We start from the raw sequence: 72,089 nt of genomic DNA, 5'->3' as shown, positions 1-72,089 counted from the left end.
CCAAAGGGTTGCCAAGAACTAAGAGGTCTCAACTGTTAGGTCTCAGTTCCCATGGACAAGAAAGAAAGGCAGTGCCACTCTGTCATTATCCAAAATGACAGTCTGGGCTCAGCTCAGGCAAGACCTATAGAAAGATTGCAGGCCAATGAGCTCACAAGCAGCATTCCTCAGAAACCTGTAAAACAGGTTTCAGTCTACAGAGCCACCTCCCGTGTCTCTTCCTACTTCAGGCAAATTATATCAAAGCCCCACACTAACCTTCTGTCTCCTTCTGTTCCCATTACCTTGTACCTGTGATGCATACCAATACTGCCAGGCTCTTCCAGCCCTAACCTTCCATGCTGCTCCAACTTATAGCTCTCCCTACCCCACTACACTATTGCTATGTGCTACTTTAAAAATCCACAATCCCCGCTCTTCCCCCACCCCACTTCCTTTTCTCTTTAATCCTGAGAGGAAGCCCTAGCAGTTGCAAGTCTGCCCTTCTCTGTGAGAGACAGCCATGGCAGCTTTGGACTCCTTCAGATGCTTCTAGCTATTCTCTGTCCACTGAAGGGATAGCTACATTACAGTTTCATATTTACAACTAACTTGGTCAGTGCTTTCAATATGCCCTAGCTTACCTAGATACCAGAAGCTTGAGCGCCTGCGCGTGCGCACGCACACACACACACAGACACACACAGACACACACACACACACACACACACACACACATACACACACACACACCACAGAAGAGACTAGTCTCAGAGAGTAGAAGGTTCCAGACAGTGATTAAAGGCAGATATTTCAAGAAGCTAACACCAGAGCATGACATGGTGGAAATGCTGAGAAAACAGAAGATGAAAGGCTGATGAGAGACGAAGATGGGAGCCCTTTCTATGAGGACAGCAAGACATGATGGTTTCAGTATAGCTGCCAAAGGTTAAAATGCAGAGGCTCTCAATATCGAAAACAGGAGAACTAAAACACTAGCTGATGGATATTCGTACTCAAAGCTTAGAGCAGTGTGCCCCTCTCTTGAGCACCTAAAACAACAAGCCTTCATCCTTGGAACCATAAGCTTCTAGTTCTCAAAGCTTACAGCTATACACATTTATGTTTGGCATAGCTAGCCCTTTCCCTAACTATATTTTCTATATCGAGATAGATCAAAAGAACCTCTAAGGCATCTATGTTTGACAGAGCCAGGGAGCTTTCTGCATGTGAACTTTGTGTGTACCTTAATTCTCAAAGAGAGTAATAGGACCAGAGCTTTGTGATCTTATGTAGATTGTTCCAGACTTCTTGAAGTGAATGCTTGGCTAAACATGCTATCTCACCTTTGCTGCTTTGAAGGCAAATATTTCAGAGTTTAAGAAAAATAGGCATGTACACACACACACACACACACACACACACACACACACACACACCTGGCAAACACCCTCTGTGCACTGCCAGAAGGGTCTTGGAGAACGGGAACCAGGTTAGGATGGTTCTTTGTTAGTGGCTGATGCATCTCTGAAGCAGGAGTGAGTGAAAAGTGAGCTCTTTCTTCACAGGGCAGCGGGGGAGGGGCATCGACAGAAGACATTTTAAAACTGGAATGCGGGGATGGTTGTGCAGCTCTGTAAATATGCTCAAATTCATAGAATTTCTCACTTAAAACACGAATTTTATGCCGTGTAAATTATATCTCAATCAAGCTATTTATTAAAAACGCAGCCATTTATTCCTGAGGAAGGCTAAGCAATCAGCAAAACTAGGACCCAGAGACCTGTGGCTTCTGCAAAGAGCCATCTGTGGTTTTGCTGTGCAGTGCACTGAGACTTGCTATCGGAGAAATTCAGAATACTTGTTAATATGCTGTTAGTACAACTGGCATGCCACATAGGTCACAGTTATGCCAGGACACTGCTGATCCTTACAGCTCTCAGGGCAGCTGCCTGGGGCCTGGCGTGCAGAAAATTCTCTCAATTGCTTCTGGATAAGAGCCTCTTCCATTTTCTTCAGTGTGTCAAACAAACAAATATTATAAATTTACTTTGGGTCTCATGACGTGCAAATGGCTAGAAAACACTACTCCAAGAGAAGCACCCCATCTGTTGAGCTTCTCTGTGCAGGCATTTTGTTCTTCTTCTCTTTCTTTTTCTTTTTTATTGGATATTTTACGGATTTACATTTCAAATGTTATCCCACTTCCTCCTCTCTCATACGCCTCCCCCTGCTTCTATGGAGTTGCTTCCACACCCACCCACCCACTCCCACCTCACCGCCCTGGCATTCACCTACACTGGGTTAAAAAGCCTTCTCAGGACCAAAGGCTTCTCCTCCTATTGATGCAGACAGGGCCATCCTCTGCTACATATGCATCTGGAGCTATGGGTCCCCCTATGCATAGTTCCTGGGAGCTCTAGGGGGTCAGGTTGGTTGGTACTGTTGTTCTCCTTATGGAGGTTCAAACCCCTTCAGCTCCTTCAGTCCTTTCTCTAACTCCTCCACTGGGGTCCCCGTGCTCAGTCCCATGGTTAGCTGCAGGCATCCCCATCTGTATCGCAGGCATTTTCTTAATGAAATCCTAGGTCTTCTGCTGATGAGGAAGGAACAAGGAGTGTTGAGATTGGCTGATTGGGTGTTTTATTAAACATAAGAAAGCAGGGCTCCGTAGCTAGGAGAGGGCACCCTAGGTAAATGTGTGGGCAGCCAGAACCAACCACAGAAATTAAACTGGATGCTCCCTCCCCCACCTGCTCCATGACCCTCCCCACACGCCCCCGCCGACCAAGAGGATGCTATCTGTTCACCTGGAAGGCCAAAACTGTTGCTAACTGGAGCGGAAAAGTAATTTCCATGTGGATGTGACTAAAGAAGATGAGAACATGAAGAAGAGGAACCCCCATATAAACAGGACAGGGTCACCTTTCCCTCTAATCTCAAAGACAGAGACTGCAGCCTGGAAATAATTTTAAGGGTTCTGGAAAGTACTGTAGATGCTATGGAAATTCAGAATATTTTACATTTTCAGTCAGATTTTAGAAATCCCTTACTAGGCTCATCTGGACTTAACTATCTACTACGACTTACCTATTTGGGGAGCAGGTTAGAAAAACGTCTTCTTTCCAAATTTGCGTTTCTCAGGATATACTATAATGTGATACTAGGAATCCTTTCTAGTCTCTTAATGTGGGTTCTCTAGAAATTAACTTTGCATTGAGGATAACTAGTTTAGTTGGTTGGTAGAAGGAACCCGGGAAGGCTTATGAAGAGATGGTGACAGAAGTGGGAGGAAGGGAGGCAGAAAAGAAAAGGATAGAATAGAAAAGACAAAGGAGTGAATTCTCAAGCAGACCAGCACAACAGCTATCACTAGGTAATTTCATTGGGCATGTGTGGAAGCAGCCTAGAATTTACATCTTAGAAGTATGCATCCTGAAAGACAAGAATCCGTGCCCCCTTTCCTGTCAACTTTCACTCCCCCCACATTCTGGGCTTTTGTATACATTGCATGCCGTAGACAAAGTAGAAGAGCAGAGAAGGTACTTAGGGGATGCGGGTCTGGTCATTGCAAGCAAGGTTTTAGCACAGTGAGGCAGTAAATGAGGCGACATGGTAGGGTACTGACAGCCCTGTCACACAAGGCTGAGGTCTTTTTGCATTGAAGCACTAGCTGTCTCTTTCTTAAGAAGTCACAGCACTATATGTTCACCAAATCCCTTCTCTCAGGGCAGGGGATCAGGCAGCACTGATTTTAGGCCCAGTAGAGTATGGAAGTTACATACAGCATTGGTTCACGGGAATGTTGTTGGCTGTTCTGAGAACATCTTTTGTGGTTTACTCAGAAAGGCACTGGGCAGTTGTGTAACGAGTCCTACATAGCAATGGACCACAGCTACCTGTGCTTCTGAAAACAGAAGCCTGAGCCTCCAGCCACAGCCATTAAGTCCAAGGGTTTCCTAAATGGAGACTCAGTAGCGCAAGAAAATGGGTCAATCTATGCACTTGGCGGATAGTTCTTAATTGTCAAGGAATCCTTGGTTGCTGGCAAGACTTGTCCCTCTCTGATACCAGTGGCAGACGTTCACTTTAAAAAGAGTATAGAAATGAATAGAAGAGAAAGTGGAAAAGAGCCTCAAACACATAGGCACAGGGGAAAATTTCCAGAACAGAACACCAATGGCTTATGTTCTAAGATCAAGAATAGACAAATGGGATCTTATAAAATTGCAAAGCTTCAGCAAGGCAAAGGACACTGTCGACAGGACAAAACGGAAACCAACAGATTGGGAAAAGATCTTTACCTATCCCACACCCAATAGAGGGCTAATATCTAATATATACAAAGAACTCAAGAGGTTAGACTCTAGAGAACCAAATAATCCTATTAAAAATGGGGTACAGAGCTAAACAAAGAATTCTCAACTGAGGAATACAGAATAGCTGAGAAGCACCTAAAGAGATGTTCAACATCCTTAGTCATCAGGGAAATGCAAATCAAAATAACCCCGAGATACCACCTCACACCAGTCAGAATGGCTAAGATCAAAAACTCAGGTGGCAGCAGACGCTGGCGAGGATGTGGAGAAAGAGGAACACTCCTCCATTGTTGGTGGGATTGCAATCTGGTACAACCACTCTGGAAATCAGAGGTTCCTCAGAAAATTGGACATATTACTACCCCAGGGCCCAGCTATACCTCTCCCGGGCATATACCCAAAAGATGCTCCAACATATAACAAAGACACATGCTCCACTATGTTTGTAGCAGCCTTGTAGCCAGAAGCTGGAAAGAACCCAGATGTCCTTCAACAAAGGAATGGGTACAGAAAATGTGGTAAATTTACACAATGGAGTACTGCTCAGCTATCAAAAACAATGACTTCATGAAATTCTTAGGCAAATGGATGGAACTAGAAATATCATCCTGAGTGAGGTAATCCAATCACAGAAAAGCACACATGGTATGCACTCACTGATAAGTGTATATTAGCCCAAAAGATTGGAATACTCAAGGTTCAATTCATAGACCATAAGTAGCTCAAGAAGAAGGAAGACCAAAATGTGGATGCACCAGTCCTTAGAAGGGGAAACAAAATACTCATGGGAAGAAATACAGGGACAATGAGTGGAGCAGAGACTGAAGGAAAGGCCACCCAGAGATTGCCCCACATGGGGATCCATCCCATATGCAACCATCAAACCCAGTCACTATTGCTGATGCCAAGAAGTGCTTGTTGACAGGAACCTGATATGGACATCTACTGAGAGGCTCTGCAAGAGCCCTACTGATACACATTAATATGTTTGCAGCTAATCATCAGACTGAGCACCGGGGCCCCTGTGAAGGGGTTAGAGAAAGGACTGAAGGAGCTGAAGGGGTTTGCAACCTCATAGGAAGAAAAACAATATTAACCAACCAGACTACACCAGAGCTCCACTGGACTAAACCACCATCCAAAGAGTACACATGGGAGGACCCATGGCTCCAGCTGCAGATGTAGCAGAGGATGGCATTATCTGATATCAATAGGAGAAGCCCTTGGTCCTGTGAAGGCCCTTTTCCCCACTACAGGGGAATGCCATGGTGTTGTTGAGTTGGGAGTGGGTGTGTGGGAGGGTGGGAAGGGGAGAATCCTCCTAGAAGCAGGGGGAGGGAGGAACCAGGAAAGGGGATAACATTTGAAATGTAAATACGTAAACTATCCAATAAAAGGGGAGTATAGTAGAATGAATGGGAATGTGCAGGCACACTCTTAAACTGACGGATTCAAATGCTGGATCTGCTGCTTTTTCAAGTCACTTAAACTCTTTGAGCCTTGATTTCCCTTTCATAACACCTTCTCTGAGGACTAATGTGAGAATGGCGTTGCAGAAAAGATCTAAAGCAGTCTAAGAGCACTGAGCAGAGAACTGTCATCAGCAAGATATAAAACTATATTTGCGGGGCTGAAGAGATGGCTCCATAGGCACGAATCCTTCCTATTCTTCCCAAGGGCACATGTTTAGTTCCCAGCTCTCAAGCTGTGTAGCTCATAACCATGTGTATCTCTAGCTCAAGGAAATTCAGTATCCTTGTAATCTCCACAGATAACTGCATGTATGTCTGCATGCCCACACACGTGCGCGCCCACACACACACACGCACGCACACACACACACACAGTTATAAAATGAATAAAGATAAACTTTACATTTTCTTTTTGTGATGAAATTAAAATAGTAGAAGTGCAGAGATGTGCTTGTGGCCACTGTCATAGTCTATTTATACTGCTACAACAAACTTCCCAAGACTGGAGAGTTTATAAAGAATAGAGGATTATTTGGTCTCCAGTTTCAGAGGCTTGTAAGTCCAGGACTCGTTTTTCTGAAGGAGTCTACTCAATAACATTGTGGAGGGTTTCTAGGGAGAAAACCAAAGAAACTTTGTATATGATAATTAATGCCAGCATAAAGACCCCACTCTTCCATCTCGTCTAATCCTCCCTACCTCCCAAACACCATCAACACATGAACTTGAGGATTAAAGTTTCCAATGCATGGTGCTGTTCCCCAGAGCTCCATTGTCAGATTACCTCACAGCCCATCTTCATCAGCCTTGCAGCATCAGGAACATACAAACTGAAACCTAGCATAACTGTCTCCTGAGAGGCTTCAGCCAGCAGCAGTTGGAATCAGACACAGACACAAAGCCAAACATCAGGTGGATCTCAGGGAGTCTGATGGAGATAGAAGTGAGGGAGCTGGAGAGGTCAATGTAACCCCAAGCAGACCTACAGAATCAGCAAACCTGGAACCATAGGTGCTCACAAAGACTGAACCACCAAAGAGCATGCAGGGGATTGACCTTTGCCCCCACACATTTGCAACAGGTACGCAGCTTGGTCTTCATGTTCCTTTAACAGTTGGAACAGAGACTGTCTCTAACCATGTTTCCTGCCCCTTCCCCTAGCTGGACTGCCTGGTTATTCCTCAGTGGGAGAGAATGTGCTTAGTCCTGCTGGGACTAGACATCCTAGGATAGGGTAGTACACAAGCAGGAAAAGGGGAAGGGTGATGGGGGAAGGGTTTATAAGGACTGGACTGGGAGGAGGGTGGGTGCTGTGATCTAGATATGAAGTGAACAAAAAATAAAATTATTGAAGGAAAACAGTTTCCAACACACTATATTTAGACGACACAGGCAAATTAGAGTTATAGCAAGAAAGTATTGTGGCTGGGAGGTCCTGCTAACCTCTAGCCCTCACATCTTCTCATTCACATATGTGGAGAAGAATCATCTCCTAAGTCATATGGATCCCAATCCTTCCACCACCTCCACTTATGGAATCTTGAATTTCAGTGCTGACCTCCTTGCAGTTAAGATTCCAACCACACCTTGAGTTGAAACACCAGGTCTAACAATCCCAGCCGACCCAATCCCCATGCTTCAGGTTCTCTTTCTATCCCCTCCTCTTTCCCCTGAGCTCAGAAGGAAGCCTGACTCTAAGTACTGCCTGTATCAGGTGTCGGGGAGTTGGATTATGTAGTCTGTTTAATAAGTATGAGGGTCAATTTTTCCTCTACAAACCAAATGCCTGCTAGTAGTCAGGTGGATGCTCTCCACTGTTGGACCTCAGACACTATATCCTGTTTCCTTGGGTGTCTGCCTGTGCAAAACTGTACCGTGGATTCTTGTGCCTGCCTCATGCTCAGTCTTAGTTCCCTTGACCTAATCATTAAATATTTGCCAGAGCAGAGGGGGAAAAATCTATAATCTCTGATAGACCCAGATTCTAGAATCTATAACACCTACAGTGGAACAGATGAGTAAGAAAACAGACATTATATGAGATTATAAATACTAAAATAAAATATTAAAATGCTATCTGAATGCCAATAACTGAAGAGTTAATCCTATGGGGAGAGGGCAAGGAAGCTTAGAACTAGATATGAGGGCCGAACTAAGTTTAAAAGGTGAATAGGAGCATTAGCAGATAGAAAAGGGGAGAGACATTGCATTTTGATTTTTCTTTCTTTTTAAACCTGAGGCTAGTGGAACTTTGCAAGCCATTACTTCTTAGTTTGCAAACACTGTCTTTAACAATCTATCAGAATTTCCCCCTTTTGCCTTCCTTCATTTTCCCCTTAAGTTTTCAATTCTTCAGGATCCCCTGACAGTGGTGTCACTGAATACATCTGTTGATGTCCTTAGGGAAGTGGTTGCAGGACACTCTAGGTTATGGAAATCTATGGACGATCAATTCTTGGTATAAAATGATATATTTTTTTCATGTAACTTGTACTCATTCATACTCATTGTCCCATGTAATTTATTTTCTTTATATATGCTTGTAATTAAAGTAGAATTATGTCACTCTTTCCTCCTTTCTTTCCTCCCTTCAGCATCTCCTAAGAAGTAATCTTACTCCAACTGTTCCTGAGTCTTCCCAACTTTCAAGCTGATGGCCTTTTTTTTTAAGTTAAAATTATAACATTTACCCAGTATACAAATTATTATTTACACAACAAGGCTTAATAAAAGCCTGACAGCATTACCTACCACCAGGGAGCCCTCCCCTACTGCATAGGCCCTCGTGTCTATGCCTGAGTTTCCCCAGCTCTACTTCACTTATACAAGTTTTCAGCTTTGCTTGCTGATGGCCTTTTTTTATCATTACATATGTAGAGTATATATTCTGTATATATAATATATATATGTACACATGGAGACATATACATGTAGATATATACATACCACACACATGTACATATGCATATATATACCACACATGCATACATAAATATGTCACACATGTATCTATCTCTATCTCTATCATCTATCATCTATCATCTATCTATATCTATATCTTCTATATCTATATCTATATCTATATCTATATCTATATCTATATAAAATCTACCGAGTCTAATTTTGTTGTTTGTGTGCTTACAGTTTCAAGACTGATCACTCTTCATTGGACAACCAATAAGCAGAATCATCCTGGGAAAGAATGTTTCTTTTTCCCAGCAGCCATTAATTGCCTATAGTTCTTTGTCTAAGGGTGGGACCTTGTGAATTTTCTCCCTTCCGTGTAAATATGTCTATCAATATTGCCATTGTTCCCACTCTTGTTTCCGTAGCCATTTATAAGAGAGATTGTTTCCTAGCAGACTTCTTGGTACTGTGATTCTTACGATCTTTTTGCCCCTTCTTCCACAGTGTTCTCTGAGAGACGCAGGAAGAGATGGATAGGAGTACCCACTGGAGATGTGTCCCCGTGGGCTGTTGAGCTGTGTGTGTTGTGGTGTTCTGTGATGGTCTCTAGTAGTCTCTATTTGTGGCAAAGATATATTACATAATTTTTAAAAGATTTATTAATTTTTATTTTATGTGCATTGGTGTTTTGCCTCTGTGTGTATGTTTGTGTGGTGTGTGTGTGTGTGTGTGTGTGTGTGTGTGTGTGTGTGTGTGTGTGTCAGATTCTTGAAACGGCAGTTACAGACAGTTGAGAACTTCATGTGGTTGCTGGACATTGAACCTGGGTCCTCTGGAAGAGTGGTCAGTACTCTTAACCACTGAACCATCTCTTTAGCTCCCATGATAGTCACATAATCTAAACCATCTCCAGATTATTTGGAATATTAAAGGCAAATGTTAGGTAAAAAATTGCTATTCTACATTTGGAGGAAATAACCAAAATCTGGGTATCTTATACGAATGCCTTTTTTCCAAATATTTTCATTTCAAAATTTGTCGCATCCATGAGGATGAAATCTACAAGTACTGTGGGCCAACTGTATACTTTGTATAACACACAGCACTCTCTAATGTATATGTGGTTTTTACATATTACATATTACATATTACAGAAAATGTATTAAACTATAAATACCATCCCCTTTCCTGCAGTGTTCACTCAAGACTGTTTAAAGGTCTGAGTGTTGTTGTTCTATCTTCTACACAGTGCAATGCTCTATGGTCCTCACAAAAGCCTGATCTTTCTTACCATATCCTTTAATAAATACCTAGGTTGCTTCTAAGTTGCTCCCCTCTCTCCTATAGAACATCTTCATATCTGTCCCCTTACAGATCTATGTATGATTGGCTCTCAGTCATAATCCGGGGATTGAGATTGCTTGGACATGGGACATCTGCATACTTAATTCTGAGACATTGGCAAAATACTTTCAAAGCACATGCCTTCAGAAGAGATGAATTTGAAAAGCAACCACCATTCCAGATACTTTCTGAGCATGGGAGATTTAACAGTGAAGAAAGTCTCTTTCTCGATGAATTTATAGTTGAGTATAAGAAAGTGCATTGACTTATAAATGCATAATGAAATATCAAGAGAAAATTGCCATGGAAAAAAATAAAGTGGGGCTGGGGTCAAAGAGTGTCAAAAAGAGCTATTGTAGCAAAAAGTCTTTAGAGACAAGCTCTCAGAGGGGCAATATTTAATGAGAAGCCTGAGTGAAATAAGAGAGCACCTTATATTGGATGGGGTTGGGGGAGATCACTGAATTCAGGCAGCAGAACCAAGCTTGGGGGTGGGAGCAGGGTGAATGTGTGTGCATGGGTGTGTGCGTGTGTATTATCAGAAAGAGAAAAACGTCTTAGAATTTTAGTCAGTAGATTTCTATCAGACAATGGTGTTAGCAAAATGCTTATAGCACCACACACATGCTCACTTCTGACCAACTGTTACCATGAAAGGAGCTCAGGTGGACAGGTATGGAATGACTCTTCTTTCAGGAGAATGAAGGACAGTGGGGTGAATGGAGACCAATGAGAAGGGCTGCAGCCTGTGTCAGGGTAATATGTTTCGACTCTACTGTCCTTTAGTAGCTGTGGAAAAGCATTTTGTTCGCTTGTTCATTTTCGGAGCAGCCCATGGCACCTGGCTTTGTAGTCAGCTCTTGTGCTACCTGATAGTTCTCATCCACCTTGAACACCAGCACAGAGGCACCTAGAATATGATGCTCATGGCAGAAGAGTTATTTTAAGAAGCAAGGAGTTATTCGGAAGATATGCTGACCCTACACACATCCCTTACTCATTGGGAGTTTAGCGCAGACAGCACCTCAGCAGGCTATCCCAGGCGAGTGCCCGGATAGTCTGCTAATTACTTGGGTTTGCATACAGCTGACCAAATCCACCTTCCCAAGTCACTGCCAGAGAGAGGTTCGAAGAGCTTCATTCTGGCTACATTTCCACATGACACACCAAGGCTCAGACTGCTGTACCAGGAGGTATATTTTTCACTTTTCTCCTTCTTCCTAATCCTGAAGCATAATCAGTTTTCTTGCCTACAGATTTATTTGATGGGATTCCTAGAAAATATGAGGAGATATTAGGCTCAACTCGAAATTGCTGTGATGAAATTATAAACAGGCATCAGAGATTATTTTTCATCCCCTGGGTTGGCAATCATCAAAGGGGCTGACAACAGCCATTGTTGGGGAAAGTGGAAGGGAAACAGCCACATTGTACACCTTGGTGGGAGTTTTAATTGGGAAGGACATTTTAGAGAGCAATTTGGCATCTTCTAGAAACATTCAAAATGGCCAGTGTTTGGCCCAGCAAATCCTCTTTCAATCCAGTCTCTTATTCTATGTAATAAATACATTTGTATGTGTGTCCCCAAAGATAAGTGATATATGAGTAGATAGATTTATAAAGATAGACATAGGTATATATAGTAAAAAAAATGCAATTGATCTAAATGCTTATCCATAGGGAAATGGTTAATAAATTGTGGCATATCTGTACAATGAAGACCTTGTTAGGCACCAACAAGGAAAGACACCATAATATGCACATAATAATTGAATACTATTTAGGAAGGCATCATTACACATATGCATGCATGTATGTTTATTTGCAAAGGAACTATACATATATGCAACCAAACATTTATTTAGGTATTTTTCAAGAAGTAAACTTCAACTATTAACTTTATCACCTCCCCGGGGAGGAGATTTAAACAGGGTTAGTAAGTGTAGCTTAAAAATTTTTTCTGTGTCTTCTTCTAATTTAGCACCCATGGGTTACTTGAGTCTTTAAAGGCAATTTTATATGGCAAACAGAAACTAAAGGACTGTATGCCATTGTCCTTAATATACTTTGTCTTCCTTCTCACCAACACCATTATCACCCTGATCACCCATTCAAACCCTTGAGGCCTTTTTTTCTTTCTTGGTCCAGGACAAAGCTTGAATCCTAAACATTCTTACTGTGGCTGACGGCAGCTCTGCCAGCTGTTAATTATTCATGCTAATGGAAGGGGCTGGAGGCACCGATAATACAAAATCAAGAGAAGTAAATCTTTCTGAGTCTCATCTATTCCCCTCCTGGATCCCTTGGGAGCCAATCGCTTACAGTAGATACTTCCTCAACAATGAGCACCCATTGATAGAGATTGATACTTGTCTCTGCAATTCATGTCCCCCATATCCTCAAACCTGCACACTCACATTCCTGCTCAGTGACTTCCTAAGAGCTCTTCCTGCTACTGAGGTCTGACCTCTTTGGGGGTATCTCATGAATGTTTGCAAGCCCCAGTCATTACCTACCAATGGGCTAGTCTTTTCAAGAATAAAAATAGATGATAGCTGTCCTTTCTCTCTCTCTCTCTCTCTCTCTCTCTCTCTCTCTCTCTCTCTCTCTCTCTCTCTCTCTCTACCAAACCGGCGAATTTTTAGATTTTTGGATCAGAATGCACAAACAAATCCGAACAAGAATGAAATGACTAGAGTTTTTTAAATGACAACTGTTATTACAAAGATATAGAATAATCAGAACCCATACTTTGCTAATTGGAGTATAAAATGGTAGACATTCTTTGGGAATCTGGAAATGTCTAATAACCATACGCCTGGACCTATTCCCCAGCAATTACATGCCCAAATAGCCCATTTACCCAAGTGAAACAAGAACCAACCAAATGTCCACTAATAGAGGAGCAAACTGGGCTACAGCTCTACAGTGGACTGCATCCACTGCTAAAGAGGAGTCAACAGATAATTCTTACAGGAATGTGGGGATCCCAAAGATACTTAGTCAAAGGTGTATCAAGCTGGACATGTGCTCACAAACTATGTGCCCTACCACAAAGACTCTGTACATTCACATTCATTGTTGTTCTAGTCACAATAGCAAGGAGCTGCAACTGGCCAAAGACACACACACACACACACACACACACACACACACGCAGAGAGAGAGAGAGAGAGAGAGATTTTATTTCACTGTAAAAAATGAAAAATTCAAGAAAATGTATTAATCAGAAGTGTACGATATTAAGCAAGGTGATCCAAACTCAGAAAAACAATAATAAGCAAACAACTAACACAATCACGTTTTGTCTAATATGCGAATCTTAGCCTGTAATGCATGGGTAATTAGTGTAGATAGGAGGAAAGCCTAAAAGACAGGAGAGAAGATCAAGAGATGGTGACAGGGGAGCCTAAAAGTGGGGGAAGGGTTAGAGGACATGTGTTGCATAAAAATGGATAGGAGACACAGGAGGTGGTTTCAAGGTGAGTGAAAGGTGAAAAGAAGAGTGAGGGAGATAAAAGAGGAGACTGCGAAGACACTCCCCAAAGCCATCATGGTACATGCTATCTAATACTTTTTATAGTAAATACACACACACACACACACACACACACACACACACACACACACACATATATATATATATATATATATATATATATATATATATATGGTTGATAAGAAAGAGTCAGATCAAAAATTACTATGCGATCTAATTTTTATGAGCATTTAGAACCCAAAACTAGTCGCGGTACTGGTAGACATCAGAAAGAAGTTGCTTATGAAGTGGGCAACATATGACCGACTTCTGTCTCCTCGACTGACTAGCCATTCTAAATCTTCATCTCTTTCTATAAGGACATTCTCAATTTTGATGGCAATTTAGCCAATCATAATAACTGTATTCCTTTATGCATAAATTATTTCTCAATGGAAAAGGGAGTTGAGAAGCTAAGTCTCCTCTATTCTTAGATGCACCCAGGATCTTAGTATGTGGAACAGCTGTATGCCACCCAAAGTCAAAGACAGAGTGAGAAAATAGGGATGCCATGACAGCTGGCATATGTTGGCCAGAACCCTGTCCATAGATCAATAGATTAAATCTTTATAATAATCTTGTAAGGCATGTATATCTCCATTTTTCATATGGAGACACTATATCAAAGAGAGGGGGAGAGACAGACAGACAGACAGATGGGAGAGAGAGAGAGAGAGAGAGAGAGAGAGAGAGAGAGAGAGAGAGAGAGAAGGGGGGAATCATTTACTTCGAGTTGTATAGCTGTAAAGTGGCCAAGACATGATTTAAATCCTAGTAGACTGCTACTAAAATCTGGATGGCCATAATTCAACTCTGCTTCACTCCCTAGAGATCACTGTTAACTGGATGGGTGCTGGCTGGAGAGGATGGCTATGCCCAGATATGATGGGACACTCCGAAATGAGAACAGAATTACTAGACAGAGACTAAAGGAGACGTTAGGTGGTCATTGCATGGTGCTGGACATGGAGCAGGCTTTTAGTACATTTATTTCTTATTTGTGAGATAGTCTTACTATATAGCCCAGGCTGGCTTCAAGTTCATTATGTAGTCCAGGCTGACATAGAACTATGATCTTGTTGCTAGCAGTGCAAGCATGCAGCAGTACACCGAGCTTGGGTTTACGCTTTAATTTATTTGATATATTTATCTGCCCATTGCATTGCAATGAATCTGTCCCACCCTGACACAGAAGGTCCTAAACACATATGTGCTCACTTCCCATGACAGTGTAATATACACAAAGAAAACTTTCTCAGTGACCTTTGTAGACAGCACTCCTCTTACCAAAGCTATGTCTGTGCTTTAACTAGCATGATTTGCTTTTTCCTGCATATTAGTTTCCAAGAGCAACCGAAACTAAGTAGGTGGCTGTTTGAAGCCATTAAAAACTGGACAGCTTAAAGTAATAGTTTATTGTCTTCTGGCTCTAACATTCAAAACCAAGTATGAGCGTGGCCATGATTCCTCTGACCTGTGAGGATGAATCCTTTGTTATCTCAGCCTAGCGTCTGGTGTTTAGCCAGCAATTCTTGGATTCCTTGGCTTCATGGCTGCAACTCTCTTCAGTCTGTGTCTTTACCTTCATGTGACATTCTCCTGTATTTCTGCACTTCCAGGACTCTTCCCTTCGAAATAGACCTTCAGTCAGACTGGATTAAGGGTCTTCTCTATCCCAGCTTGACTTCATCTGCAACCACTGTTTCCACTTATGTTCACGTTCTCGGGTAACAAGGGTACACATTCAATATTTGTAAGGGCATATTATTCAGCCCACAATACCATCCAAAAGGAAGAAAGTGGAAGCCTTACTATAGGCAGCTTATTTCACACCATGCAATGACTATGAATCCTCCATGATGTAGCATGTAACTATAGGTGTAAGGTTCAATCTTGCAGATGCATTTGCTTTGTGGAAATATTATGATTTACTTGCCCACCCTACCTAAATTTCCTAATTTTCTAATGCTGGCACAAATAGAGCTGCTGTGAATATTTAAGTATACACAGTTTGGTGAATCTATGTGTGTTTTTGTTGGTATCTGTGTCGGAGAAGAATTGCTGGGCAACAAGATAAGCCTGGGGTCAGCTTGAAATTTTCTAGTAATATCATTCCGACGTGATTTTCCCCAAATTATCCTTCCCCCAGCAGTATGGGACAGGTCTGGCTGCTTTCCTTCCCATTCCTTCTATTGCCTTTTTCATTTTCGCTACTCTGGTGGGTGGGTGTTGATATCACATTGTGCTGTGTCTTGAATGTGCTTCTTTTTACTTTTCATATTAGCTTCCCATGTCTTTGTTGATCTTATATACTGCCTTGTCTCTCCATCCCTCAATTACCACAAATTAGCATTTGCAAACCTCTTACAGCCAGATGCCTTCATTGGGATACAAAGCAGTGCCTTTCTGCATTTCCCAATTTCTTTTAGAGTTTACTTGCAGCAACCCTGAACTGCCTATGAACTCAGTCCTATCATGGATGAAGCCATGCTTTTTCATTGGCGAGTTTGTTTTTCATGCCTTAACATGCTTGGCATAACAAGCCTATAGGGTCTGTAGTGCATGCAAATCCACTTGTAACTATGCCTCCCACCATGCCACTTTGCTTGATGGGTGTTCTTACTGTGCGGTTGTTATACGCATTTCACATGTGCAGGGTAGTTATGTTAGAAAGCAGGCTATAGATAGAAACAAAGCCATTCGGGAACGAGGTGGGGACGAGTGAGAAGGTAGCCATTCCTTTTACAAATCACCATCAACAGCAGCATTCTCCCCTAGGGAGAGGATAAGTCGCTCAGGCTAGAAACTAGACCTGCCCCCCCTTCCTCTCCCTGGCGTTTTTTGTCTAGGAGGTAGCAAATTCGAGGCTATCCTTTGAGGAAATCCTTAAAAAGATATAAGCTTGCAAGAGTAGGAATCAATCATCTCATCTCAACCTCTGTCTTGCTACTCACTGACCCTAGAGACTCAGTCCCCTTTTGTCCCTTCAAGTACTTTCTATAGTCCAGTTGGAAGAGCCAGTCTGAACAGGGCACCATCTGACTGCGTTAGATACTTGAAGTGGAGTCACTCTTCTGCAGCCATTAGAATACTACATACTCAATGAACACAGTTCTCTCAGCTTGGATTTTCTTCTTGTCTTCAAATCAAAAGTTCTACTCTCTGAGTTGCCTACTAGCCTTTCTTTCCAATCAACTGGTTTCAAAACTGATCTCAAATGAATCAGAATTCTCATATTTGTATTGAGGAACCAGGATAGTGGTATGACATGGATTATATATGTATGTCGTAACTGTCAGGTGGCCAACATGTGAAGACCCTATAAGAAATGCTTATTGACCAAGCAGTGGTAGCTCTCACTTTTAATCCCAGCACTTGGAAGGCAAAGGCAGGCAGATCTCTGAGTTTAAGGCTAGCCTGGTCTACTATACAGTGAGTTCCAGGATAGTTAGGGTTGAACAGAGAAAACCTGTTTTGAAAAATAAAAGTGAAAAAAAAAGACATTTATTGAAAATGTTCCAAGGATCTCACTGCTGAAAAGGGGAGCATCTCCAGTCATCATCATTGCGAACCTGGTGAGTGAGGACCGCCAGGCTCTAGCTAGGTGGAATAAAGACTTTTCTTCAATAGGCCTAAGTATCGTGTTTTCTATCTATTGTACAAAAGAGAATAATTGCAACCTGCTGAGAAGGTTTCATAGAAAGCAGTGTGGCAGTGGTGCTTTCAAAGAGAAGAGCATTGGAACACCTCATAGGCTTTGTCTGATGTGTAAGGCCAAGGAGGGTTGTGGAAGAGAAGAGGAACTGCTAGGTAAAGCCCACAAAGCATCAGAGAAACACACACCACACACACACACACACACACACACACACACACACACACCACACACACACACACCACACACACACACACACACACACACACACACACACATTTATATGTATGTATGCTATATATGTGTATGCCAAGTGTGCCTGCAGAGGCCATAAGAGGATGTTAGATTTCTTCTAGCTAGAGTTACCATGTCTGCTGGGGTCTGAAGTCCAGTCCTATGCAAAAGCAGCTAGGACTCTTAACTGCTAAGCCAACTCTCCAACCTCTCTTTTTGTTTTGATCAATATGTTTTTGCCATATAACTTTGTAGCCCCTTTCTCTGCACTAATTTGAATTTGGCCATGTGAGCTGCTAGGCGAACAGGTTATTGACAGATGTGAGGCAAGCAAGGGCTTGAAATAGACATGCTATTGACTCTGCCCTCTCCCTCTTGTTCCATTGCAGAAGGAAAAGCTTCCCCCACCATATGCTCATAGCTGCTGCCTAGTAAACCTGACTCCAAGATGAAAATGCATGGATCGTACCTGATTAATGCCTTGTACCCTGAAGCAGCTAGACCTATGGCGCGAAGCTGAGCTGCCCGAGAGAGCTAAGTGTGAGTCAGCTGCTACCATTATGCAATATAATGGTTCTTTACTTTGTTAGATTTGTAGCAACAGCTCACTATTTCAGACCCCTCATGAAATGGTTTTCATTCTACTCAAAAATGCTGCACAGGGGTAATCATATGAATTCTACTTTTTAAAAAAGACTTGAAAACTGATCTACAAAATCTTTTAAAAGGATCTTAAGTGGTCCAAGAACTCTCAATCCTATTATTTCAGGATGCTGACTGCTGGAATTACAAGTGCATTCACTTGCCCCATCTCTGTATTTCTTTCTATATCTCTGTCCGTCCGTCTGTCTGTCTGTCTGTCTGCCTCAATATTAATGGTTCTCTACAAGGCCAAGGTCTATTTCTATATATAACCACACTAACAATTAGAGATTTCACACGTAAGGTTGAAACAGTACACAGTACAATACATGGCAGTACTTCCTCGATACATTCCGGAAGGCTTAAGAACAGAATATTCAAGACAATCTTAAATTGGGCCTATTTATATCTCTTTCTGTCTGTCTGTCTGTCTGTCTGACTGACTTTTCATACCATTTTCACATTGAAAACAATAGATAAAGGTGACAACACTTGGCAAATTTCCCACTCCTTGAGCCTGACAATATTTTCCCTTCAAAAATACTATACATCAATATTTTTCTATAAAATCCTGGCACTCTCTTGGTGGATGTACATAGATTTTTTTTTACCTGCTCACCAAACTTATTCTCTTCTCCACCTAAAAAGACCTCTCTTGGAAAAGCCAAAACTGTGTGATTTGGACAAAACTACCCTTCTCTATGCGCACAAGCTACATCAGCCAGTCAAAAACCAACATTGCCTCAAACACCAATTACACTCTCTTCCTGAAAATTTGAACCTTGGGCTTAAACACCCGTGAAAAGAAGTACAGCTTAATATTCACACAGCCAGTGCTAGTAAATATGCTTTATGTATTATATTTATTCCTGGAGCTGTCATGATTCCAAATGGGCCCAATTTAAGATTGTCTTGAATATTCTGTTCTTAAGCCGTCCGGAATGTATCAAGTACGTACTGCCATGGGTTGTACTGTGTACTGTTGCAACCTTGCATGTGAAATCTCTAATTGTTAGTGTGGTTATATCTAGAAATAGGTCTTGTAGAGAAGCATTAATATTAAGTAGTTCACAAGAATGACAGTCCAATCTGATAAAACTACTGGCTTCATAAGAAGGGGGAAAGAGAGTTCATATGCCTAAACCAAGGAATGTTAGGCAAGGAAACAAGGAAGAAAACATTTAAAACCAAGGAAGAGACATGTCACCAGAACCTGACTTACAACATCTTGATCTCAAATCTGACCCGTTGAAGACATCCAGCCTACAGTATTTTGTTATGACCTCCCAGGCAAGCTAAGAACAGCATTCCTTTTCCTCTTAAGCTAAGCACTCATTTCCAGGTAGTCATGCCTCCATTAGATTGTCACCACTTGCCCCTTCAGAATATACAGGCAATCTGCATGGGTATCTAAGAGGGAAGAATGGGGATGCTGGCCTGTGGGATCTGTGTGCAGTTCTCACACCCCTGCAAAGCAAGTTCACTTCATCTGAAAACAAAATAGTAGTATTCATTTACCTTTGCTGAGACAGACTCTTTCTAAAGTGTTCGGCATTTTCCAATGCCTGAGAAAACCCTGGCTGAAGTAAGAACCCCCCAAAGCAAAAACAGAAGAACATGGGGACCAAAATTACCCACAAAACATCTATGGAAAGTCAGAAAATGTTGGCTCTTCCAAAGATCTCTAGGTTAGTTAGTACTCTTTGTCCAGCAAAGGTAACACTTGTCTTTATTGGAACAAGTCATTCACTCAACATTGAATAGGAGCTTTGAACCAGGAAGCAGCACAATTAGCCTGAAGATTTTTACTGCTTTAAAGCAAATGACAAAACGGAAGTTGCTAGACTAAGAATGAAGGGTTACCTTACATACAGTGAGCCAGATTGTGAGAAATCCCTGACTTCTCAAGGCTGGAGTCCAGATTTAAGCACTATAACTCAATAAGGACCTGAAGTTTTGATTAGCATCACCTCCACGTTGTGTGGGAACCCCGTGCAAGTACTTCTGGAGGAGCCAGCTATATAAGCAACTTAAGTTGCTACAAAATTCATGGGTTTCTATGAGCTAGAGTGATTTATTGACAAAGAATTCAGAATGATGAGCCTTGAGGAGAAATTTGCATATTTATTTACTATCCAATCAATACTTGTGAAGATTCTTCATAGTATCCTGGCACCCGTTCTTCCTGTTCAGGTCCAAGAACCATCTCTTTGTGTTCTTTATTGCCAAAAGCATCATTCCCAGAGAATTTCTTATCCCTCATTGCAAGAAAAAGGTAGCATGCAGTGCTGCTGCTGCTCACAATGTTGTGGCCATTTAGAATCTATTTTTGTAACTTTATAGATCTCCTTGCCTCCTCAGGACCCTCATCCCACTTACTGAATTTATTAGAACTCATTAATTTGCCCATGATGCTATCTCATCCAGATTGCCACCCATGAGCACTGACCTTCAATGTCTGTTTCAAAGACTATTAATAAGCTTCACTGATGGTCACAAAGTAAAGTCTTACTAAGTTTGTGAGAAAAAGCAAAGTGTGATTCATTGTGCGATCGTGTCACATGTAACAATTCAGAATGTCATAGCTGAAACATAAAACCACACACATCTTCCAATCATCTTTCCCCTCGATCTCTGTAGACTCCCATCCCTGAATTTCTACACTACGATTTCTTTGTATGTTGATCTCTGCCTTGGAATCTATCTTCCGGGCATTACATGGTCTTTGATCTTTTGAACTCCTGGCATGTGTAATTACTCCCCCAGCACTAGTACAGATGTGGACCTGTTAACAACGTCATGAAGAGAGGGTAGGTTTTGACTTTCTTCAGTGGTGTAGCCATTTTAATTGTCCATGCTTCCGTACACAACCCCTCACCCATACTTCTACAGGCAATTTTAATTAAGTTTATTGGTCAATCAAGTTGGACTTGGGTAGAATTATTTCTTCGGTCTATTAGTGTCCTATCTGGTGTGATTAGACATTTATTGTTCTATCCAGGCAAAGCTTGATGGAACTAGGTGGCTGGTTCTGACAAAATCAAACTATGGGACAGGACTCATGTGGGAAGTTTTTTAAAAAGAGAAAGGCAAGGGTGATGCAGAGGCTGCCTCGGGGGTGGGGGTGGGGGTGGAAGAAGAAGAGGTGGGGGAAGGGAAACAGCTTTTTATAGGGACCTAGGCACATGCCCGGGGAACTTACGGCAGAGTAGACAGTGGGAATGTGTGGCCTCTGTACAGCTAATGATGATGTGTAGTTGGGTTGTCCAATGGTGCTATTGTCACTAGTTGGGGTTGGCTGCAGAGAGGATGCATGATTGCCAACAAAGCTCACACAAATTCACGTCTGTTTTTCACACTTCACCTACCAGTGTGAAGACAGGAGAGGAACCCACAGGCAGTTAATGAAGAGTTGTGTAATACTTCTCTCTTTTCCGGCATGGACTGAGACCAATCCAGGAGAGCATGGTATGATGCTAGTTGGACGGGAGTGATGACATTGATCCAGAAAAGAAAAGAATCCGTTGCAGAACAATCAAGGGAAGTCCTTGGAGGTTGTGGGAATGCCGATCCATGAGGGATAAGTGATTCAGAGCCCAAGGAGGAATGAGAAATATCAGACATTTCAGCATGTCATAAGTGGCAGAAACAGAGTACAAAAGCAGCACAGCAGTCAAAGTAAGGTTAGGTGACAGCTTGTCATTCTCCCCCACTGAAACAAAACCTGGGGCAGCCCTATAGGTCAAAGCCCCAGAGTTCTCTAGAAGATCTGACCACCTCTTTCTTTAGGGATTAGGCCACGTTGAAGATGACTGAAAGTGAAGGGAGAGTCATGGAGCAAGTCCTAGACAAGGCTTTACCCAAAACATAGGGTGGAGGCATAGAAAATACTGAGGAAGATTTCAGTGGTCAGAGCCCCTATGTAACCAGGCTGTAAGGAGGTGAGGCCATGCCCAGACAGAACTGTAGGCCAATTCAGGCATCAAAGGGATATTGAAAGCTTCTAGAAAGAAATTCTAAAGCACAAGAACCCCTGGCACAAGACCAAACTAAGAGTGCCATTTCATGAGTCCAAGGTCCACACCAGCCCTCTTGTTGCAAATTCCAATGGCAGCCACTTAAGTGAGATTTCTAATGGTACAGCCTTGCTACACACCTCAAATTTTGGAAAACAGAGAGTTGTGTGGATTGTTCTGTTCCTAGACAAGCAATAAGTACCAGTACCTGTTTTGGCAAGCCTTGGGGGTGCTAAATACATGTATCCTTTGAAGAGATTTATTTCTTGTATCTGCCTTGGAGAAGTCTAGACAAAACTGCACTCAGAAGAATTTCTTCCAAAGTAGTCAACTCAGGGGATCCATATTCTCACTATATCGACATGCAGTCTTGGGTAGAGAATACCTGCCATATTCCAATATGTCTTGGACATTGTTTCCACCCTCCCCACTTCTGTGAAGGAGGGACGTCCTATTGCAGGCTTGTTTTCCTTTATTACTCCATATGAGTGATTAAATTCACCAATTAGATTCGAGATCATCTTCAGGTTCACTAATACTAAGTTCACATTTAGCATTACATTACCTACACATCGCATTGTAGGGTCAACGCTGCTGAGGTTTTAGGAATGCTAGTCCCCAGTGAATCACAGATAGTTTTCATTCTAGGAAATTGATGTTTTGTTAAATATATTTCAAGAGCATTTTATTTTCTTTGTTCAAAAACATAACTCTGAGCAGGAATCCATAGTCAGCACTAGAAAGCCAAAGTGTCTTTACTACGTAAAAGTAAAGCAACCTTGATGTAGATGGAGACTGGACTATAATGGACACATCAGCCTGACTCAGACAACAGAAAGCCAGACTGGAGTCAGATTTAGTATCTGGGAAATACTAATTTCTTTTGTCCACCCCCCTTCTCCCCTCCCTTTCCTTCCTTCCTTTTTTTTTCTTCCTTTCTTCCTTCCTCCCTCTCAGGCTATGTAGTTATCTGTTTTTATTATGTTTTATCAGCTCTGTTTGTCATTGGAGTGCCATTTCTGCTAGCTCAATCCACCGAGTTACTGAAACACTGCATGTCTCTCCCATTGCACCCATCCACCCCCACGCTTGTAGATTCACGTGGATTGCCTTGATTCTGACTCAAAGGAAACCTGAATTGTGAGGGTTAGAGTCTCGATATAGCAAGATTGAATTGAGAGAAGGAGGATTTTGTGCTCTGGAATAGATTCTGCTCACGTGATGGTTAGTCTGGTCCTGCCCTTATCCTGAGAGACACTGCCCCTATCAGCTAAATCCTTTCTGTTCTGAGAAGCCCTAATTAATGCACATGCTGATTTGTCCTTCCCTGCTGAGGACTTCAGATTAATGATGACTAGGTTCCATGTACTTTAATAAAAATAACAATGTTTACAATTTACTGCACCCTTACCGAGCTGGGAGCCCTCCGGTAACTCTTGAGTATTATTTGTCTCACTATATAGAGGAAGGAATGGAGGCGCAAAGAATTTCAGTGAGTTTCTCAAGGTCACACTGTTAGGAAGCGGTAAAGCAGGCTTCACACCAAGGCCTGTTGGATTTCCTAACACTTAACCACTTGTCATAGTGCTGTTATGTTTTAATGGCAAGGGGAAGTGAGCGATTTCATAAAAGGACTTGAGCACCATGGTAATAAAAAGGAGGGAGCGCTGTTGCATCACTATTACAACTACCCTGCTTTCAAGCTCCTAGCTTTACACTCTTGAAGTGCTCAGCATACTGATAGGGACGGGTGAGAAAGGGGGATATGGCTGAGAAGGCAGGAGCCTGGCTTTAAGATTTGCCAGCCAAGTAGGGGGTTCCATTCTTGCTTGAACATACAGCCATCACTTAGAAGACAGTTCTAACCTGTGGTGTGGGGACTAGAGAGAAAAGAGATGAAACCCCAGTTTGTCTAAAATGTTAGGCACTGACATCCCCATGGTTTGTGGATATTCACCCTGTTGTGTATCTTTCTGTTTTGGTTCATAGAGATGTTGGGCAGATCTAGGAGTCCACAATCTTTAAGGGAGAAAAGAGAAAATGTTGTCCAAAGAGACTCATTCTTGCCAAAATTTTGATCCTGCCCTTCTTCCTTCTACTTCTTATTAATCCTGATTTCTCTAGCTTGTGGCTGGTCTCCCCTCACGTTTTATGATACAACAACCTTGTGTCACCATATAATTCTTCTCCATTGTTAGCTATCCCTTGTCATCCATCTCTAGAGTTTACCTCTGGCATAGTGATGAGAACCTTTGGCTCTCAAATCAGACTGTGTAGGCTTATACACTCACTTGGTTTTGGCCTCCTAGTGAACACCAAGAGGGCAAATAGTGGCGTTTTTCTAATATTGTTGGCTGAGAGCAACAAAATTGGTTCACAGAAAATATTCTACTGTTCCCCTTGGCACCAAGGCTTTTTACTCCTAAGTTCGTTTGCCTTTTTGCTTCCTTTACTGTTACGGAGATAGATCAGCTTGGCCAGCCATTCCCCAGGCAAGGGGTCTTAGAGAGCAGAAGGCTGGAGCTGATGCAGATGCCATGGAGGAATGCTGTTTACTGACTTACTCCCCATGGCTTGCACTGAGGACCACCAGCCAGGGAGAACTGGGCCCTTCCATATCACATCAATCATTAATCAAGAAAATGCCCTTACAGGTATATTTGGTGGGGGCATTTTCTTAGTTGAGATCCCCTCTTCCCAAATGACTCTAGCTTGTGTCATGTGTATTGAGAAAACACTAGCTAGTGCATAAGGCATCTGGTAGAGTACTTTGAATGCTGAGACAAGGGGATGCATTTATTTAGGCAAGAATTTGAGATTCACTGACAGCTCTGTGATCAGGAAAAAGTGAAAGAAATCTACCTGAACTATAGCAGGATCCACTTGACAACATTTGGCTAGATATTCCTAAACAGTGGGAATCTGGAAGGGAATACCTGATATTGCCAGCACTTACCTAGATGTTCTTAACCCAAGGAAGTGGGGAGTGGATACTTGATACTGATAACCTACTGTCTTAGACTAGGGGATGAGGAAGGGAGCCTGAACCTAAATGTTGAGTAAGAGGAGCAATGGAAAACACTCAAGTATCTGGTAAAGTTGGCAGTGTGTCCTTTAACTTAGAGGAGTCAGAGAAGGATTTGGTGTGGTTTAAAAGGTATCTGAAGAGAGAAGTCAGGGAGGGGAGAATTTCTTTCGTTCTTACTTTTCTTTCGTTCATTCTTCCTTCCTTCCTTTCTTTTTTTCTTATATGGTATCAATGGAAGTTATATTAGTGATTTTTTTCATTGCTATGACAAAATTCCCAGAAAAAGCTACCAAAAGAAGAAAGGTACTAATTTGGCTCAGTATTTGAGGGGACAGCATGGCAATCAGCAAGAGTATGGAGAAGGCTGATAATGTTTTCAGTCAGAAAGCAGACAGGTGAAAGCTAGTGCTTAGCACACTTTCTCTTCTCTGCTCAGTGTGATACCAGTTTATCAGTGGTACTATCCATTCAGGGTGAGGGGTATTCCTTCCTCATTCAAAGCTCTCTGGAAACACTCTCATACATGCACCATGAGGTCTGTCTCCTAGGTGAGTCTAAGTTTCATGAAGTTGAGGAATAAAGATTTTCTCAGTTTCATTTTTGTTGCTGTGATAAAGTAGCTTGACTACAAGCCAATTAGACAAGAAAGGGTTTATTTGGATTCTAGTTCCAGGATAAAGTCAATCACTGAGGGGAAGCCAGGTCAGTACTCAAGCAGATAGTCACATCCCATGCACAGTTAAGAGCAGAAAGAAATTAATGCACCCACTCAGCCTGCTTGCTCTCATCTAGTCTTCTTAGGGATTTCCTAGGGAATGGTGACACTCACTATGGTCTGGGCCCCCCTACATCAATTAATGATCAATGCAGCTTTCCACAGAAATAGCCACAGGCCAACCTGATCTAAATAACTACTCAATCGAAACTCTCTTCCCAGGTACTTCTAGACTGTGGCAAGTTGACATTTAAAACTAACTAGCATAAAAGAGGAAAATAAGATTTTATATGGAAAACCTAGGCTGGGTACCAGAAGCAGAATGCAAAGTGAGTTTGTGTGCAAGTAGTTTTCTAAGAAGTAGTCTCAAGTTTGAGGGTCCAAGGAGAAGAGCAAGCAAATGGAAGCAGCCAGGCAAAGGCACACTCTGGGATTCTCGGCCTCAGCCCCAACCATCTATGCATGAGAAGCTCTGCAGAACAAAATGACCCTTTCCAAGCCAAGCCAGCAGAGGTTTCAGGCTCCTGTCCCTATCAGTCAACCACCATAGGCTGTTTGGGGTAGGTGGGCTCCTGGTCCTTGTAGTTCCCTACATACAAGAGCAAAGTGGTTCTCTTCCCTCAACATGAGTACTGACCTCCTGAGGCCAAACACAGGCAGGTGAAGGAACAGCACACAAAGATATGGGCTGTGTGCCAAAGGGCTGGGGTAGGGGCCAAAAACCTGGATGGAACCACAACCATCAGCCACCAAAATGAGTATTGTCTCGGAGAAAACAGTGATTTTCTGGTCAGGGTTTTGGCCTGGCTCATCCTCTTCCCCCTCTAGCCATCTGCTGCTTCCTCCAGCAATGGGATTTGGAATCCTGAGTCATTGCCTCTTGCTGCCTTTGCTCTGGATTCCCCCTTGCCATGGAAATGGGAATCCAGGATGCGTCTCTCCGTGTGGAGAAGCATACAGTTGTGGGTGGGACAGAGGAAGTGCGGGAGGCAGACTGAGATCTACTCAGACCTGAAGAGGGCTCTGGGTTTCAGCTCAGTATCAATCCCAATGATGTGGTTTCCAAGCTGAGGTAACCATTTATTATATGTACCCCTGGCTCCCTTCTCTAAGGACAGCCACTTGTCAGCAGTTGGAATATTGGCCCTTGCCAGCTGCTTGATATTCTCAGGTCACAGGGATGCCTCGAGGATTCTGGCTGTGGTGGACATAAGACATTATAATCAAGGCGAGTTGTTTTAGCTAAATGACTCTATGCTTGAGCTGCAAACCTGGGCAGGAGTACGGAGGATGCCCTGTTTACCCCTGTAAATGTAGAAATAAACAACCGAAGTGACAGAAACACAAGAGCTTCTTTCTCAAACCAACAAAGTTCTACCCCACCCCACCCCAATCCGGGCCTGGACCTATGCTACAAAAGTGGAGAAAGGCTATAAGCCAGGATCTCAGATTAGCCAGCAACTGAGAGGTTAACTTCTGGCTCAAAGGAAACATTTAAAATCCTAGCTTCAGCCCCTGCCTGCTTTCTGTTCTGGTGGGCCCATGAATGGACTGTACCAGGGATAAAACACAATGCACCTTGCTCCTGCTAATATCCACTCCAGTCCTTAATGCAACAATCATCTTGTTCCTTTCCTCCCACTGCCTTCAAGAAAGGGAGGGAAGCCTGCTTGACTTTGCCCTTGCCTTTCAAGTAGCAAACAAACAAGATAGAAGACAGCTGGGAGTCAGTTCAAAAGCCCACCCCCTTTCTCTCTCTCCCTCCCTGTTTTCTCTCTCTCTCTCTCTCTCTCCCTCTCTCTCTCTCTCTCCCCCCCCCACCTCCCTCCACCCAGTCCATGACAGGGAGTAGGCATCTATGAATCTATGAGTTACCTCGCTGCCACTGGGGGCTAACTTGGAGCTAACTTGTCAAGGTGGTAGCTTCTGATGTGGACCACACAAGCATCGCTCTGCCAACCCCCCTTTGTAGTCCCCTTCTCTTTCTCTGAGGTTTGGCATCTGTCCAATCCCCCAGGAATTCAGCTGATAAATGAATTCATACTCAAAGGTTATTGACTTAATTTGTCACCTCCATCCAAGAGCTATTTGCACTGAAAAGAAATCCACCAGGGAGAGGGCAATGTTTAACTGCAAAGAACACCTTCCTAGTGGTGGGGTTTCCGGCAGCCAGGCTTTTGGGCAGTCTCTTTCCGGTCAAGCCAGAGGTTGATCTCTACTTAGCAGATTGGTGCTGTAAGGATATTCTAACTCCAGTTAGCTTGGGGATGACCTGGAGTGTCCGTGTAAGGCTGCAGATTCTTGAACGCCAGAAATTTGATTCCATTTGAATCTGAGCCCAGCAGTCTGCATTTTAATCTACTTATCACTTTCCGGCAAGGTGTCCAGTGGACCCCATTTTAGGAGACTATTTCAGTGCTGTGGTATGTGTTGTGCCGAGGCTGGATGTCCAAGAGCAATGTGTAAGCAGATCTGGTGGCTCCTGAGTCTTGTGGTTTGCAGAATGTCACTTTCTTCCTGAGCTGATACATGATGGTCCTCCCTCTGTGAATGTACCCCTGGGATTTGTCTGTGCATCTAAAGTTTCTTCCACTTGTAAGCAGGCCAGGTGACTAAGTCCACCCTAATGACCTCATCCATTGCCTCACCGAACAGTTGTATTCTGAGGTCATGGGGTTAAGCCTTAAGCACATGAAATTTGGAAGTGGGCAAAATACTGTGTCTAACAGGCATATAGAAAAGAGAGAGAGAGAGAGAGAGAGAGAGAGAGAGAGAGAGAGAGAGAGAGAGAGAAGAGGGGGAGGAGAGGAGGAGGAGGAGAAGGAGAGGAGAGAGGAGAGAGAGACAGAGAGGGAAAGACATGGAGAGACAGAGACACACAGAGACACACAGAGAAACAGAGGGAGACAGAGACAGAGACAGAGACAGAGACAGAGACAGAGACAGAGAGACAGAGAGACAGACAGACAGACAGACAGACAGACAGACAGACAGACAGAAAAAGAAACAGAGAGACAGAGGCAGAATTTATAAATGGATATCAGGCCACCCACCCAATTCTCCTTTTCTCTCAATACTGCAAGAGAGAAAACATAGGTAGGTTAAAAGGGGGCGGGGGCGGGGGGGCGGAGTAAGGAAAGAAAACAGTTCCTTGCAGAAATCACTGAGCTCTGCACATGATCGGAAGACACCGCGCCCCCTATTGGCGCCCACAGCCCCTGCGTAGGCAACCACCTTGGCTCACCCTCTTAAATTGCCTTGCTTATTTTATCTCCCCGCCCTGCCAGGTTTCTAAACTGCCTTTCTTCTTACAGCTTTGCGGCGGAGAACAGTCCTTGGTGTTAGAGACAGCGTGGCTGCCTGAGGCAGCCCTGGCCTCCACCTTCGAGGATGTTTCTTTCCCCAGAAAAAAGCTCAGCCCCTTCACCCTCCCCATTCATCATCACTATGGGCAATCTAATTACAGCCTTGTCTTAAAAGAGAAACTCATTTACAATTGAGACTTCTTCCTTATGAAAACGTAACATCTTGAACTATGTTTTTATGGCCTCCTTTTACAAAAAAAAAAAAGGAAATTAATTAATTTCCTCGTACACAGGGAAGACTCATGAGGTCTTGGAGGTTGTGGGTGACGCCAAAGAAAGCGCTCTCTCTCTCTCTCTCTCTCTCTCTCTCTCTCTCTCTCTCTCTCTCTCTCTCTCTCTCTCTCTCTCTCTCTCTGCCTCCCGCTGTGTGACAGTGAAATGCTAAAATGATTTTGGCAGGAGAATATTCTCAAAGGCTGTTCTTATTTCAGCAGCAGCAGCAGCAGCAGAGTATCTGGGAATGCAGGCTGCACCTCTGCCCTGTGGGGCTGTTTCTAATTGCAGGAGGTGAGCCACAGAAATCCTTCCCCTCGTTGGGCCCAGAGAAAGCGGCAAAAAACCTAAGGAAGATAATCGTGTCTGCCACACTCGGCGCTCACCACTTAAAGGAATTAACTTGTTGGAATAAAATATTTCTATGGGTGCAGAAAACTATGCATTAGAATAATGAGGCTGACCCTTTCCTTTTGCGTCGCAATCACAGGGGTTTGTTTCTGCTCTCTCTAATCACAACATGCTATCTTCCTCTTTGCTCACACCTCTGCAGGCAAGACTGGCTGCGAATACTCCAGATTATCACCTTCTCATTTCTTGTGTGAAATAATGGCCCAAGGACGGAAACTGACAAACCTGAATGCGAATTTGGGAAGGCAGCCCTCCTGTTACTTAGGAGAGCTGAAGCACAAAAGTCCTAAAAGCCACATTTCTCCCCTCTTTGTACTACTTAGAAAATGATTTCTGCTTTTCCCAAGTCTGGATTGATGTGCAGTCTTAAAGACAATTGGGATATTGATGTGCTTAATTAAATATCTATAGTATGGAGCAGCAGAATTACCTGGGGATAGCCCCCACGGGTTTCACTCTTGCTGCCACCATTTACTGACTGTGTGATCTTGGGCAAATTACTTAACCTCTCTGTGTCCCAATAATTGTTCATCTCTAAAAATGGGACAGTAAATGCTTTATGAGATGGTGAGGTGAATGAGTATTTGCAATGTACTTAAAACTAGCGCACAGTCTGTGCTTGGTTTTACAGGCTTTTAATCCCAGCTAGTCAGGAGGAAGAGGCAGGGAGATTGAGTTCAGGGCCTGGTTACAGAGTGACTTAGATCCCGAGTCAAAATTAAAAGGAAAAAGGAAGCTGGACATGTAGCTTAGTGGCATTTGCCTAGCATGCGAGAGACTCTCGGTTTCATCCCCATGAAGGTAATACAAAATAGTTATGATCAGAGAGAACACTCGTAGATAGCATATCACTGTATTTATACCCGTTCTGTATTGCCTAAGTTCCGTGTACAGTTACAAGGACGCGTAGTTATGGCCCCTGCCCTCAGGGAGCCTCCCTTAAGTGCGTGCCAGGTTGTGTGAGCAGTTTATTTTATACAGGTTTCAATAAATGCCCAGCGAGCACAATAGCAACCCAACATGGAGGCCATAAGCAGAAATGTTTAACTGGAATAGGAGATTGGGAATTCCACACGAAGGGAGCAGTTTCTGAGATGGACTTTGCCAGAATAAAACGTTTCTGTGAGCAGGGAACGAAAGAAAAGCATTCTAGACTGTGGGAAAAGGAGGGATACAGAGACTTTGGAGGAAAGGAAGGACAGAGCCTGTGACAGCCGATTCAAGTTGTGAGGAAGAGGAGAGGAAGGGGTTCATCTGTCCCACAACTCCGTCTTTCCAGGTAAAGGGATTGCGAATGACACAGGAGTAGCCATTCTCTATGGAATTCCCTTCCAAGAATTTGACCAGAAATTTTAGTGATGAGCAAAGTCCTGTAGTGACCTACTAGTCTACATCAGAAAGAGCACCTTGTTTCTGCCCAGACAGGTCACTCATTAGCCCTAGAGAACTCTTTGTAGTTCTCTGGGGTACGATGTGGCCGCTATTTAACTGTCACGTAACATGACAACCGAGTGTCCTATTAGAGCTAAAATTTAATTGTGAAGACGGGTACCATATTTAACTGCAATCCTGGGGGGAATTTAGGTTGACAGGCTGTAATTACCCAAACTGGAACCTGGCCAGGACACACCTACTCTTTACCAAAAGAGCTATGGGCTTTTAACCACAGGCAGGCAGGCAGACATAGGAAGCCTGAGAGACTCTGAAGGGTGGGGAAGCGGCACTTACTGCCCGACAGCGCCCCCTAACAGAGCTCTGGTCCAGAGCTGGCAGTCTGGGGAGCAGGCCTTTTCTGACCTGCCCCACTAGGCAGTTGCCTGGCCAAGCCCCTCTTCCGCCCCACCTGGGTGCAATCCATCAGGAATTATCAGACACTAGCAATTTAAGGTTGCAAAGCAAGGTCCTGCAGTCGCGCTTTTTGCTGGGATTTTATCTGTGTCTGTCTGTCCGGTGTGTCTCGCCCCAGGCTCTGCCGCTTCTCCCTTATCAGGACAGAAGTGCTTATCCTGCTAAAATAATTACCATCCGAGTACAGTGGTTCTCACCTCCAGCTGCTGTTTCTGCATACACATCAATTAGAGGCGTCTTTTTGCTGGCAAAGTGGACTGATCTGGCCAGTTCCCCGAAAATCCCATTAATTCTTCCCGCGAGATGCATTGCACTTTGGTAATCCAATGCAATTGTTACTAGAAAAAAATAATAAAAATTGAGTGGAAAAGAGGTAGAAATATCGTTTGCCAGTGCCACCGAAGGGTTAAAGAGAGAGAGAGAATTCTGGCGGCGGGAATAAATGTGGTCTTAATTTAAGGTTATGGATTTTTAAAAAGCCTAGCTTTTTGTCTTCACAAGTCTTTGCATTCGTATCAGTTAAAAAATAATTTAGACAGAAAATAAATGTTAGAGAAAACTCAAATTATTATGTGCATTTTAAATAAACCTGTGTTTTCTGCTGCAGACATAGCATATGAATAATAGCATTAATAATGATCATGATAATTTGTCAAATGATGATATTTTCTGTCAGACCTTCCAAGCAGCTGGTTCCTGGCCCTGCAGTTTAACTTAGGCAACCTGTCCTTCATGGTAACAGCCCTCACACCCTCTTCATGATGAAAAGGAAGAGAAGGCCAGGGTTCCAGTCTCAGCTCTGCACTAATTAGCTGTGTGACCTTGAATAGATTACTTGACATCTCTGGCCCGACGTCAAAGAATGGAATGGTTTTAAGGGGGATCAGCAGAGATAAAATGGATGAGCAGAATCAAAAGCAATGTAGTAACATCACCTAGGTATTTTTTCCTTTTTAAAAAGGAATACAAGTGGTGAAAAAAAGAAGCCTAGTTGAAAGGCAACTTCAATCAAGCAATTATTGGTCAGGGCACAGTTTGATGTTAGATTAAGAGTAATTTTTACAAACATGTGGGATGGGCTTCTATTGAGTTACGAAGGACATTCACACTCATGCACACACACACACACACACGCACGCACGCACACACACACACACACACACACACACACACACACACACACACACTTACACACAGGCATTCACTGGAGGAATTCCCAAATAAAATACATGCTCTTCTGTTTCCCCACAAAAGCAAAGATGTTTACTCCTCCGAAACAATGACAACACTAGAAAAATATTAGTGTCTATTTAATTCTACTCATATATACTTTGGCATAATCAAAATATATGGGTTGGACCATGTAATTTTGCCATGTGAAGATAACAAAAATAACTGGTTCCCAGAAGTATACAAATTGAAATAGTAGATAGCATGCTGGAGTATCCCCCAGTGGCCCTTGTGGTTAAAGGCTTGTGGTGCTACTGGGCAGTGTAAATCCTTTAAGAGGTGGTACTAAGTTAGCTCACTGTGGGAGTGACCTTGAGGGAAAATTGGAGCCTTAGCCTCCATCCCCTGTCTTCCCCATGCTTCATTGAGTGTACCCCTCATAGTAGTCTTATCACAGGCCAAGCAATCATGGACTGAAACCTTTAAAATCATGAGCTAAAGTAAATCCTTAGATCTTATAGATTGTTTGTGTCAGGTATATGAAAAATGATTGTGCAAAATATATAAACTGCATGACTACTATGCATATTGGTATATACATCTTTTGATAATAAAGAATATACTTCAAAGAAAATTAATTTGTTGAGGTTTGAATCAGAATGTTCCCCATAGGCCCATATATTTGAATTATTTTATCCCCAGTTGGTGGCACTGTTTTGGTAGGTTTAGGAAGTGTGGCATTGCTGGAGGAAACATGTTATGGGGGGCAGGATTTGATGTTCGAATGCCATGTTAGTTCTCTGCTTGTTGCTTGAGATTTAAGATATGAACTTCCAGTGTGCTGCTCCAACTCCCTACCATACCTTCCCACTGTCATACCTCCTTGATGGTGATGGACTCCTATCCCTCTGGGACTGTAAGTCCAAATAAGCCCATCCTTGAATAAGTCACCTTGGTCATTATGACTTCTCACAACAATAAAAAAGTGACTAATACAGACTTGCATACGTTCTGCAATTGTAGGGTGGACGGATGTGGTTTGTTGTTGTTTGTTTGTTTTACAAGATGTTATAATTGTTAGGTTGCCCGGAGTCTGAGAGGAGGTTTTTTTTTTCCTTTGAAATAGTGCTATGACTGAGAAATTGGGTACTTTAAAAATTGGACAGAGTATGTTTTATATTTTCATATGGCCATAGGACTATAAGAACCAGGGAATGAAATGTGGTTATTTGAATTGGAAAAATGTTCCCACAGGCTCATGTATTCGAACACTTGATACCTACTTGATAGTGCTGTTTGGAAGCTTAGGAGATGTGGCCTAGTCTAAAGAAGTGTTATCACTGGAGATGGGATTTGAGAGTTTAAAGACTCCTGCCACTCTGACTTTACTCTCTACTTCCTGCTTCTGATTTGGAACATGATCTCCCAGCTTTCTCTGTCACCATGTCTGCCACCTGCTGCTATGACTTCCTGCTGTGATAGATCCTCATCCCTCTGGAGTCATAATCCTAATAAATTTTTTTCTTTAATTAGTTACCTTTGTCATAGTGTTTTACCACAAGAGAAAAAACAACCAACATAGTGATTTTTCTATCTTCTTATTTTTCTAACAAAGTTAACAAATCCTTCATCTCTCTGACCTAACTCTTAGAATAAAATGACAGATGATAACATAAAATAGTTTGTAATCATAGTCTTAAGCATGGACACAAATCCTGATTTGGTTCTACAAGAAAATGAAGCAAAGTTAGTATATGGGAAGATCACTTCAAAGCATCTGTGGTACTGTTGGCTCCCACCCAAGGGAAAGGTTTGTCTTCCATGTACTTGTCAAGAGGGATCACAGTCGAAATAGCCCCTAGGAGCTCTCTCTCCAATCTCACTCAGAGATTTGAGATGGTAATATTCATCCCTAGGGATGAGTCTATTTTTCATTGAGAATTTATAAGTTAATTGGCAATTATTTTATTAGCAATTTAAAAAATGCAAATACTAAGATTATACCCAATCATTTTTCCAGGGGCAGCTAATATGATAGAATGTCCCATGACATGTTCAAAAGAAAGAGTTAGGGCTGTTAGGGATAGGAAAGCTCCCAAGGAGAGAGTAAGCACAATGAATATTGAATTAGTGATTCCATATAAGAACAACCCAAATGACTGTGAATTAGATCTTTTACTTCCTAATTTTCCTTTCTATATTTTTCTTGCCTCTTGTACCTCTACAAAACAGCCTGAAGAAACAGATAAACTGTACCCTAAAATAGTTTTTAATGATGCTAACTGGCATTTTTTTCATTGCAAAAATTCAGTGAATTGTGGGAAAGTGTTAAAGGGAAAAGTGCAATGTTCCATTGTGCCATCATCATAAAGGTACTGTAGACACAGTGCCATCATCGTAAAGGTACTGTAGACACAGTGCCATCGTCGTAAAGGTACTGTAGACACAGTGCCATCGTCGTAAAGGTACTGTAGACACAGTGCCATCGTCGTAAAGGTACTGTAGACACAGTGCCATCGTCGTAAAGGTACTGTAGACACAGTGCCATCGTCGTAAAGGTACTGTAGACACAGTGCCATCATCATAAAGGCATTGTAGAACACTGTTGCCCCGATGTTCACCGACACAGGCACACACACTTTTAAAATGCTCCATATCAGGTATATTCATATTCCATATCCAAGCTTCTTTTCTGTTTTGTGGTAAGGACATATCATATACTCTTCATATAAATAAATAACTAGGATATTCATCTTTTGAGGGCGTTACTTTGTAGTATACCAATCTGTACTAAAGCCATCAGCTTCCAAGGACACATACTCAGATGGCTTCCCTTTCACTACTGGAGACTCCCTTGGCTCAGTAATTGTGTTGTGCGCAGCTTCAGAGATTCATTTTATTATTCCTTAAGATTCTTTCCTACACGTGGGTTCTCTGTATCAAATGACAAGGCTTTTGTTACACATTGTCACTACTAAATATATTACTCCTCAGAAGGGATGTACCTGCCTAAAAGCTCATTATGGACAAAGGCAAATGTCTACTTTTCCTCACTTGACCTGGGTATAATTAGTTGACACAAAGTTAATCTGCATTTCTTTTCTTGTGGATTGCTTACTTGTGCCTTTTGCTTGGGTTGTTTCCCCATCCTTAAATGTTCCCCACTTTGTTATTGATTGTAAGAGCACTTTACATATTAAAGTACTCTTTAATAGCTCAATATCCAACTGTAGCCTGTACAACAATTGTTTTTCTCACTTTTCCATTTGCTCTTTTATTGGTTTCTGGAAATTTTTTCATGTCAATGCTTTTTCATTTTCGGTGTTTACCTCTTTCTCTGGATTCTAGTCTGCAGAGCCGCTGCAGACTGGCAGTATATTTGCCTGCATTTTATTGTTCCAGCCATACTGAGGTACCCTACAATGAGAGATCTTCTTCCCTCTCCATATTATGTTTCTTGTTTCTTCCCAGAGGTTATGGAATGAAGGCATAAGGGACCTTGGAAGCCAGAGCACAGGAAACATGACTATTAATAGTAGCACTTGACATTTCTATTTCCAGTGTGGGACAGTCACTAATTAGCACCCTCCTTAGTTTAGCTCCAGGGGTCACCACCTGCCACTCACTCACCCCACAGAATGATCAAGCATAGAAGCAGAAGCTTGTGGTATGCCATGAGTTCAGTTGAGTATTAGTCTCACTAGCTGAGACTTAAACTCAGGCTCTTGACTCTCCATCTGTGCTCTAGTCCCAGCATAAGCTGCCAATTTCCCTGAATGGCAGGGAAGACTTCAAAATGAGTTTTATGCTTGGAAAGCATAAATTGTGCCCTAGGAAAAGTAAGGTGTCCCCTGCATGGGATACGTTATAGTCTGAGGTCTCATTTCAATGTGGAGCACAGATGAGATTGGATCATTCTTAATTGACTGTTAATTTTTAAGTCAGGATGTTTATTCCAAGAGTAAGGCTAGGCAAGTAAAACAGGAAGCAATGGGAACAAAATGCTTTTGGTGAAAATTCAGTGCTCCAGAAGGTGACTCCATTCGTACCAAAAGATGATAGAATTTCCTCTTTGTGTCATACATCCCCTGGACTAGGGACTAGAAACACAGTGATGTTTTACAGATATGATGGGGTCAGTCTAGCATAGGCTGTTATGATAACAGAACTAAAGAGGTACACTCTGGAGGGTTGGTCTGCTTCCCTGAGTTCTAAATTTCTAGGAGTTTGAATCTAAGATAAAAAAACAAACAAACGTGAATATTGGGAAACAGTGCAGTAGATTTGAGGTCAGGAGAGCCAGCGTCAGAAAAGATAAAGGATGACCAAAGTCTTCTAGTTAAAGAGCAAAAACACCACTCCCAATTTGTTGCACACCAATCAATACTTGTCATAAAATGCAATGAAAATGAGTGTAAAAACTAAAACTGTATTCAAAATACAAGCCAATTTTTAACGACTAAATTTAGAAGGTAGAAATTATTTGATCAAACTGTCCCTCAAATCGTTATTATTTGAAGTTCATGTGATCATCCCTTTGCAGGCCATTAGCAGTTCACTCACTGGTCCCAGCCCACAGATGATGCTTTCTGAGGAGTCTAAGTCAGAGCACTCAGGGAAGGAGACAGGGTCGGTAGTGTCAAATGCTGCTGAGGTGTTAAGTCAATGAGGTCTGGTGAGTGCCTTTTGAATGGAGCAACAAATAGATATTTGCAAAGAGAGGTTTCAAAGAAGTGTTTGAGACAGGAGTCAGACCAAGTCCCAAGTGTTCTTAGGAGTTCTGAGCTTTCACAAGGACTAACAATTATGGACGCATAAAGCACCGCTCTCTCTTGCTAAACATCATACTTTGTGTCAAACAGTAAAACCAGTGTTATAACAAACTAGGAGCACACACTAATGGAACAAAGTACATATAATTTTATAGACAATGTGTCAGGCTGTCCAGAGTTGGTGTTAGGGCATCATAAACCCTGTGAGTTTGCACATCCATCCCCTCTGACCCTCGGATTCCTTCTCTGATAAAAGAAGCCATGCACTATCTCGTTTCTATGTTTCTGGACAACTTTGACATCCTATGACCTTAGTTTTTTAACCATGCTAAATATTGCTGCTCCTGAAGGTGAACCAAATCATTTGGAATTGGTGCTAGGTTTCTAGATTTGCTGTGACAGAATTAACTGGCATTAGCATCTTAAGGGGAGAAGGAGTTCTTTTGTTCAAGATTTCAAAGGGTTTGGTCCATTATTGTGAGGGGCAGACACTGTGGACAGTAGACTGAGTCTTGAGGAGATCTATGACATGGTAGAGTCCTCATGTACATCCCAATCAATCTACTTTTTACCCCCTCCCTTTCATAGTTTCCAGAACCTCTCAAAACAGTCCCAACACCAACCCTTTAGTACATGAGTCTTCAGAGGGGGTACTTCATGCCTAAACTATAAGCTACTAAACTCTGTTTAATCTGGCTGCGCATCTTCAGAGGCTCACACACTACCTATAAATGGACACAAACAAGAGCCATTTGTTAGAATTAGTAAGAGAAACCAGCCTCTTCCCCCAAGCCATTAGAAACCAGAAACACCATACCGAAAACACAAGAGATCAATGCTTCCTTGGATCATAGCATCAGAGATGCTAAGCATCCTGCCTCAGAAAACTGCAAAGGTGGCCCAGGAACTGCCCTTATTATTAACACTCCATTACATTGGTTTTCAGGAGAATAAGGTTTCTGTGCCCCAAGAAGGAAAAGTCACTAGAACTTATAGGTCCCATGAACTTCTACCAGAAGCTACCACAGATTCAGAGATAGCTAATTTCAAAGCAAAATTGTGCCTCGAAACCTTGTTAATTAAGGATCCTTCTGCCAAAACTTAGTGGTCATGCCTATGAGGTAGAGGTCAGAATGAGGCTCCATGATGGTTCCATGCTTTAAGGAGTGGGTTAGGTAGCACATTTATGGTTGTGATACAAGCTGAAGAGGGGAAGCATCTGAAGAGGAGTGATTCTTCCTTTCCTGCCCAGATCCCTCAACACCTCAGGAATGCAGGCTGGAGTTCAGACTTTCATCCTTATCCTTCTCTAAAGCTAAGAAGTTGACCTGTCCACTTGTCTTTGTAGTCCCCTGTATCAAAGCATCCGAGCTCACTGAATCATGTGATGTGCCTGCTGGCCTTGCTCCTAGCTTTCTGAACTTTACTATGAGTCTTCCTTGTATTTTCTTTTCAGCAGAGTTACTGTGTGACAACACACACACACACACACACACACACACACACACACACACACACACCTCTCACATGCACACACCCAAGCTTTGCTTTATTCAAACAGAACAGAAGAAAGCTACTCAGTGGGCCCAGGTAAATAATAGATTCCCACACATATGCTGTCTGCCAAGCAGCTCCTTGATAATAGGTAGCACTGAAAGCAGGAGGGGTGTGTGTGTGTGTGTGTGTGTGTGTGTGTGTGTGTGTGTGTGTGTGTACCCTTGAAGCTTCCCATCACCCTCTGCCTATTAAGGAAACTGGAACAAGCCATTGGGTGGCTGTGACCAGAGCTGGCCAAAAGAAGTGCCCAGCTGTTGCTCTTTCCTCTCTCCAGTGTTCGGTCCCCATCATGGGGACTCATTATGGCTGTGATCGTTGTTGATGACATTAATGCACTGTGCTGCTTCTCTGTCGAACGTGCCATCTGCTCCCATCAGCCCTGTGGGGTAAGTGGTAGGTAATTGTTTCCCATCGGTAGTCCATTTTCTCAGATAAAGAATGCGAGATTCAAAAATAAACATCTACTCTGAGTCATTGCAACAAGGCTAGTGTGGATCTGGGGGCAGCCACCCCATCTACCGTTAGTAGTAGGTGATGCTGCCCCGACCCCCCTGTAATTCAAGTCAAAGGACAATTTGATTGATTAACAGTGACTCTGGGGGAGGAGGAGGTTCAGAGAGAGAGAGCAGAGACAAAAAAAGAAAATCCTGAGAGTTCTTATAAACCAGCAGGGTCAATACAAAAGAGAAGAGGAGAAAAGGAAAGAGAAATTGGTGATTCATCAGCCAGGCTGGTGAGTGGTTGGAAATGAGAGATAAGAGTCGGCTCCCCCAGCTCAGCCTTCTCGTTAGCCAGAGCCATGCTGACTCACCAAGGACTGTGGGATCCGGACCGTAATTGAATTGAAAATTGGGTATGGGTAAGTGTGGCAAGGCTCTGAAGATGGGCAAGCAGAGAGGGCTGGGTAAAAGCCCCTCCCACCGAAATTCTAACGGGTCCAAAATATCATGCCTCAGTTACATCTTTGCATCTCCCCAGACTCCCTGGATGACCGATCGGGCACTTTTTTTTTTTCTTAAAGGAAATTGCATCCTGTGGCTCGCTTTTAACCTGTTTTCCTTAAGCACTTGCCATGGTGTCCTCAGTTTGACCTTCACCTCCTCTCAGAGCTCATCTCTACGCTCATCAGTCATTTCTTAAATAAATATTTATTGAGGTCCTGCTGGATGCTCGGCGCCAGGCTCCTTGGGAGGTTGCTATTGGTCTCTGGCCCTGGCCAGACCCGTATCTGATATTTGCTGGTAGTCTACTGGGCCAAGTTGTAACAGCTCTCTCCGATTCTTCTTCCGCATCTCCACAGTGGGTTTACTTCACCGGTTTCCTAAGATGATACTGAGAAAGCTAAAATGAAAGAAAGTGTGTGAGCTCAGGCCAGAGGACAATGGGTTTGAAGTGCTGGGACCACATTGCTACGTTTCTGCAGACTTTTTCCGTCTTTAAGGTTGACCCCACTGGCTCTCCCCACCATCCACGATCTACTACTACCTGGATTTCACAGGTCTGTCCATTCTCAGTCCATCTGATTGCTCCCACTTTCTAGAAGGCCAGTCCCTCTTCAGGCAGAGTAGAGCGGACCTCTTTTCCTCGGACCCTCTCTGTCTGTCGCCCTTCGGCCAGTGCAGTATGATTCCCGTTATGAGAAGGAGATTCCCTCACACCGCCCTTGCTTCAGTCGCAGCCAGGCCCACTAATTGATTCATGTTATTTTATTTTCTGTACTGGTGGTTAGGGCCTCCAGCAATTTTATGCAAATTTATGAACCTTATGCAAATGAGGGCATCCCTAGACTAATTGCACACAAAATGGAAGCGTTTGCAGGCACATCCCCCATTCAACTGTGCCAGGGCTCCTTCTCCACCCTTACAGGAATCCCGTCTCTGCTCTTCTCACAGGCTTCCCAGATCAGCAGCCCTCTCTGCTTCTTCCTTCCTCGTCGTCAGCAGTTTTCAGTGGTTATTTTGCAATGTCTGATGGACAGTGCCAGCCTCATTGGCAAGAGCTGCTTGTGCTTGGTATCCCAGGAGACAGCAGAAAGCCACAGGGAACCCTCCACCCAGCCTATTTTCATCTGGAGTCATTGGACTCCCACTCAACTTTCTCTTTATGTCCTCCTTGGAGTAGTGAGCCCAGCCCAGGGTAGTCTGACACCTGCCAGAGGCAAACACACATGCTTATCATGGCTCCTTTTGGTAGTGCCAGAGCTGTCTGTAGTCCTCCTGTCTCCAGGAGACCCAGTTCATAAATGCAAACCTATTCTTAGTCTGAGCTTATTCAGACGGTCTGTCCTTTGATGGGGTTCCCTAGAAATAGAGTCCTAGAAAGGAACTGAATAGATAAGATTGAAAAGTGCAGGTACTACACAACTGCCTCTCTTCCAACCAGGAATGTAGGGTTTTGGTTTTTTTTTTTACCCACCCCCATCACCTTTTACTGCTAGTAGTTCAAAGGGCAGAGGTGATAGTTTATCAAATGTTTAGGGTCAAGAGGGCTCCCCTCCCGGGAAGCTGTGGACCTGTGTTAGCAGCTGAGTTATAGGACACCAGCTGCATCTCCCACAGGCAAATTCTTTTGTTGTTGTTTGCCTCACTTAATTTACCTTTTACATCCCTGTAAAGCATGAATTTACATGATCTCCATTTCATAAACACGGCACCTACTGCTAAGCACAGATTGCCACCAGCTAACTGAGCACCCTAGACAGAACAGACAAGAATGAGCCTTCAACCTGGATTTCCAGGTTCTCTCAGAGACCTGGTCAGACCCTCAGCTGGCCACAGTTTTGCTCCTCCCAAATTGTAGGGTGCAATGTAGGCTTCAGAAGTCTCTCATGTACCTAGTTTTCTCGCCAGATTCCTTTTCCGACATTTGCTTTCCTGTGGCTTCCTTCTTAAAAAATTCTTCATGGTGTGGTGAGGAGGGAGTGGCACTGGAGCCACAGGGAACATAAAATTGTCTCCTCCCTTTCTCCCTCCCTCCCTCCCTCCCTCCCTCCCTTCCTTTCTTCCTTCCCTGCCAACCCCTTTCTCCACTTTCAGGTTTTCTCCACCGCCTCTCTTTCTGCCCACCTCCTTTCAGCTTCACCTTCTCACGCCATCTCCTTGCCCTTCTGTTCCTTTTCATCCTTCATCTTCCTGTTCTCTTCATCTTTCTCTTCCTCTTCAAACCCCCACTCTTGTCACTCTTGCTCCTGACGCCAGACAAGCACACAGTCCTCAGCAGTTGTCAACTGGGAAGTTGCTGCAGTGTGCTCCTTGGGGCTTGGAGATGATGGTTTGTCATCTCAAGGTGCTGTCTGGCAGCTCCAGACAATGCTCCATGCCTACCACTGCCAGCGGAGTGGCCTGGAGTCCCTTGGCTTCCAGAGTCTGTGTGGAACTGGAGGCAGTACCAGGATTTGCCTCAGAGTGGCAGTCCTGGGGCAGGGCAAAGACAGGAAGCGGGATGGGAGATTGGGGAGGTGGAGTCGGGAGGTGAGTCATTTTGTCTTGATTCTTAGGAAGAGCTGCAGGGCAACTAGAGTCTCAAAATGGTTGAAGGATGAGGAATCTGCTGATCCATATGGAAAGTAAACCTTGATGCCCAGAGCTCATGCAACTGGCCCTTGAACACCTATGTCTGGGAGTCTGACCCTTTACGTTCTCTTATGCTACCAGTCCAAGGGTCCCCTGCTGTCAGCTCACCACCTACTTCCCTCCCCTGCTTCCCTCCCTTACTTGATAACCTTCTCCCTCCTGAATTTCATTTCCTGGTTCCCTGACTGAAACTGAACTCGAAGTTGGCTTGTATCTCTAATAAGAGCTTATCTCTCTGCCATTCTTACAGCTTAAGGGTGGCTTTTCTGTGCCTTAGCCAACACTCTATTTTAGGCAGACCCACCATGGGAGTCAAAGCAGCCACTAGCCCCATTGTACAGGTGAGGAAAAGTGAGGCTATAAGAGCTCAGGATTCTGTGTACTCCTCCTAGCATAGGATATCCTAGGACTCCCCTGAAACAATGTTCAGGGTGTGTGCTCTGTATGTAAAGGGAAACAATTCAAGTGTGTGTGTGTGTGTGGGCGGGGGGCGATGTGCTCAGTTAAAAGTGGTATCAAGCAGGTATGGAAATGTTAGGGCCCAAGCTAAATCCAGAAGATGTTCCCTCCTTCCCCCTACATAAACCCAAAGGATTTACGGCTCTTGATAAACATCATATAACATGAACAGACCTTTGATGGGAACATGTACATTTCTACTTGGTCCACGAGAAGAGGACCAAGGAAGCCTATGGGAGAGTAAGGCAAAAGAAGACAGCTTGCTTGGACTTCCTACTTAAAATCAACATTTCAGAGTTGGGTGGAAATCATCAGGCCTTGTACTGGCTAACCCCAGGTTGGAAAGGAAATCTCATAAACCTTGCTCACTCAGTAGAACCTGAAGAGCCAACCATGCTTTGCATTTTTCTCTCCCGTGGTGCTATCTGACAGGTACAGGAGGTGCTGGCTAGGCAACTAGGGACGGGGGAGAGTCTTACTTTGAACAATCACGTGAAAGAGTGGGGACAGAAAGAGAATGAAGGTCTGTGGGATACGGCTTACTTGCTGCTTTGCGATCTAGACAGCACCTTCACAAGCACTCTTGGTATTCACCAAACATCCCTGGAGCATGGGTTGGCAGATGTCCTATACCCATTTGTCATATGAGAAAACTGAGGTTCAGGCAAGTTGCACAACCCACATGAGGAGTAGGTAACTAGGAGGAAAAGGAGCGAACTCTCCAGCAAAGACTCAGCGGAGCCCATATGCTTTTGCTGGTGCTCTGTGCTGAAAATGGGGAGGGGGAGCTTAAGGAAATAGGGGCTTTGAGTGATTGTTGTTACTGCTCAGGCCCAGGGAGGCAGAGCAGAAGGGCAGGTGGGAAAGGTCCAGGGGCCTAGAAGAGGGAAGCATAGGAGAAGAGAGAAGTGGAGAAATGAGAAGAAAACAGGGGTAGGGGACAGGAAGGGGATTGAGCTAGAGATTGGGGTCACCTGGTGAAACAAGCAGAGAGAAGGTGTGTGTGTGTGTGTGTGTGTGTGTGTGTGTGTGTGTGTGGAGAGAGAGAGAGAGAGAGAGAGAGAGAGAGAGAGAGAGAGAGCGAGCACAAGTGAACCAGATGCACTGGGACTGGTTTCTCAATCTAGACAGGCCCCTTGCAAAACTGCTGTTTAATGCTAAACCATAGGTTTACCCATCTCCTGAGTATTTTTCCTACACAAGGCAAGAATCCAACTGCAGTCCTTATAAATGGCCTTATGCTCTGCTTTCTCATTTTACCCACAAGGAAACCAAGGCTTGGCAAAATCAACTTACCCGGATGATACTTTGCGGAGTCCACATTCAAAGGCAGAAAGTCTGACTTCAGAATCTGAGCCTCGAACTCTAGCACTACACGGACAGCAATCTCTCCATGCTTAGGGTTTTATTCTGCAGGATGCTCCAAGAGGCTCCTGGAATTGGAGAAGAGATCACTGTCTCAAGAGTAGCTACGTAGGTAGTCGTAAGCATGGCCACAGAGCTAAATTTTCTACCTCTGTCCTGTAGAAGTGAGCCACACACCTTCCAGTTTCTGGCCATGTCTGAAGGGGCTGAGCAAAGCAATAGAACCCTGTTTACCTACAGACAAAAGAAATTTGTGTGTTTATTCTCCTCTTGTCATTTGTCCTTGGAAACAACTGCTCAGGCCACACACCCTCCACTCTTCTCACCTTTATCTCCCCGCTTTTCCAATCCCGGTGGTGACAGTGTAACCTATAACTACTGCTACTCTTAGCTTTAAGAAAAGGTCAGGTCCTTCACAGTCTCCTGTGAACAGAGGAAAGACTGTCACCTTCCCACATTGCATCTCATTCGGAAGCCAATGTCAATAGCAGTTACTTGTGGGGAGAACTTTCGGTCTTGACTCAGTTTGTGTCACTGCGGTTGGCGCAGAAGCTGCCTCTAAAAGCTGAGGACACAGTCAAAATGCATGTGTCAATGTATTCGAATTCAAGTACTCCTGAGAGTGTGCCTGTGTGTGAGACCACATTATGTTCTGGTGGGCTTGCTTACTCAAGTGTACCTGTGAGAGGGAGCATTCTCCTGTGGCTGTGCCTCCACAACTGCGCCAAAAACAAGGCCCAAAGAGATTACACTGGATTGAGTGTTTCATTAAGGCCCTTTGCACAGCACTCTGCTGGGCATGCGATGCAGCTGGCAGACAGCTGGGGCCGGAGAGATGAATGGCTGTAGGGTATGCCCACCCCAGCTTCGTAGGCTCTCGTTCTTTTCCTATTGCATTCCGCACAGAGAAGGTTCTGGGGCACCATCATCATCATGAAGCAGCCTTTTCTCTGTTTGACGTATCTAGAGGTGAGCAGTTTGCAAAGAGGCAGAGAGTTGAAGGATGCTGGAGGTAGAAATATGCTATGGTTGTAGGTAGCCCAAAGGAGTAGAATGGGAGGCCATTTAGGCCCAGAAATCACAGGAATGGCAGATATCCCACACCCATCCGCTTTGACTTGGGGGGAACTTAGACAAAGAAGAATGTTGTTGGTTAGGGGCTGGAGGCATTGCTAAAAGGATCTCAATGGACAGTTAATCCTCCACTCCAGTGGCTTTCAACTTTCCTAATGCTGCAACCCTTTAATAAAATTCCTCATGTTGTGGTGACCCCCAACCATACAATTATTTTCGTTGCTACTCCGTAGCTAATTTTGCCACTGTTAGGAACTGTGATGTAAATATTTTTGGAGATAGAGATTTGCCAAAGGGGCCCGTGACCCCACAGGTCGAGAGCTGCTGCTATACGAAGGTTTGGCTCTGTCCTGTTTCCGGGTGTCTCAGCATGAAACAGAAGGTAAGGTGGAAAGGACTGGTCGCTATAAGTTCGGAAGGCTCACATTATACACATGCTGCTTTTGAAAAACCTCCACAGCTGTCTCTGATCTTGCTGACCAGGCCGGACCAAGTATTAGCCCCCTTGGCTTAGGGCGAGCTACATCATCATGGTGAATGGCAGCATCTGCAAAGGAAATATGAGGCTGCTCCTTCTCAGGCTACAGTGCTACAAAAGCTAAGCACATCAATTTCACAGAGTAGCTTCAGAGAGGTACCCCACCAGCAGTCAAAACAGCTGCCTCTGGTCCAAAGGCTGCACTTTGGCAGAGAGACACCTTCTGAAAATGGATGGAGTCACACATCCACATCTCTAGTACTTTATAGTTGCCTGGCTCTAGCATCAAAATTGCACTTGAGAAGTACGGAGTGTGTGATCAAACCACTGTGTATTTAGCCCCATTTCCAGGAAGGACAAAACACTAGGATCGTCTGTAGTTGATATGTCTACTCACCGAGTTTCTAAAGTAGCCAGAAGTGCTTCCTAAGGCCTGGTTCTCCTACCTTTGACCTTGGCTAGAAGGAAGATTTCTGCCGCCACTACCTGTGTTGTTTTGTTTGTCTTTTGGGGTAGTGGGAGGGTGGCAGAGGGGAGCATTTTCTCAGTCCCCATTAATAGGAGTCCCTGCATCCTGGGATGGAGAGTGCTCCTCAAAGATGGCAAACTCAGGACCCAGGAGGGCTGTAGAGGTTCTTGCCCCCCTTCCCACTCCAGCTTCTGAGGGAGATTATAATAGAATTCCATGAAGACTGAGGTAATCCTTGGTAAACAAGTGTTTTTGTTCCTCATTTTTCTGAAGGGAATTTGGAACTTGATCAGAACACTTATGTGTTCATGAGGCCTTTAGGAAGCTTCTAAAAGGACTTTTCCTCTGCTTTGCACATAAGCATTCCCTTGGAATGAAGCCCAGGCCCAGTTTACCCATCAAGGCATGAATGAAACATAGGATCAACAAGGTGGATCAGAGGGCAAAGAAGGCACTTTTCCCCCCAAGCCCGAGGACCTAAGTTCAATCCCCAGAACCCAGGGTGAATGGATTGAACCAATCGTCTCCTGAAAATTATCCTCTGGTCTCCACACGTGTGCATTCATTCAGATGGAGGCGCAAACACACAAGTAAAATGAAATAAATTAATAAAAATCAAATGAGAATGAAGCAAAGCACACTGGAAAGAGGGAGGTGTTTCATTGTCTTTGATTCTTTTGCCTGAGAATGCTGTTTTGATTGGGTCCAGAACCTACAGGATGACACTAGTTGTGATGACAAACTTTGTCCCTTGCAGTCTATGGATGGTCATACTTCCTGAGTGCCAGCTCCGCCAGGCAGCCGAACATAGGCTGACCTGCTTACAGAACCCTGGCTTCCCATCCGGTGCATTTCCAGCAAGGCACCATTTCCATATTCTCTGGCAATAACTAATTAGCGATTATAAAGCTCTTTGAAATATGAAGTGCTGCATGATAATATCTGTAATGAGCCTGATTCTTTCTCTCTTGCATGAGGGAGGGAGAGTTGGGAGGGGGGAGCAGCTTCCTCTTCCTGACCTGCCTCAGAGCCCTGGTCTGATCGCATGGCCCTGGGGAAGGGGCTTGAGCCCTGGCAATTGGCCCGGGAAAGCTGCACACTGGCACAGTCGCACTTTGACACCTGCCTTGCTCGAATCATCTACCCCCACTACACCCAGCCGCTGCCATCAGCTGCCTACCAGCTGCTGATTTGACCTCCCCCCAGCTGGGGAAAGGGCTGAGGATGATGGATGGGAAGGGGAGTAGAGAAAGGTGGGGTTCAGGTGAAGAGAACAAGTTTGGTTCGTGGTATCCTTAATGTGATTTAGAATTTCATATTAATATATCACCTCAGAAAAAAATTAATGAGAAACGTGAAGAAAATAGGATAATGAATATGATAATATATGGGGAGTGCTTTGGGCTTCTTAGAACAAAGGTGCAAGGAATTATTGCTGTGATTTTCTCACGGTGCATATATATTTTTATTAAACTCTAAAAAAAAATGCCAGTAGATTCACTTCTTTGCAAGGTATTAACACCTCACAGAGGAGTCATTCTTCAATTAGTACTCAGAGCCACGGCCCACCTCATGCCTGTTTTCTTGTGGCACTTCTTAAGACTTCCACTTAAGGGGCATGAAGAGGAGATTAAAATAGTCGCTAGCTTTGCCCACTGACTACACACATGCCTGAAGAGGTGGCTTTGTGCGCAAGCAGAGCTCCAGAAGGTGGCAAGGCTGCGAGCGGGAAATTGAATGCAAAACACAAGTAGAAGCTAAGCCCCGGGTGCATGAAAACTCAGGGCGACCCTGGAGAAATAGCAACATGCTTCTCTGTTCAGCGTGGCAACTTCTTTCTATTTCCCAAGCGTCCACTCAAGCCGTACCTCATTCTAAGGAATAAAACATAATTAAATGGACATTTCAAAGCGAAAAGGAATTTTGTGCAACATCTAGCCCAAGGGACTAGACCAATTGGAACTCAAAGGACAATGACTACTTCAGTCTGTTCTTTAGTTTGCTATACAGATTTTCCTCAACTTGCAATGCAGTCATGTCCCAATGATCCCATTGTCTTAAAAGGCATTTGGCAGCTTTATCCTGCCACCGGCCCCAGCTTAGTGCAGGGTAGATGGCTATCTATTTGTCCTTCTGACCACAGGACGGACTGGGAGCTATGCCCCACTGTCACTTCCTGGTCTATGAGGAATGTCACACCATATAGTATTAGCTCACAGAAAGGTCAAAGTTCAAATTTTGAAGTATGTTTTTACTGGTGTATTTTGGTTACTGTTCTAGTTTAGTTTCTGTCATAGTGATAAAACACTGATTAAACACAACCCATGGAGGAAAGGGTTCACTCATCTTATAGGTCCATGAAAGTCAGGGTAGGAGCTGTAGGCAGGAATCTGAAAACAAGAACGGAAACAGAGGCCATGGAGGAATGATGCTTATCAGCTTGATCTCCATTGTTTCTTCAACCTGCTTTTTTTAAATAGAACCTAGGACCACCTACCTAGATGTAGTACCATTCCCAGTGGGCTGGGTCTTCTCACATTACTCATTAATCAAGAAGTTTTTCTAGAGAATGTAGGATGCTTATAGGATATCTTATTGAGGTATCTTCTCAGTCAAGATTCTCTATTCTGAAATAACTCTAATTTGTGTCAAGTTAGGGAAAAAAATCAACCAGCACCATGACAGATCATAGTTAAGTCAAAAACATATAAGAGGAACCATTGTAATTGATGTGTTGACTCTTGCAGCTGCAACATCACCAGGAGCATGTCAAAGTTGTCCCAAGACCTACCTCAGCCCCACTGAACAAGATTCTCCAACATTGGACTTGGCAAGATGTGTCTTAACAACTTCTCCAAGGAGATCAAGTTAGAGGACCCCTGCATCATTATAGTGAACTGAGCCAAGATGGCCAGACCATTGTACTTCACCTGAAAGGTATAGGAGGTATGTGGCCTTGATTATCATTCAACAGCTGAGACCTATTCTGAGGGGGGTGAGGGCTGTGTAGGGACACTCCAAGCTACTAAGCAGCACAGCTTTCTTTGAATGGGGACCTGAATGGAACATCACAGAGCCCACTAACCTGGATTATATAATTTTAGTTGCTGCAAACAGGAAACCCGAGTATGACTCTCTCTTTTTACCCATTTCTACACAGGAACCCAGGTTAGACACAACAGGGTCAGGGAGGGAATGAAGAAAGGACAGACACGTGTATAAAAAAGTTTTAACCAGATATTCTGAGTTCTTGAATGGAGAAGCAGCAGCACCCTAGAAGCTCAATATATTGGTGGTATAGAGTTGAATGGAGACACAAAGATGTTTCATTAAACTGACAAAGAGCAGACCTCGGAAACAGAACAGTCTTGAGGCCACACACAGGTGGAGGAGAAAGTGACTGTGAACATTTTCTACACACACTGTCAACATTTCTACTCAGATCCAGGGAAAACTTTGTCACTCCATTAGGCTAAAGCATTGAAGTCCTTGACATGGCTGTGTCCAGAAAGTGCCAGAAGAGGCCAAAGAAAAGAATTGAGAGGAAGGTGCTCTGGAAAGACTAGTTCCCCCAGCTGAGGGCTGGTGTCTGCTGAGCTGACTCAAGGAGACTTCATGGTAGCTAAGGTATTAGGAGGTACAAGCTGGCAGGGATGAACTAGGCTGGGGGATAGGAACAGCTCCCCAGTGCACAAAGAGGAGGGAGAATGTGATGAGTCAGGAAAAGTTTAAAGAACAGGTTATGAAGGACATTGACAATTAGCATGCCTTGAACACCTCCCTTGAATTGTGTGCTGCTAGTCTAACATACACACATACATACATACATACATACATACATACATACACACACATACATACACACACATATATGTATATGTATATATATACATATATATGTATATATTCCATTCCCTATAATGTCTCCATAAAGCCTATACAACTATTATTCTCATTCAACCCACATAGAAACAGAGGGACAGAAACACTATGCAACTTGCCAAAGTGGCACAGTCAGGAAGCTCTGGAGCTAGGCTTTGAAGCAAGAAATGCACATCTAGAGCCTAAGCCTGAGTACACTCTTCCTTATGCCCCAATCCTGAGAAAGTCCACATGAAAATAAGCAGGTATCTACACGGGGTCTGTGAACAGTTCATCAGCCAGAAATCCCAGGCTTAGGGGTTTAAGGACTTAGCCAGAGACATGGAGTCGAAAGATGACTGAAGCATCATTCAAACACAAATCTATGTGTCTCCGCTCTGCTGTCACCACAGTTCTATATGTTTTCTCAGTGGCATCTAGACTGTCTTCAAGAGTAAGAGTGTGAAACACCGCTTCCCACACTTGATCGCAATGGCCAGCTCTGTGCTCATGATAGCAACAGGTACATGCTAGGGATGAATGCCTCCCTAACCCTGCTCTTCCTGCATCCCTTGGCATAGTCTCTGGTCTTCATCTCTCACTGTCTATCTATTTCTCCATAGAATCCTGGCATCAAGCTAGGCTTATTCCCGCTTTAAGTTCTAAATAATTATAATCTAGGGTTGTTGATGGTGGAACTCCTATAATATACTTGGAGAATAATAAGTCTTTCTGACAGTTTCATGTGTATGCCCTTTTCGTGTGACTTTCAAGCTATTCACTATATAAGGCACAGTTTACTTTGCTAGCTTATGGATTTGGAATTTGACTATTTTTTTAATCATTACTCTTCTTATATAATAGATTACTACCCTAGTAATGAAGAATGATTGTCATATCAGGTCAATACTCTTCAAAGGAGGAGTAAGCTTATAGTATCAAGGTGCAAGCTTATATTCTACTCCAGAATGTCTAGAACCTCAGCTAGAGGGACTTAAATACTGGGAGAGACTGAGTCTGGAGCTGGGATCACCTGAAGTTTTGTTATCTTATATGTCCAAAGTCTAAGCTAACCCAACTAGAGTGCCTATTTGGGGCATGTCCATTGATCCTGGGTTCTTTAGGACGTGGCAGTCTCAGAGTAGTCTGACTTCTTATATGGTCACTCAGGGCTATTAGCAGAATGGCCTTGAAAGACTAGAAGCAAAAGCACAAATTACACTAGCTATGCTTAGCTGTCTATGCTGTTATCATTGTCTATACTGAAACACGGAGAAGTTTCCTCCTCTGCCCATGATCGATCACACAGCACCTTGGCATTGAAATCAATATGATGAGTTACCAGGGCCATTTATATCTGTAGATTTGCTAGACCCCAGGCCACACTTGGTTGAGTGATCTTGACCTGAGAATGACTTTCTTGGTAAAAGAGAAACCCAATGGATGTAGACCATGAATGCTTTCTTTAGCTTTTAAGAGCCCTAGGCTGGCACCTGCTCTAAATGGCTGCCCAGTCCATGTATTTATTGGACTTCTGCATCTTATGAGTCTCTTTTATAGCTGTACACCCATGATGGGTCATGAGTTTTGTGAATATTATAAATGTAACACGCAAAAATCATATTTGTTACATTTATACATATTTATATCATACATTTGCAGCATATAGAGGCACTCAGAATATATTTTATTTATAAGCAGTGCCGTGGCTCAGGTTTGTTAGAAAGGCTCAGAGTGAGAGTGTATTTGTAAAGTGCTCCAGGGTCCTCTGGGATGAGGGCAGCTATGTAAGTATAAGTCATTATCATTAAACTAAACTGCCTTCTTCCGATTACTGACAGCACCAAAGAGCTTCTCCCGCCTCCCCAGCCCTATGCACAGCCTGGTAATGCTGGGATAATATAAAGATAATATTACTGTAATAAGTGCTTGGCAGCATTTACGCCTTTATTAGCAGCAGCCATATTGTAAGAAAGGGAGAAGCCTCGAGAAGGGCTGAGGGCTCGGTGCAGAGCATTTTGCCTAGAATTCTAGGAACAAGCTCAGTGTGGTCATGGTGGAACATGCCACAAAAAAATTAGCATTCAGCATTCGTTCCTAAAGAACCCATTTGCAATTTTACTTGACCCTCAAATATGCTATTTGAGTCTAGCTGGGTTTGAGGTTGGGCATCGTGACATCAATGCCTGGGAGATTCTGAAATTCTAGCCCACTGCAAATCTGTGCTGTAGTTTACTGAAGCACAGTCTCACTATGTACCTAAAGTAGCCTTGAACCCAGGAAAATCCTTCTACCTCAACATCCCAAGTGCCTGGGTTACAGGTATAAGTCATCATTCTCAGCTTAAGATTAAGGTAAGTGAGTGAGTGTGTGTGTGCATCTGTGTGTGTGTGTGTGTGTGTGTGTGTGGTGTGTGTGTATATGTGTGTGTGTGTGGTGTGTGTGTATATGTGTGTGTGGTGTGTGTGTATATGTGTGTGTGCATGTGTGTGTGTATGTGGTGTGTGTGTATATGTGTGTGTGGTGTGTGTGTATATGTGTGTGTGGTGTGTGTGTATATGTGTGTGGTGTGTGTGTGTGTGTGTGTGTGTGTGTGTATGTCTACTTTGTTGGTAATAAAGCTCCAAGGTTTGTGCATGCTAGGCAAGCGCTCCACTACTGGGTTAAATCCTAGTCCCACTGTATCCTAGGATACCTTCAAACTCTGAGTTGATCACTAAGGCCCTCAAATTGATTAAGAAGTAACAGAGATTTTGGAAGCCTTCAGCTTCCTACAGTGCAATGAAGCATCACAGCCATGCAGTATCTCTGGCAGCCCCTATGCAGTTCCTGCATTTTATACAGTGCCTTTCCTGTTATTGTTGCACAAAACCATTCAAATTTGCATGTAAGGGACAGCTGTATGAGCACTTTTTTTCCTGCCACCTGGTTGGGATGGAGGGGTTCTACATAGATTTCTTTGATAGCAATTATATGTTAGGTCACTGAGAAGTCTACATCCTCTATGGCATTTGACCCTTTTACCATCTATGTGAAAATAGCTGAATTTTATCCTCTCCATTTTGTATACTAAGGTTCAGAAAACTGGAATGAGTCAGCCAAGACAACAAGAGTGGAGAAACAGGTGGATTCTAGGCCCATTGGCCTAAGATAAATGGCCCAAGGTTGATATCTATAGCAGGAAAGTTCTACTTTCTGCTGGTGTTGTTTTGTGGGAAACGAAATCAGATCAGAGAACTCATTGTACTAATATATATATATATATATATATATCATATATATATCATAACACAATCCCAAGACATAATGAGATGCCACAGGGCTAATAATTTTTATCATTAGCACTTATATTTCTGAAAAGATTGAACTCAGTGAGGTACCTTTTACTTGTAGTCTCATACAGTCTCAGAGGGCTAGAGGTTTGGGGGACATATCTAGGGTACCTTCTCTCCAATGTGAAGACTCAAACAGCTAGGGCTGCTACAAAGGAGATTTTGGCCTCTCTACCTCTTCACACAGCTCCAGCAGAGTATCTTGAGGACAGCTGGGATTCTCACATGACTCCCAAGGCTCCTGAGGTGAGTGTCCCCAGGGAGGGAGCAAAGTAAAAGCCATATTACTTTGATGATCTAACCTGGAAAATCACAATGCCACCCTTCTTTTAACTTCTATTTTTAAAAAGCTGGGTGTAGTCATGTGTGCATGTAATCCCAACACTAGGAGGAAAAGAGACAGGACGCTCTCTGTAGCTCACTGGCAATCAGTGTAATCTGTAATCTGTAAATTCAAGGACAGTGAGAAAGAAAGACCCTGTTTCAAAAAATAAAAACAAAACAAAACAAAACCCCCCCAAAAAACAAAAAACAAACAAACAAACAAAAAACCAAGGTAGACAGGTACCTGAGACCAAACACCAGAGGTTAACCTCTGGGCTCCATATGCTGCACAGGCAAATACAAACACACACACACACACACACACACACACACACACACACACACACACACAGTTGTATACATACACTCATACTCAGGGTGAATCATAAAAGCCAATTCATAATGAAGGGGAACAGAACTAAGTTCCATTTTTAGGGGGAGGGTGTTGCTCTAAAGAACCTGGGAAAATGTTTTAAAACCACTACAAATCTGTTCAGACAACTAATCACGAAGCTCCTTCAGAATCACACTAAGGTCTCAGACAGGGCTTAACGGACTGCCTCCCTCAGCCTGCTCTGGCAATAGCTTCCTTTAACCAACCCAAATGCCAGCCATCCCCAGCATGATCTGTGGGGGCCTGTGAAGTAACACGGCTGATGGGTGGCACCACGGTGATGTTTTGTAACAGCAAGGGCTGTGGCCAGCCAGAGATCCCATAGTGGTCCGTGTTCTGGCCAAAGAATCACAACCGCCCTTAACCAAAAACCTCACTATGAGAGGCTCAAGGAAGGGCTGTTGGGCACGTGGTATCCCCAGCCACTGGCCGTAGGCTGGTGCTGCTGAGGTGTTTGCTTGCTCCCTGAGATGCTTTCAAACTCCAGCCTCTCAGTTTCATTTTGAACCTGACAGATAAAAGGCCGACTTTGACAGAGAATATTAACTTTCTGGCGCCCGCCCAAGAAAGCTGAACAGATGAGGAAATAATATAAAATAAAAGGCGTCTGCAAACACTGATTGTCGGCTGCTTTCCATAAAATACGCCCACTGTTATGTGTAACACTCCGAGATTTTCCTTTCTCGGCCCCCTCCTTCTTCCTTGCTCCTGGTGTTGAAGGAACTGCCTTTGCTTATTTAGGGAGAAAGATAGACAGAAAAAGTAGAAGGAAGGGTACGCATGCTAAAAACAGCCCCCTTCTCCTCTCGAGGAAGTACCAGGCAGCTGCACCCAGAGGCGAAAGCCACTGGTTCCAGAGGAGAGCAGAGAAGGTGGAGGAGCCCACAGAGCCTCCAAGCTCTGCTCCTGTGGCTGTTAGTGACTGCTGACAGTGAGGGAAGGTCCCTTTTAGCAGAATCTGTGGCAAGCACTCAAGTATTACCTATGGCTGTCTCTGCAGGAAAGAGAATAGCAAGCACGATGGAAGGATGCTGGGAGTGGAGACCGCTGGAGAGAAAGTGTTTGGGGCTGGGCCCTCCCATATCAATCACTAACCACAGACCCATCTGGTCAGGACGTTGTCTCGATTGGGATTTTTTTTTTATTTCCAAATATCTCTAGTTTGTGTCAAGTTGCCATAAACACTAGCCAGAGCAGGAGGTCAGAACATCAGCTTGTGAATTCAGGACAGGATACAACTGAGCTCATATCAACTATATAGCCCCAAAATACATATTAGAAATAGATGCAAGTCCCCAGTTGTGTTCAGACCTTAGACTCGGCACACCTGCTGATGAGTACCTCACGTAGTTAGGCATCTTGACTTGGTCTGCCATTGTGCCTGGCTGCTTTTGTTGATTTCCTTCATTTCCTGGTCAATGCAAGGGCAAAACTTATAGGCAGTAAGTAAGGGAGACAATATATTGGCAGGTACGGCCTTCCCGTACGACCACTATGCTGAGCAGGCTCATGAGGGAAAGCCTCTGGGATCTCAAGCCATCAAGGATTACTAGAGGAAGCAAGAAGTAGAATGTGAGCATCTGTCCTGGACCTTTCTCATATATGTCAGAACAAGAGCCAAAGTTCTGCTACCAAATCTCCTGGAAGAAAACGTGACCTATACGTTAGCGATATGAAACTATATTGAGTGGGTAAGTCTATCGGAGTCTGTTCCTCTCTGTCGGCTGGATCCAGAAGGCCAGGGATTCTAAATGGCCAGTGGGGGAGAGTTACCTCCTTCGCACACCTCACAACAAAAGGTCTGAGGATCCCATGAAACACTAATGCCAAGTGGGAACAGTGCTCCCTCCTTAAACCTCATTAAAAATCAGTTGTCCGTGCTACTAAGTTTATTCGTAGGTGCGTTCCCCATTGGCCTGTCTCTATATTCATTTGCTTTGTGTAGCGAATATCTTGTATATTGTATGCATGCATGACCTATCAGTTAAAAACCTATGGCCTATAGGAAATGAGAGGTGGGACATCTGGGGGGCAGAAAGAAACCAGGAATGGAGCCAGGCACTGGGGAGATTCACCTGCAAAGAGGTAAGGAGACAGCTACGTGGAGCCTGAGCACGGGTAACCAGGCACTTGGCAGAATGTCATTTAAAAATAAATGGGGTATTTCAAGTTATATCTAGTCAGAAAAGAAGCTAGCTATATGTCCAAAGTATTTGTAAATAGATTTTGTATCTGATTCTTACTTCTGGGAGCATGGGGCTGAGATGTAGAACCAGACTTCTACAGCTTTCCATCTCTGTACGTACAGAGTTAAGTCTTTTTTCCCCCAGATACAGGGTTTCTCTGTGTATCACTGGGCATCCTAGAACTCATTCTGTTGAGCAGGCTGGCCCCAAATTCGGAGATGCACCTGCCTCCTTAGTGCCAGGATTAAGGGTGTGTGGCACCACCACCCAACACAACAGGGCATGAGTGAACAACTTAACTGGGGCATTCTTTATGCTTTTATTCCTGCTACACGATGCCTACGCTCATATCAGCTAAAATCCACAGATTCAACATCCACACACTCACTTAGGGACCCTCAGAGATGCTGAGACTTAGGGGAGGGACAGGAGAAGAGGGGATGTGGGAATCGCACATCCCAGCCTAAGACTCTCTTCGTTATCACCAATCACTGAGCCTCTCCAGTATCCAGAGTGGGCTCAGAGCAAAACAAACAAACAAACAAAACAAAAACAACAACGACCACAAAATCCCACACCTTCATGTGCTGGCCACTCAGATTTCCAGACTGGTTCCCACCAGGCCTTCCCTCCCTCTGCTATATGTGTGCCTCTCACAGACTGCTCTGTGCAGTGCTCAGTTACAGCCTCACAGGGACTACGCCATTCACTGTAAGGACGTTCACCCAGCCTAGGGATTCCTGCACAGAGGGAAGCGACCCCCTCATCCCCTAAACGTTAGTCCTTATAGGAGAGCAGAGTGGTGAGTGACAGTGCTGGACCCAGAGGAAGAGGGACCGAGCCTCAGACAGAGATGGAAGCGAACAGCAAGAAGCCAGGAGGAAGGTGAAGGTTCGCGCAAATGCTCAATCCTGTGCAACATTTTGATTGACAGATTTTGCTTTTCTCTCTTTCTTTCCCCCTTTTTCTTCTTTTTGGGTTGAAACTTGCTGAGGATTAAAGGACTTGTCCAAAGATACCTTTCTTCATATGAAGTCATTAAATTTAAGTAATTTTTTTAAAGACAGGTTGGCTTCAAACTCATGATAAACCTCCTTTATCATGTATACACCTGTATCTGGCTTTTATTTTAAACTAAGTGGCCAGATAGAAAGTAGTTTTACCAAATTCATGTGGGTTTGCTTGTTTGTTTGTTTGAAGGCCTTCAGCTCAGATGGTCAAAAAGCTGGCTTGGGTGGTAATGGGAGGAGAATCGGACCACAGGGGCCTGCCTGAGGGATAGCAGCCAACCTGTGTTCTTACTGTGGCAGTAGCAGAAGGCATAGAATGTAGACCAGGATGGCTCTGGAGGAAGAGAAAAGATTCTTAAGGTAGAGTTGAGAAGACAAGAAGCAGGCATTCAGTGTGCTGTGCTGCTCTGGTGAGGTTAGAACTTAGCTGTTCTTCTGGGAGCTAGGAGCAGTCTTGTCCCCTGGGAGCACACTCATGGATGGGGTCATCCCCAAGAAAAACAATGCCCCCAAACAGATTTTCAGTCCACACTGCATTCTCTACAAACCCTCCAGGTTTGAACCAAAGATGAATTTCAGGTTTAGTGACTGTACCACCCAGTATGTCTTTTGGAACCTGGTGGAACCTGGTGTTGTCTGATCGTGTCCAGACTGGGCCCTGGAACAGTCCAGAATCTTTGGTGTTTGACTATTTCAGATGTGATCAGAGAGCATAGCTGGAGCCATGAAGCCAAGTTCATTGTTGTGGTTCGTTGATTCTCAAGTGGGAAAATTTCCCTGAAATCACAAAGCCAGGCTTTGCCAGTGAGGGATGAGACGTAGTACCAACCTTCTCTCATTTACCAATGGTGGCTTCCTTTGACTTCTTGCAGCGCTGACTGGACAAGAAGAGAACTCACATTTGGCTGACCCTGGAAGAAAGGTACTCTAGTCTAGGCTGAATTTGGTAAGACCTGGACTACCTAAACCCTAGGGTGGGAATGACCCCCTCCAAGGACCCATTAGGAGGAGGCCAGTCCTTTCTCCCAGCAGCTGGTGGTGTTCTTCAGCATGACTTCAGTCCAGCTTCCAGGACTTACCACTGAAAATCGAACTCTTTAAGCGGAGAGAAGAGAAGAATCATCTACAGACACCGTTTGATGTGATTGAGTTTTGATGGGTGAAGAGTCCTTTGAAAAGGTAACTGCCAGATGCAGGGATGTGGCTCGTATACCTATGTGCTGTGCTTGCCCCCTTTCTTGTAGCCCCTTATGTCTTTTTTCTGGCTGTTTGCTTTTCTCACATGTACGGGTGCCTGTGTTACCTCATGGAGAAAGGGTTTCCCGTTCTTTGAATGCTTCGCAAACAGTGTCAGTTGTACGACTAGCTGCCTGCGTTGCCACTGATAACTTGGACTCTGAACTCAGGTGGGTAGTAGACTCATTGAGAGGTAAATGGGAGCAGGAGGGGAGACAAGCTGTTTTGGTATTCACATAAACACCTAACAGACAAGTCTTTGGAAACCGAGTGAAAGAAGAAATGCTAAATTCCTTAGTGTTTTATCATATATATATATATATATATATATATATATATATATATATATATATATATATGTGTGTGTGTGTGTGTGTGTGTGTGTGTGTATGTGTGTGTATGTGTGTGTGTATATATATACACATATACACACATATTATATATGTATATATATATATGGAAAACTTGACTATTCTTTGGTTAAGTGCAGAATGTATTGTCTTTTTGACCCATGACTGTCCTTCATAAATGAGTCTTTGCCTGTGATTCTAGTCAGCTTGTGTCTACTGAGGGGAATGACTGATCTGTCATCATGTGACATCTAGGAGGAAGAGTCTGTTAGTCATACGGTTTGGTCTTAAGTAAGGACTATATTTATGTCACCATTATTGAATAAATGTATTTTTATAATGGCTGTGAAATACACTTTTCCTTACAAAAAAAGAGAAAAGAACCCAATTTTAATTTACTCTTTTACAATTCCGCAAGCATACACACAAACACACAAAAATTGTCTTCTTGTATTCTTCTACGGCCTCAAGATGTTTCATCCCACTAAGTTCCTCTCCTACGTTCATGGCTATTGTTATTATTATCATTTATAACCTATTGAGTTTAATTAGAGTTTCCTGCATGTGCGTGTTAGGAGGTTATTTATTGGATTATGGGAAGTGTACCAGTGACCACCCCACTGAAGAAAAATGTCACCCTCTCTCTAGGAGTCATTAACTGCCTATAGCTCCTCAACTAGGGATGAGGCCTCCCAGCTCTGAAGCATGTCTTAAAATCAAGTAGTGTGTTTTATTTATTCTTTATTATTTTTCAAATTTGTTTTGGCTCTTCTGGTGCTTTTGCCTTTCCATATAAATTGTAGCAACCACTTGTCGACATGCACATAAATTCTCCTGGCTTCTTGATTGGCTACTGCATTACACCTATAAATCATTTTGGCAAGACTTTATTGTGTTGAACTGCAACAATCCATGACCATGGTGTCACGTAGTTAGGGTTTTATCGATGTGAAGGGACACATGACCATGGTAACTCTTATAAAGGACAACATTTAATTGGGGCTGGCTTACAGTTCAGAGGTTTAGCACATCATCACCATGGCAGGAAGCAAGGCAGCATCCGGGCAAACATGGTGCTGGAGGTGCTGAGCGTTCTACATCTTGACCTGAAGTCAGAAGAAGGGGACTGTCTGCCACACTGGGTGTGGCTTGAAACCTCAAAGCCTGACTCCACCGTGATATACTTCTTCCAACGAGGCCACATTTCTGAATAGTGCAGCTCCCTATGGGTATATGGGGGCCATTACTATTCAAATCACCACATAAGGTATATCACTTTGCCATAAGAACCCCCTTTCCCCCACCCCGCTCGTTATTTAGTTTTTATTGTATAGAACCTTTGCACATTTCTTCACTACTAAGTGGTTTACTCTTTGGGAACTATTATAAAGTATATCATAAAGAGTATTATAAAGTGTATTAAAGTCTTTTAAATTGCCTTTGGGTTTTGTATGCTTAACTTTTATCTGCAAACTTGGTAAACTCACATACTGATTCTGTGAGTAAATTTGGTGTTGCCTTTGTTTTATAGATTAACATCTACTTATCCAGACAAACAGACTAAGGGGACAATCTATATGCATTTTATTTCTTTTCCTTGACTAAAGGGTTAAATCGCTGGTGCCAAATTAGAGGGAAAATTTTGATCATCCTTCCTTTGTTCTCATCACAGGGAGAAAGTGTTTCATTCTTTGCTATTGACTATGATGTTAACAGTAAGATTTTGTACATGGAGTTTATCAGGTTGTGGAAGCGTCATTCTATTTTGAGTGGACTAAGAAGTGGTTTTAAGTCATGAGTAGACATTGGATTTTATCATCTGCTTCTCAAACATCAGTTAGACAAGAAAAGATTAGGTACTCTTAACTTTTTTGTCACTTAAAATGCCAAAATTCTGAATTATATGCATTCACTTTTTGAGTTTTGCATTTCTGGGATATAACCCATTTGGTTAATTAATTGATGTATTCAACTTTCTAATATTCTACTTGAGATAGTTTTTATACATTTTTAAATTTTATTTTTCTTGGATATTTTATGTATTTACATTTAAAATGTTATCCCCTTTCCCCTTCTCCTATGCCCTGTCCACTCCCCCTGCTTCTATGACGATGCTCCCACTCCCACCCACCCACTCCCACCCACTCACTCCCTCCTCAATGCCCTGGCATTGCCCTACATTGGGGAAATGAGCCTTCACAGGACCAAGGACTTTTTCTCCAAATGATACTTGACAATGCCATCCTCTGCTACATATATGGCTGGAGACATGGGTCCCTCAGGTGTATTCATTTGGTTGGAGGTTTAGTCCTTGGGGCCTCTGGTGGGGTTTAGTTGGTTGATATTGTTGTTCTTCCTATGGTGCTACAAACCCCTTCAGCTCCTTCTCTAACGCTTCTATTAGTGTACCCTTGTTTAGTTCAACGGTTAGCTACAAGCTCCTCATTTGTATCAGTAGGGCTCTGGCAGAGCCTCGCAGGAGACACTCATATCTAGCTCCTGTCAGCAAGTACTTCTTGGCATCAGCAATAATGACTGGGTTTGGTGGCTGCATATGGGATGGATCCCCCAGTGCAGCAGTCTCTGGATGACCTTTTCTTCAGCCCCTGCCCCACTCTTTGTCCCTGTATTTCCTCCTGTGTGTATTTCGTTCTCCCTTCTAAGAAGGAATGAAGCATCCACATTTTGGTCTTCTGTCTTCTTGAGCTTCAGATGATCTGTGAATATTTTCTTAGGTATTCCAAACTTTGGGGCTAATATCCACTTATCAGAGAGTACATACTATATGCGTTCTTTTGTGCTTGGGTTACCTCATTCGGGATGATATTTTCTAGTCCATCCATTTGCCTAAGAATTTCACGAAGTCATTTTTTTAATAGATGAGTAGTACTCCATTGTGTAAATGTATCACATTTTCTGTATCCATTCCTCTGTTGAAGGACAGCTGGGTTCTTTTCAATTTCTGGCTATCATAAATAAGGCTACTATGAACATAGTGGAGCATGTGTCCTTGTTATATGTTGGAGCACCTTTTGGCTACCATTTGCATATGAATTTCATAAAGTCATTGTTTTTGATAGCTGAGTAGTACTCCATTGTGTAGATGTCCCACATTTTCTGTATCCATTCCTCTGTTGAAGGGCATCTGGGTTCTTTCCAGCTTCTGGCTATTATAAGTAAGGCTGCTACAAACATAGTGGAGCATGTGTCTTTGTTATATGTTGGAGCATCTTTTGGGTATATGCCCAGGAGAGGTATAGCTGGGCCCTGGGGTAGTAATATGTCCAATTTTCTGAGGAACCTCTGATTTCCAGAGTGGTTGTACTAGCTTGCAATCCCACCAATAATGGAGGAGTGTTCCTATTTCTCCACATCCTCGCCAGCATCTACTGCCACCTGAATGTTTGATCTTAGCCATTCTGACTGGTGTGAGGTGGTATCTTAGGGTTGTTTTGATTTGCATTTCCCTGATGACTAAGGATGTTGAACATTTCTTTAGGTACTTCTCAGCCATTTGATATTCCTCAGTTGAGAATTCTTTGTCTACCGCTCTACCCCATTTTTAATAGGATTATTTGATTCTCTGGAATCTAACTTCTTGAGTTCTTTGTATATTTTGGATATTAGCCCTCTATCAGATATAGAATTGGTAAAGACCTTTGCCTAATCTGTTGGTTGCTGTTTTGTCCTAATGACATTGTCCTTTGCCTTACAGAAGCTTTGCAATTTTATGAGGTCCCATTTGTCGATTCTTGACCTTAGAGCATAAACCATTGGTGTTCTGTTTAGGAAATTTTCCCCAGTGCCCATGTGTTCCAGGATCTTGCCCACTTTCTTTTCTATTAGTTTGAGTGTATCTGGTTTTATGTGGAGGTCCTTGATCCACTTGGACTTGAGCTTTGTACAGGAGATAAGCATGGATCAATTTGCAATCTTCTACATTCTTACCACCATTTGAACCAGCACCATTTGTCTTTTTCCATTGGATAGTCTTAGCTCCTTTGTCAAAGATCAAGTCTGTGGGTTCATTTCTGGGTCTTCAATTCTATTCCATTGATCTTCCTGCCTGTCTTTGTATCAAAACCATGCAGTTTGTTTGTTTGTTTGTTTGTTTTTTGTTGTTGTTGTTTTTACCACTATTGCTCTGTAATATAGCTTGAGGTCAGGGATCGTGTTTCCCCCAGAAGTTTTTATTTTTGAGAATAGTTTTCACTACCCTAGGTTTTTCTTTTCCAAATGAATTTGCAAATTTCTCTTTCTAATTCTACGAAGAATTGAGTTGGAATTTTGACGGGGATTTCATTGAATCTGTAGATTGCTTTTGGCCAGATGGCCATTTTGACAATATTAATTCTGCCTATCTATGAGCATAGGAGATCTTTGCATCTTCTGAGATCTTCTTCGATTTCTTTCTTCAGAAACTTCAGAACTTCTCTGAAGTTCTTGTCATACATATCTTGCACTTGTTCAGTTAGAGTCATGCCAAGGTATTTTGTGTTATTTGTGGCTATTATGAAGGGTGTTGTTTTCCTAATTTCTTTCTCAACATCTTTATCCTTTGAGTAGAGGAAGCCTACTGATTTGTTTGAGTTAATCTTATAGCCAGCCACTTTGCTGAAGTTATTTATCAGCTGTAGGAGTTCTTTTGTGGAACCTTTGGGGTCACTTAAGTATACTATTATGCCATCTGCAAATAGTGATATTTTGACTTCTTCCTTTCCAATTTGTATCCATTTGACCTTTTGTTGTCTGATTGCTCTACCTAGGACTTCGATTACTATATTGAATATGTGGGGAGAGAGTGGCCAGCCTTGTTTAGTCATTGATTTTAGTGGGGTTGCTTTAAGTTTCTTTCCATTTTGTTCGATGTCTGCTACTGGTTTCTTGTATATTGCTCTCACTATATTTATGTATGGGTCTTGAATTCCTGATCTTTCCAGGTTTTTTATTATGAAGGGGTGTTGAATTTTGTCAAATGTTTTTTCTGCATCTAATGAAATGATCATGTGGTTTTATTTTCTTTGAGTTTGTTTCCCTGGGATAAAGCCTACTTGAGATTTTATGTATGTTTATGAAAGATATTAGTGTGTTGTGTTCTTTCTTGTGACAATTTGTCTGTTTTTAGTAACGGAAATGTTGTGGACTTCAGGAAACTAATTAAGAAGCACTTAAATCTTCTACTATTTTCTAGAACAGACTTTTTTTGTAAAGAACTGATGGCATTACTTTCTTTAAGTATTAGGCAGAATTTATAACCTGGGCATGGAAATACTTTTATGGAAGGTTTTGAATCAAAATGTAGCTAGTTTGGTTACTGAAAAAATGTTAGATTATTTACTTCATCTTAGTTTTTCTTATTTGTGATTTATAAGGACTTGATCCATTTCGTGTAGCTTTTCAAATTCTTTTGCATAGTATTGTCCATATCATTTCTTTATTATCTTTCTAGCATTTACAAGATCTGTAGTAGTATTCCCTCTTTCTGATACTGATGATTTGTGTGCTCTCTCCACTCTCAATAGTTTACCAATTTTATTGATCTTTTCAAAATACCTATTTTTATTCCATTGATTTTCTCTGTTATTTAGCTTATCTTTCATTGGTTCCCATTTTTGTTTTGTTTCTTGTGCTTAATTGGAGCTGATTTTGTTCTTGTTTTGTTACCTTATGAAAGACATTATTCATTATTATTTGCAATATTTTATCTTATTTACTATAAATATTGAAATCTCTGAATTTCTTTTTAAGCACTGTTGATATATACTTACCATAAATTTCAAGCTATGGTATTTTTGTTTTGTTCAGTTCAAGTGTTTTACATTTTTTCTATTCTTTGATCCATGAATTGTTTAAATGTATGGTGTTAATAGTAGAACCTTCCTGATGTTTGGATCTTTCTCGTTTGCCTTTCAAATGCTGGTTTCTAGTTTGATTCCATATGACATAGGAATTTCACACTGCATCATTTTCTAAATTGTTAAGATTTGCTGTATGCTTTCTATTGTGATGACTATTTCATAGGCACCTGAAAATTTGGTGCACATTTTGCTGTTACTGAATAAGTTAGTCAATACATGTTATTTGATTGACGTTATTATTTGTTTCTTTCTGTTTGTGTGTTTGTTTGGTTGGTTGTTTTTGAGATTGTATTTTAGTTGCAATATTTTACCTTCCTTGTCCTCCTTCCAACTCTCCATTCTCCTTCAAATTCATGACCTCTTTTGGAATCACTCGCTATCATATGTATATATACATATATACACACAAATGTATCCCCAAACATAACCCGTTGAGTTCATATAATATTACATGTATATATATTTTCAGGGATGACCTTGGAGAAGACTACCTTTCCTGTTTCCAGCTTTCTTTGGTTTCCTATAGCCCTTTGTGTTGGGCTGAGTGCTTGAGGGCTTTTCCTCATGCAATTTGGCATATTTGTTTGATGTCTCTCATTGTTCAGCTCATGTTTGGGCAGTCATGTCGGCGAGACTTCCTGTATACAGATTCTGATGTTTCTAGGAAAGGCAATCTTGCAGCAAGCTCGCTAATCCTTTGGATCTTACTATCTTTCCACCCCCTCTTCTGCAATGTTCTGCCATGTTAGTTGTGGGAATGGGTTTTATAGATGGACCCACTGGGACTGTGCTCCTTGACTTTGCATATTGATTGGTTGTGGTTTTCTGTAATGGTCACTGGCTGTTTCAAAATGAAGTTTCCTTATAAATTGGTGTTAGGTAATATACTGGTATAGTAAATCAGTGGTTGTAGATTCTCCTCCAATAACCATGATCTCATTAACACTGACTAGTTACCTACATTTCCAGTTCCAGGTAAAGCCTCCTTGTTGAGTGGTTCTTTTATATAGTCATCCATGATCTGCCTACCATTTTTATTACCGAGAAAGAACTGTTGACAATTTGGTGATGAAAATGTGGGCTTATTTGTTTCTCTTTTCAATTATGTCAAATTTTTTCTTATATATGTCCTAGAAATTCTTGTGTTAAATACAAGCATACTCAGCATTCTTTAATCTTCCTGGTGAATGGATCCTCTTGTGGGTATTTAGTGTCCTGCTTGATCTCTGGTGACTTTCACTGCTCTGACATCTTTTTTGTCTGATATTAATGCAGTTATGCTCGCTGTCCTTTGCTGAGTGCATGCCGAATCCCCCCTTTTTTTAATCTCCTTTCACTTTTAACCTACCTACATCATTATATTTGAAATGAGTTTCTTGTAGACAGCTTATTGATGAGCCATATTCTTATATCAATGTATTCTGCACATCATTATTTTAATAAATGTGTTTACACCATTTATAGCAATTATTGACATGTTTAGAATACTTCTACATTTTAATATTTGCTTTCTGCTTAATTCTTACATTTTAAAAAATTCTTTTGCTCCAGCTTTTTGACCTAATTTTGGGTTACCTGAAATGTGTCTACATTTTTTATTTTGGGAAAATGTCAATTTATAGAAAATTTCAGTGATAATGAAATATATTAATACATGAAATATTAGATTATTATATTACCAGATCCATTTACAAAAATAAGAAAATTATATATGATTTATTACCATGAATTAAACTCCAGTCTTTTAAGAAAAGATTTATTCTGTATACTGAGTTCTCCCTACATGTACATTTGCATACAGAAGAGGGCATCAGATCCCATCTACTGGGATTTGAACTCAGAACCTCTGGAAGAACAGCCAGTGCTTTTAACTTCTGTGCCATCTCTCCAGCCTCCAAACTCTAGTCTTTCCTTCTGCTTACTTTACTACTCATCTTACCTTTTTTATACTAAATCCAGGATAAGACACTGTTCAATCATATCATTATTTGAATATCTTTAAGAATTTAATATTATCTATTGTCATCTTTTTACTATATATCATGTAATTATTTTAGGGGTCGCCCTTATGATTGTAAAATACATACTGAATGTTTGGCCATCTATTTTGAATTAAAAAATTCCAGTTTAATTAAAAAGTAGAAATGTTACCTGGTTTTTTTCAGTCCTGTACACTACTACACTTTTGTGTTGTATTTGTCTTACATAGCACATCTATTCACAATTAAAACTCTAGAAGATACACTTATAGAACCCTTGTTTTCTTTCTATTGTTAAACATATTGTAAACATCTCAAAAGAGAAGAATATCTTTACTGAGATAGAGACAGTCTTCATTTTGTTTAAGAACTTTCCATAGCAATTATTCTAGAGACAATCTACTTACTTCTTTGTATGTTCTGATACCAAGGGGTGGCTTTATTTTTCCTTCTCTCATTTGTAAAATGCATTATTTATATATTTATGATTATGATGACTTTTTAAAAATCAGTATTCTGCTGGGTTTTGTGTGTGTGAACTTGACACAAACCTAGGCATAGTTAAGTGGAAATCTCAACTAAGAAAATGTCTACAATAGATCGGCCTATGGGCAGGTCTTTGAATTGTTTTCTTGATTAATGATTGATGTGGGTGGGCCCAGCCCATTGTGGATGGAGAGCCCAAACAAACTTTTCCTGGTTTTCTGTCTGTCTGTCTATCTATCTATCTATCTATCTATCTATCTATCTATCTATCTATCTATCTATCTATCTTTCTTTCTTTCTATCCATCCATCCATCCACCTACCCACCCACCCATTTATCTCTCTCTCTCTCTCTATCTATCTATCTATCTATATCTATCTATCTATCTATCTATCTACCAATCTATCAATTATCTCTCTCTCTCTCTCTCTCTCTCTCTATATATATATATATATATATATATATATTTTGTCTATCTTTCTATCTATCCATCCCTTTATTTATTTGGATATTTGAAACTGAACCTTAAGCTTTGAGCATGCCAGGCAAGTATTCTACTGCATATCTATATCTGTACCTTACTTGTAAAAGATTTTTACTTTAAATAGCATCTTATTGAGTTGCCTAGGCAGGCCTTCACCTTTCTCTGTAGCCTAGATAGACTTTTAGATTTTGATCCTCTCCATCAACTTCCCAAGTAAGTGCGATCACAGGACTGCATCACCAGATCCCGATTCATTTTCTTCTTTTAAGTCAATTATCTCATGTAGTTTGTTATAGTGAAAGAAAGCTAGCTAATACAGAAAACTATCAGATATTATTGTTTCAAGCTACTTTTAACACTATACTTTTTCTCTTCTGTTGGGGATCTGATGACATGAATATTAAATCCTCTAGATCCCAAAGTCTGATTCATCTTTTTTCTAGCAAAGCAAAATAATATTTTTCCTTTCCTTAAAACTTTTTATTGAATATATTTTTTACTTACATTTCAAATGTTATTCCCTTTCCTGGTTTCCTGTCCATGGCCAACTATCTGCTCCCCCTTCCCTTCTTCTATAAGAGTGTTCCCCTCCATATCCACCCCCTCCAAGCCCCCTAACATTCCCCTACACTGGGGGTACAACCTTGGCAGGAGCAAAGGGCTTCTTCTGCCTTTGGTGCCCAACAAGGCCATCCTTTGCTACATATGCAGCTGGAGCCATGGGTCAGTCTTTGAGTAGTGGTTTAGTCCCTGGGAGCTCTGGTTGGTTGGTATTGTTGTTCTTATGGGGATGCAAACCCCTTCAACTCTTTCAATCCTTTCTCTAATTCCTCCAACGGGGGTCCTGTTCTCAGTTCAATGGTTTGCTGCTAGCATTCGCTTCTGTATTTGACATGCTGTGGCTGTGTCTCTCAGGAGACATCTGATTCTGATTCCTGTCAGCATGCACTTCTTAGCTTCATCAATCTTATCTAGTTTTGGTGGCTGTATATATGTGGACCACATGTGGGGCAGGCTCTGAATCGCTGTTCCTTCAGTGTCTGCTCCAAACTTTGCCTCCATATCCCCTCCTATGAATATTTTGTTCCCCCTTTAAAGAAGGAGCGAAGTAGCCACAATTTAGTCATCCTTCTTCTTGAGCTTCATGTGGTCTGTGAACTGTATCTTGGATAATTCAAGCATTTGGGCTAATATTCACTTATCACTGAATTCATACCATGTATGTTTTTCTGTGATTGGGTTATCTCAGGATGGTATTTTGTAGTTCAATCAATTTGCCTATGTATTTCAGGAAGTCATTGTTTTTCATAGCTGAATAGTACTCCATAGTATAGATGTACCACATTTTCTGTATCCATTCCTCTGTTGAAGGGCATCTTGGTTCTTTCCAGCTTCTGGCTATTATAAATAAGGCTGCTATGAACACAGTGGAACATGTGTCTTTGTTGAATGTTGGAGCATCTTTTGGGTATATGCCCAGGAGAGATATAGCTGGGTCCTCAGGTAGTGCAACATCCAATTTTCTGAGGAACCTCCAGACTGATTTCCAGAGTGGTTGTACCAGTTTGCAATCCCACCAACAATGAAGGAGTGTTCCTCTTTCTCCACATTCTCGCCAGCATCTGTTTTCACTTGAGTTTTTGATCTTAACCATTCTAAATCTCAGGCTTGTTTTGATTTGCATTTCCCTGAAGACTAAGGATGTTGAGCATTTCTTTAGATGCTTCTCAACCATTAGATATTCCTCAGCTGAGAATTCGTTGTTTAGCTCTGTACCTCATTCTTAATAGGGTTATTTGGCTCTCTGGAGTCTAACTTCTTGAGTTCTTTGTATATTATGATTATTATCTCTCTATTGGATGTAGAATTGGTAAAGATCTTTTCCCAATCTGTTGGTTGCTCTTTTGTCCTAATGACAGAGTCCTTTGCCTTAGAGAAGCTTTACAGCTTTACGAGATCCCATTTGTCGATTTTTCATCTTAGAGCATAAGCCATTGATTGGTGTCTTGTTCCAGAAATTTTCCTGAGTGCCCATGTGATCAAGACTCTTCCCCACTTTTTCTTCTATTAGTTTGAGTGCATATGGCCTGATGTGGAGATCCTTGATCCACTTGGACTTAAGCTTTGTATGGGGCTATAAGAATGGATCAATTTGCATTCTTCTACATGCTGACCCCAGTTGAATCAGCACCATTTGTTGAAAATGCTATCTTTCTTCCATTAGATGGTTTTAGCTCCTTTGTCAAAGATCAAGTGACCATAGGCGTGTGGGTTCATTTCTGGGTCTTCAATTCTATTCCACTGATCTATCTGCCTGTTTCTCTTCCAATACCAAACAATTTTTTCACTATTGCTCTGTAATACAGCTTGAGGACAGGAATCATAATTCCCCCCAGAAGTTCTTTTGTTGTTGAGTATAGTTTTCACTATTCTGTGTTTTTGTTATTACAAATGGATTTGCAAATTGCTCTTTCTAACTCTGTAAAGAATTGGATTGGTATTTTAATGGAGATTACATTGAGTCTTTAGATCGTTTTTGGTGAAATGTCCATCTTTACTATATTGATCCTGCCTATCCATGAGCATGGGAGATCTTTCCATCTTCTGAGATCTTCAATTTCTTTCTTCAGAGACTTGAAGTTCTTGTTATACAGATCTTTCACTTGCTTGGTTTGAGTTAAACCAAGTATTTTATATTATTTGGGACTATTGTGAAGGGTGTTGCTTTGCTAATTTCTTTCTCAGTCTGTTTATCCTCTGAGTAGAGGAAGGCTATAGATTCTTTTGAGTTAATTTTATAGGCAGACACTTTGCTGAAGTTGTTTATCAGGCTTAGTAGTTCTCTGATGGAACTTTTGGGGTCACTTAAGTATACTATCATGTCATCTGCAAATAGTGATATTTTGACCTATTTCTTTCCAATTTGTATCACTTTGACCTCCTTTCGCTGTCTGATTGCTCTGGTTAGGACTTCGAGTATTATATTGAATAAGTAGGGAGAGATTGGGCAACCTTGTCTAGTCACTGATTTTAGTGGGATTGCTTCAAGTTTCTCTTCATTTCTTTTAATGTTGGCTGCAGGTTTGCAGTATATTGCTTTTACTATGTTTAGGTATGGGCCTTGAATTCCTATTCTTTCCAGGACTTGTATCATGAAGGGGTGTTGAATTTTGTGAAATGCTTTCTCAGCATCTAATGAAATGATCATATGGTTTTTTTCTTTGAGTTTGTTTATATAGTGGATTACATTGATGAATTTCCATATATTGAACCATCCCTGCATATCTGGGATGAAGCCTACTTCATGATGGATAATTGTTTTGATGTGTTCTTGGATCCAGTTTGCAAGAATTTTATTGAGTTCTTTTTGTGTCGATATTCATGAGGGAAATTGGTCTGAAGTTCTCTTTCTTTGTTGGGTCTTTGTGTGGTTTAGGTATAAGCATAATTGTGGCTTCATAGACGGAATTGGTTAGAGCTCCCTCTGTTGGTATATATGAAGTCTTCTATGAAGGTCTGAGAATTCTGCACTAAACCCATCTGGTCCTGGGCTCTTTTTGGTTGGGAGACTTTTAATAACTGCTTCAATTTCTTTAGGAGTTATGGGGATTTTTAGATGGTTTATGTGATCCTGATTTAACTTTGGTACCTGGTATTTGTCTAGAAAATTGTCCATTTCCTCTAGATTTTCCAGTTTTGTTGAATATAGGTTTTTGTAGTAGGATCTGATGTTTTTTTTTTATTTTACTCAGAATCTGTTGTTATATCTCCCTTTTCATTTTTGATTTTGTTAATTTGGATACTGCCTCTGTTCCCTCTGGATAGTCTGGCTAAGGGTTTATCTCTCTTGTTGATTTTTTTCAAAGAACTAGTTCCTGGTTTTGTTGATTTTTTGGATACTCCTTTTTGTTTCTACTTGTTTGATTTCAGCACTGAATTTGATTATTTTCTGACTTCTACTCCTCCTAGGTGTATTTACTTCTTTTT

Source organism: Rattus norvegicus, chromosome X (genome assembly GCF_021556685.1).
Source record: "Rattus norvegicus strain SHRSP/BbbUtx chromosome X, alternate assembly SHRSP_T2T, whole genome shotgun sequence".
NCBI lineage: Eukaryota > Metazoa > Chordata > Mammalia > Rodentia > Muridae > Rattus > Rattus norvegicus.
Note: the sequence above shows the minus strand (reverse complement) of the source record.